This window comes from Dromiciops gliroides, chromosome 5 (genome assembly GCF_019393635.1).
Source record: "Dromiciops gliroides isolate mDroGli1 chromosome 5, mDroGli1.pri, whole genome shotgun sequence".
Classification (NCBI taxonomy): domain Eukaryota; kingdom Metazoa; phylum Chordata; class Mammalia; order Microbiotheria; family Microbiotheriidae; genus Dromiciops; species Dromiciops gliroides.
In genome coordinates this window covers 145553923-145626011 of record NC_057865.1, presented here as the reverse complement: position 1 = coordinate 145626011, position 72089 = coordinate 145553923, and the positions used below count along the sequence as shown (strand labels likewise).

At 39.7% G+C, this 72089-nt stretch overlaps 1 protein-coding gene across 3 annotated transcripts; it reads right to left on the bottom strand.

Annotated features, from left to right (window-relative positions):
* Positions 1 to 21389: 21389 nt before the first annotated feature.
* On the bottom strand, positions 21390 to 56994 carry SYPL1 (synaptophysin like 1). Of its 3 annotated transcripts, none has more exons than XM_043968078.1 (6): positions 56862 to 56994; positions 56228 to 56299; positions 33006 to 33130; positions 31782 to 31986; positions 24917 to 25102; positions 21390 to 22833 (listed from the first exon to the last, which is right to left on the bottom strand). In XM_043968078.1, the coding sequence occupies exons 2-6, from the start codon at positions 56294 to 56296 to the stop codon at positions 22702 to 22704; spliced, it is 717 nt and encodes a 238-aa protein (XP_043824013.1). In that variant the 5' UTR covers positions 56297 to 56299; positions 56862 to 56994; the 3' UTR covers positions 21390 to 22701. The 3 variants fall into 3 exon arrangements, with proteins under 3 accessions (XP_043824013.1, XP_043824012.1, XP_043824015.1); XM_043968077.1 differs by lacking the exon at positions 56862 to 56994 and adding an exon at positions 56571 to 56638; XM_043968080.1 differs by lacking the exons at positions 33006 to 33130; positions 56228 to 56299; positions 56862 to 56994 and adding an exon at positions 28416 to 28425 and having other exon boundaries at positions 31782 to 31908.
* Between the last annotated feature and the right edge of the window lie 15095 nt (positions 56995 to 72089).

Here is a 72089-nt window from a genome sequence, read left to right as displayed (position 1 = left end):
GTGTACTTTGTCCTGCCTTTCAGTCCGGAAGTTCTTCCTTTTATCTGATGTCCAACATTCTTGATGCAATTTAGAGGGATTGAAGATTTTCTAGTAAATACCCAACTTTAAAGAAATTCCAAGGGCAGCTAGGTGGTGCAGTGGACAGAGCACCAGCCCTGGAGTCAGGAGCACCTGAGTTCAAATGCAGCCTCAGACATGACACTTACTATCTGTGTGACCCTGGGCAAGTCACTTAACCCCAATTGCCTCACCAAGAGAGAGGGAGGGGGGGGAGAGGGAGGGAGGGAGGGAGGAGAGGAGAGGAGAGGAGAGAGAAATTCCACCTGCCCTTTAGGTTAAAACTTTTGGAAGAGGTGTTTTTTTTTAGCATTGCCCTAAGGTCCCCATGGAATCCAGTGAGGCAACAGGGAAGCCTTCAAATGCACCCAAGGAACTCATATGTACCTTAGGAGAACTAAATCACTGATTCCATTTTTCCAGTCCAGATTTTGTGAAGGGTTTTATTTTTTAAAAGGTTTTTTTTTTTGTTTGATTGTTTTGTTCATTTTTGTGGGGCAATGAGGGTTAAGTGACTTGCCCAGGGTCACACAGCTAGTAAGTGTCAAGTGTCTGAGGTTGGATTTGAACTCAGGTCCTCCTCAATCCAGGGCCAGTGCTTTATCCTTTGTGCCACCTAGCTGCCCCCAGTATTTTGTTTTCATTGGCCAAGATCAACCTTTTCACCCTCCCATCCACCCCATCCCATTAGAGAAAAACAAAATCCATTACAAATATGTATAGTCAATCAAAATAAATTTCCACATTGGCCATGTCCAAAGAAAACATTGTATTATGAGTCCATTGCCTTTCTCATAGCATGTTTCATCATTAGTCCTCCAGAATCCTCATTCATCATTACATCCAGATGTCTTTTTACTGTTACATAGGTTACCATCTCTTGGTTTTTGTTTTTTGTCTCTTTGATCCTTTCTAAACTGGCTCCATTAATCAGCTGTGCCTTAACAAATCCAATCCAATGTAATACACATCTGTTAAGTGCCTACTGTGTGCAAGGCATTCTGTTAAGCACCGGTGGCTCAAAGGAAAAAATAAAGGGAAATAATCCTTGCACAAGAAGCTCCTATTCCACATTTGGGAGTTAGATGGGGGGAAAGGGGGAGGGTGGTGATATCAAGTGGGTTTGTCAAGAGACAGTCCTATGCAGGCTCATTTTTGGAGAGAGCAGTACCAGTTAAGGAGATAGGAAAGGTTTCCCATAGAAAAAGGCAAATAGACCAACATTTGAAAGCAGTTAAGAGTCACAGGGGGAGGAGAGGGCATTTCCCAGGCCCTAGGGACAGCCCTTGCACATGTAGGAAAGTGAAATAGCTTGTGGACACATACAAAACCAGATTGCTCCTTGGTGAACAAACAGTGAGCAAGTTAGCTGCGCTGCAGCATACAAGGGCTGGAGGATGGTGGCTAGTCAGGCCAGGAAGATAGCCTGGGGCCCTATCATGAAGGGTTTGTTGAGTTGAGGGGTTTTTTCTGACTCCTGCTTTGGGAAGATTACTTTGGCAGCTGAGGAAGGAGGAGGAACAGACCAAGGGAGGGCCAGGAGAAATCCATGCCTGGTGGTGATGTCGAAAAACCATGCCCTGGGCTCTTGAAAAGAATGCTAATGTAGCATGTTTTTTCATTCCCTTGGGGTGCCTGCCTGTCTCAGTTTCAGAAGGGACCCTCTGGTAATCATTATTTTATTCCCAGCTAGGGAATACAACTCCAACAGGGGTGGGGTGGGGGAGAGGAACGAAAGGAGTTCAAAGAAAAGAGGGAGAGGCAGGGGTGATTCATATTCCAGGAAAGGGATTAATGAGCTGAAGAAAATGCAACTAAGCCTATCTGGATCCTCCTTAATGCTAGTGCTTTTTCTGTGTTGATTATCTCCCATTTATCCAGTATATTTCTTATTTGTACGTAGTTAGCATATTATCTCCTCTAGTACACGGTGACTTCCTGGGAAGCAGGGACTGTTTTTTGCCTTTCTTTATATCCCCAGAACTTAACACAGTGCCTGGCAAATTAATAAATGTGTGTTGCCTGACTGACAGATGTTAAGGATCTATTTGTTGTTTCAATCATGTCCAAGTCTCTGTGACCCCATTTGGGGTTTTCCCGGCAAAGATACTTGGCTTGGTTGCCATGTCCTTCTCCAGCTCGTTTTACAGATGAGAAAACTGAGGCAAACAGGGTTAAGTGACTTCCTAGAGTCACATAGCTAGTAAATGTTTGAGGCCAAATTTGAATTCAGATTCTCCTGATTCCAGGTCTGGCCTCTCTATCCACTGAACCACCTTAGTTGCTTAATCATCCATAAGGAGGAAAGAATTCTGTGGCAGGGACCTCCTTCTTGGCTATAAGGGAACCTTTAATGGGTTCATTATCAATTACTCTAAAGGTATTTATTGAAGGCATCCTACGAGTTTCCTACTATTTCTAGGCATCATTAGGCTACAAAAGAGCTTTAGAACTTGGTTCCTTCTCTCAAGTGGTGTATCCTAGCAAAGGATATTCGATTAATGTATATGAGCCTATACCAACCCTCTGTATATTGGATGCTAAAACATAGGGTGCAGATTAAAGTGTTATGGGAATACAGAAGAGGGAGAGAAGAAGGGAAGGCCAAGTAGTCAAGGAAGTCTTTCCCAGAAGAGGAAGAACTGGAACTGGTCTTGAAACAATGGGTGAAACTTAATCAGTTGCATCTGTCCTCTTTTTTCCACTCAACCCTGGTGCATTACTTGTTTAGGTCCTCACCATTACTTACCTGGACTACTAGAAAAGCTTCCTGATAGTTGCAAGCCTTAGCGTCTCTCCATGTTCTACTCAGTTATCAAAATAATCTTAAAACCTGACCATATCACTTCTCTGTTCAGAAACCTCTAGATCATCAATGGTTCCCCATTTCCTATAGGGACATAAGAATCTTGAGCTTGGCCCTCCCCAATCTGCCCCCACTTAACTTTTCCATCCATGTCCCCTCATTTCCTTCATTCCTCCTAAATTGTATTCCTCACCATTCCCCACTTAGAACAGTGTCCTCTACTCATATGTGCTTTCTCCCAGACTACCTCCCATCCTGGAATGCATTCCCTTATGTTCCTTCAAGGATTAGCTTTGATGTTACCTCTATCTCATAGCTTGTCCTGATCACTTCAAATGAAAGTGTTTCTTCCATCCTCACTGGAGGCCGCTGGCATGCTGGGGAAAGCACCGAATCTAGGCTCAGATGACCTGAATTCAAATCTCAACTTTCCCCCTACGATGTGACCTTGAGGAGGTACTTAAAAATCTTTGGGTCTCTGTTTCCTCCTCTCTAAGACAGAAGGGTGGAACTTGAAGGCCCCTTCCAGCTCGAAAACTTAATATTCTTAGGTCATCTTGGCCTCATCATTCCCTTTTCGTGTTTAGTCATTTTTCAGTCACATCCAACTCTTTGTGACTCCATTTGGGGTTTCCTTGGCAAATATACTGGAGCAATTTGCCGTTTTCTTCTCCAGCTCATTTTACAGATGAGGAAACTGAGGCACCCAGGTGGCACAGTTGTGAGAAGTTAAAATCCTGAGTCACTTATTTCAGAGAGACAGTGAAGCAACCTCTGTTCTAGCCCCTCCTCAAACATTCCTAAAGGGCCCTAAAGTAGAAAAACAAATTCAAAAGCCCTGCTGGATCTGGTTGGTGCTGGTTGAGGCGGGTTAAGTGAACCCAACTTCTTTCTATACATGCTTCATAAGTATTATTTATTTATTTTTTATTTTTTTTAGTGAGGCAATTGGGGTTAAGTGACTTGCCCAGGGTCACACAGCTAGTAAGTGTTATGTGTCTGAGGCCGGATTTGAACTCAGGTACTCCTGACTCCAGGGCCAGTGCTCTATCCACTGTGCCACCTAGCTGCCCCGCTTCATAAGTATTAATGAGTTTATGAATATGAACTTCTCCACCTCTGGGTGGGATTTAACAGCCATTTTCTGAACGTGAGATGAATGAAGGAATATGTAATAGGGGAAGAACATAATAAAGGGAATTACATAGGTAGACTTCTGGGAAGACTGTGAACCTCCCATCCAGTTGGAGAAAGGAGGGGAGGGACCCTAAGGGATATAAGCTTGTCTGTGGTTTTCTTCAAGCGCACTCCTCTGAACATAAGCAGGGGTGCCCATTCTTGAGAGTTCAATAAAAAGTCTGCATCCACACTCTGCTGCAAGTGTCTGATGATTTGTAAATACTTTATTTCCAACACAGTGAATAGAGCACTGGGCCTGAATCAGGAAGGTCCGAGTTCAAATCCAGTCTCAGATACCAGCTATGGGACCCTGGGCAAGTCATTTAACCCTGTTTGCCTGTTTCCTCATCATTCCATACTTTATTAACCATTTCTTTCTTTTTTTTGTCTTCATATTCCCAGCATGGAGGGAAGTTGATAGGCAACACATTATGGTAGATAAAGAGCCAGCTTCAAAGCCAGGAAGACCGGGTTCAAATCTTATTGCTGACATATACTGGCTGGGTGACTTCGGACAAAAGTCACTTAACATTTCAAGGTTCTGGGCAGACCTCTAGGATGTCAAACCACAGCAATGGTTTGGACCTGTCTCTGTAGAGGATGATTCCTTTCCCTGTGAAAGCCTAGGTCTGGTTCCTATCCCCAGCACCTAGCACACACAATTTCTTGGGCTTAATCAATATTTGCTTTAAGTGAGTCGAGAGGAGAATGAAGGTCATTCCAGGTGAGGGGAATAAGAGGAGGGGCAGGAGGTGAGAGAGAGCAGGACTCGCACTGTGAGACCAGCCGGACTGGAGTAGAGGTGTTAAGAGACAGGTGACTCAGTTTATCACATAGGACGATAGCATCAGGAGTGGGAAGGAGACTTAGCAACCTGGTCCATGCACCCGATTTATAGATAAAGAACCTAATGTCACTCAGGTGGAATAAAGAGCAGAGCTTGTTTCCATAGCCTGCCCTTTTTAGTCAGAAGATGGTGTGTGAGTTCCCACCCAGCTCAAGGGCTCTGCCTGCAAATCAGCTCTTTTTCTAGCTATCCCCTGCTGGGTTTTGCCGTCTCTTGGTGGCTGCCAAGGGTCTGTACATAATTAGCTTGTTCAGCAGCTTCCTCCGATCGTCTCTTGTTAACCCGACCTTGACTGAGCTAGTTCTGGATAAACTGTTACAACTTTCCCTGCAACCTCCCATCTGGGACTCCAGCCAGCAATTCGGAATCCTTGATTTTCTCCTTTCTGCCTTCCCTTTCCCTCTTATCCTCCCCACCAACTTTTTTTTTTTTTTTTTTGGCGGGGCAATGGGGGTTAAGTGACTTGCCCAGGGGCACACACCTAGTAAGTGTCAAGTGTCTGAAGCCACATTTGAACTCAGGTCCTCCTGAATCCAGGGCCGGTGCTTTACCCACTGCGCCACCTAGCTGCCCCCCACCAACATGTACAGAAGAGAAAACAGCTCCATGCTGGCAAGACCAAACACACTTTGCCTTGGCTTATGAGCTCCATGCCCCACCCTACAAAAGAAGGAGGGGGAAAAGGCTCTGATTGGGTGAGACCGAATCTTTTAGACACTCCTATGATGAAGACTAGAGCCAGATTTTACCACTTGTCATTGTCTAGCCACGTCCCGCTTTTGTGACCCCATCTGGGGTTTTCTCGGTGGAGATACTGGAGTGGTTTGCCATTTCTTTTTCTAGGTCATTTTACAGATGAAGAAACTGAGATAAACAGGGTTAAGTCACTTGCCCAGAGTCACTACTAAGTGTCTGGGGCTGGATTTGAATTCAGGTCTTCCTGACTCCAGGCCCAGCACTCTATCCACTGTCCTATCTACCTGCCTCTGACCATGATCCCTTTTTTGGAGTTTTTTGGGCAAAGATATTAGAATGGTTTGCCATTTCCTTCTCCAGCTCATTTTATAGATGAGGAAACTGAGGCGAACAAGGTTTAGTGACTTCCTCAGGGTCACACAGCTAGTAGGCATCTGAGGACAGATTTGAACTAAGGTCTTCCTGACTCCAGTCTGAGCGCTCTATTCACTGTGGCACCTAGCTGCACAATTTTGCCCCTAGATAAAATTTAAAGCAAGCAGGACCCTTTGGGATTTTTCCATATTAATACCTTTGTTATCGTCTGTTTCAGGGTCCTTTGATCTCTTGCCCCTCCATATTCTTCTCCAGTAGCAAGGATAAACTGTCTTTTCTGTTGTTCTACTTATCTATTACCTCTAACCCCTTTTCTCTTTTGACTTTAACCCTTTTCATCACATTCCCTAAGTAAACTTTCCAAGGAGTAAAGATTAGACTTGGGGAAAGAGTCAATATGGGAAGGAGAAAACACACTTAAAGTGTTTACAGAAGTAGTGAAGAGGTTGGTGCTGAAAAACTTAAAGAACTCAGAAGCCAGGAAATGGATTCCCCCAAACTCTGTAAGCCCTGTGAAGACATGCTTCTTGGACCAGGAGCAAGGTGCTCTTGCTCACTCTTGTCAGCCTCCCCCAGGAACCAAAGAGAATGAGAATATTTGCTTCAACCCTGGCATGGGCTTCAGGACATTCTGTCAGAACTAAAAGACTACCAAAAACATGAAAATGTTTTATACTTGACATCTTCTGTTTACATGTTGCTATCACCTGAAACATTCTGTCTTCCCAGTTCAACTTCCTCAGTAGAATGACCTCTCCCTCCACCATACCACATTCACCGCATAGGGATGGTTATAATCTTGATCTAGTCAGTCATCACTCTTGTTTTCTTCCCAATTTTAACCATAAATTAACCAGTTTAACCATAAACTTTCCTCAATTCTCACACAGAAAACATGAAATGAGGCAAAATAACGTACAGAAACATCGCTGTCACATTACAAAAGTTAACTCTGACTATCTCCAGGGTCCTTTTCTTGCCTTTAAGCCATTCTCTAGAGTTGATGGACTCTATTTAAGCCTGGGGTTCTCCCATGAAGAATAGATATTTAAAGCAAGAACTTAGTACTTACTATGTGCCAAGAATTGTGCTAAGCTGGGGGGGGGGCTTATAAAGACAAAGAGAAGGTGGTAATAGGATAGGGGACAGTCAAGGGGAGGCTTGAGGGCAAAGTATCTGGTAAGGAAGTAGAGAATTCCAGAGACTGCATTGATGGGGTCCCTCATGAAATGGTGGATCAAGGTAGGTAATCAAAAGCGAGGAGGGGCTTCTCCAAAATGTCTGAATGGGAAGGGGCCTTAATAGTCATCTAGTCTGAACAGAAGAAGAAACTGAGGCTCAAGGCTAGTAGGAATTTCATATTTGTAGGATTGAATTGGATTGAATTGGGTAGGCATGCACAGGTTACTATGAGGAGGAAGGAAGCCTTAACAATAAAGGGGATTAGGAAAGGCTTGTCATGGGCCATGAACTGAACCTGGAATGAAACCAGAGCTTCTGAGGCAGGGAGAGCGTATATTCCTGGTAAGGGGACCACCTGTACAAAGATCTCACGGGGGAGGGGGAGATGAAGTGCTGAGTTTAGGGAACAGCATATACACAACAAATAAACCTATACTATATAGGGTTTGGCTGAAATATACAGTGTGCAGGGGAAAAATGATCAGTAAGCCGGGAAAGGTAGGCAGTGACCCCATTAGGAGAGCTTAAATAATAAGCATTTTATCGGGGAGGCTGCAGATTGCAACTGTAGCTTCTTCAGCAGGGGAATGACTCGGTGCTATCTACACTTAAAGGGGGGTTGGTTTGCACTAGGGAGAGACTGGAGGCTGTAATGAGGGGCTTCTTATAATAGTCCAGGCAGGCTGGAGAGTGAGAAATTAGAGGGAGGAGAGGAAATGCGGACAATAAGGTTAGGAGGAAGAGAATTACAGGTTAGCCTGAATGAATGTCAGGATCAAGCGAAAGTTTCCCTGTTCTTGTTTTTGTTTGTTTTTTACATAAGGCAAATTTAAGGCAACAGGAGATTAATCACTGAATGGAGATACACCGAATGAATATATAGAGGGAAGGAGGGAAGGAGGAGCACACACAGGGCTGAGGACTCTGGGAGATGTGAAAGGATGAATTTTGGGGCACAAGTAGAAAGCCTGGTGAGATAAGGACCACCTCTACATCAGACTGGAGCTGAGGAGGAGAGAATGGGGAATGGCACTGAGGGATTCTGAGGTACAGAGTAGGGGAGAAGAGGGACTTTGTTTTGGAAGGCCTCTTTTCTTGGGTGATGAGAGCCTCTTCATTGACGAGGATGGGGAGTGGTTGTGGAGGCTTGCGGAGAGACGCTTTGCATCAGACTCGATAAGGAGTTTGGTAGCCAATCAGGAAAGAAAAAAAAGAACTACTATACAAGAGTGAGATTAGATAACATAAATTTGTAGTGTACCCAGAATATTTCCCAACTGTGTGATATTCTCCTATTTCTCAGTAGCACAATTAAGAGCAGGAAAGGCAAATGGTGGGGATAACCTAGATTTGGGGGTTTGTTAACTTGTCATCTGGAAATAGGACAAAAGATCAATCAGTTTGAGTCTTGAGGAAACTTTATGGTTGAACTGGTTAATTTATGGTCAAAACTGGGAAGAAAATAAGGGTGATGACTAGATCAAGGGTATAACCATCCCTATGTGGTGAATGAGGTATAGTGGAGGTAGAGGTCATTCTGCTCAGGAAGTTGATGGAACTGGGAAGCCAGGATGTTTGAGGTGACATCAACATGTAAACAGAAGACCTTTGCCAAGGACACACCAAGTGGGGATCACAAAGAGACATGACTGAAAAACAACTGAACAACAACAGCACGGTTTGGATATAGACCCACTCAGGAAAGAATAAAAGGATTGAAATTAATAGCAATGGTCCAGTTGAGATTATAAAACATAAATCTGTGGTGGTTTCAGTTGAAACACTTCCTTATCTTTCTGCAATAGAGCTCAGCAGCATTAGTGGTGGTGAATACAAATAATGGGTGTAACCCTGGGATGAGGTTCAGCAAGGCATAGCTGAAATAGGACAGTAGGTCAAGAAATTAATAGAGGATATTGTGATATTTTTTTGGGGGGGGCAGGGCAATGAGGGTGAGGTGACTTGCCCAAGGTCACACAGCTAGTAAGTGTCAAGTGTCTGAGGCTGGATTTGAACTCAGGTCCTCCTGAATCCAGGGCTGGTACTTTATCCACTACGCCATCTAGCTGCCCTTATTGTGATATTTTTAAAAGCCTCACTAAAATGTTCTTAGAAATACATGAAAGAAAAAAAAGTACAGGAGATAAACAGAACATTTTTGTTACTACCTTATTAAACATCTACATTTTAAAACTATACATAACAGAAGTTCATAGTTTCTTTTCTTTTCTTTTTTTTGTGGGGCAATGAGGGTTAAGTGTCTTGCCCAGGGTCACACAGCTAGTAAGTGTCGAGTGTCTGAGGCTAGATTTGGACCCAGGTCCTCCTGAATCCAGGGTCAGTGCTCTATCCACTGTACCACCTAGCTGCCCCCGGTTCATAGTTTCTTATACAATCCTCTTTTCTGTTCATTTTCTTGGAATGTTTGTATTGACTTATAATTCTTAAATTCACACATACAAAAAAAGAAAAAAAAATTAAATAATAGAGAACAGTACATAATTGATCTGGTCAGACACAGAATAAAGACTGAAAGGAGGCAAAGAATAGGGGTGTTGGACCAATAGAATACCAGTGGTTGGAATTGATCATTAAGGACAAAGAACATATCTTCTCAAGAGGAGTAAGGCAGAGGGAGATGGAAGTATAATTGTTGTAATCAGAGAGCAATTTCAGAATTTTGAATTGTGGTAGTATAGAATGGTTGATGTGATATCAAAAAAGGGACCAACCTTTTTGGTGATTCAAATGGACAACCTGAAAGATTTATTATCATTATTTTTTTTTTTAAATCTATCCTACAATTTTTCTGGCCCACTTGGAACTTAGGCTTTGCATAGATGTGGTTTTGTTTCTGGTATTTAAAAAAATAATATTGGTAACCTCAGAAGGTCACTCTACAGGCCTGCTGAAATAACTTCCTTGCTCTTCCATCATTTTGTGACTTTCCACTGGCTGCCCCCAATGCCTAGAATGTAAGTACTTTAAAAGAAAAAGTTATTCCATTTTAAAATTTGCACATCCAGCTTCGAGCGTGGTTACGTTGCACAAGGTAGGTACTAAGTACAACTGTTCTTTGGTTGGCTGAATCTTGCTCCATGTCATGTTACCTTTAGGAGTATGACATCAGAATTCTGAGTGGGAAACATACTGATGTTAAAAAGGGGTTGGGGGCAGCTAGGTGGAGCAGTGGATAAAGCACCGGCCCCGGATTCGGGAGGACCTGAGTTCAAATCCGACCTCAGACACTTGACACTTACTAGCTGTGTGACCCTGGGCAAGTCACTTAACCCCCCATTGCCCTGCAAAAAAAAAAAAAAGGGTTTGGATGGAGGGACATGGAATGGTAGATCTAGAGCTCAAAGGGAAAACTTTAGTCCTTTAGCCTGGGACCCTCATTTCCAGATGAGGAAAGAGGCACAGAGGTTGTGACTTTTCTAAGGTCATGTGTAGGAATTTGAAGCTACATCTCTGGCTCCAAATCTCTAACTCGCCATGCTGGAAAGCTGATCGGAGATCTCCTTTCTTTTTCTCCAAACTGACCAGGATGGTCAGGTGTCACACAGTGCTGGGGACCCATCTGGCCTGTTGCAGGGAATTGTGGGGTCTGAATATCAGCAGTGAGACTCGGAGCTGTGGAGAAAACTGGTTGATCCCGAGGTTGTGTCCCTAATGGGGTGATATCACAATCGCTTCCTCAGAAGAGCTGGCAAATGTGACTGAGATTACTTTGGGCAAATTATTTGACTTCTCTGCATCTCGTTTTCCTTGCCTATTAAATAAGGGGGTTTGGGTTAGATTTTAGGTAGCCTCTGAGGTTCCTTCCAGATTGATTCTGTGACTCTCAGAAAGTCACATATGGAGGTGTAGGATCAAATGGGCCTCAAAGAATGGGTTGGTAAATGGTCGCAGATCCAGAAATAAAGATCAGAGTACCTGGACTGGGAGGAGGGAAAAGGATTTTCACCTCAGTAGATGTTCAGTATTCAAAAAACAAATTAGTAAAGGTAAGTAGTTGCAACTTCAGCCACATTCAAAAACAGATGTGGTTCCTCTAGTGAGTACATGCCCCAAATTCTACCCTGCCATTCACTTCTAGCAGTACCTGTCAAAACTTGGGCCCTTCTAATACAAGGAGCTGGCTTCTCTATCAATGGGTTACCTACCTTTGATGCTAGCAGGAATTGAAAGTTGCAAAGTATTATTATTGATGCATGGCCAGTTTCAAAATAGTCATGAACTGCCTGAGTGCAGAAAACACTGCCTTGCTATATTACACTAGAGGACCAAAGGCAGGCCCTAGAGAGGCAGCAGTATACTTGTGCAGGGCAGGGGACGGTGCCTCGGGTAGTAGCGCTGTTTTTCAACGGTCCTACTCAGGCATGTTGTATTTGGAGGATTGGCAAGTAGAAGGAAAGGAAAAGGGGGAGATGGTAGAGGTCCAAGTATATAAGAAATAGGAACTTCAAGCCTGGGAAGGGGAATGGCAGTCAAATGGGGTTTTTTTTTTTTTGTTTTTTTGTTTTTTGGGGCAGGGCAATGAAGGTTAAGTGACTTGCCCAGGGTCACACAGCCAGTAAGGGTCAAGTGTCTGAGGTCGGATTTGAACTCAGGTCCTCCCGAATCCAGGGCCAATGCTTTATCCACTCTGCCACCTAGCTTCCCCCTCAAATGCTTATTATTTCAGTCTCCTTCGAAGCATTTGCCAATGGAGAATGAACTGGAAGGTCTGGAACTTTTTACTGACTCCTTAATCCATGACAGAATCTGCCACCAGAAAAGTTTTACTGGGTAGGGAAGGGACGGGCCAGCTTTAATACTTGTTGTCAAGCTTATTTTTTTCCTTCTATCCCCACCCTAAACTTTTTTTTTTTTTTGCCTATCTTGACCTATCTTCCTATTTATAATTTCATTGCCATGGCCAGTTGTTTTTTTTGTTTGTTTTTTGGTGAGGCAATTGGGGTTAAGTGAGTTGCCCAGAATCACACAGCTAGTGTCAAATGTCTGAGGCCGAATTTGAACTCAGGTCCTCCTGACTCCAGGGCAGGTGCTTTATCCACTGCGCCACCCAGCTGCCCCCACCCTAAACTCTTAAATAGCTTCTGCTAGATCTAAAGGAACCTTGGTTTAACAAACTTCACTTTCACAGAGTACACTTGCCTTGATTCAGTGGAGACATAATGAAATAAACTTTATGAATTATGAATGAGTAACTGATTCAATGGGAGCCAAAGATTTCCTAATGAGCAAAAAACTGGGAAAGAAATTTTGAAACAAATATCTCTGATAAAGGTCTCATTTCTCAAATATATGGAGAACTGAGTCAAATTTATAAAAATACAAGTCATTCCCCAATTGATAAATAAATGGTCAAAGGATATGAACAGGCAGTTTTCAGACAAAGAAATCAAAGCTATCTATAATATTAAAAAATGCTCTAGATCACTAATGATCAGATAAATGCAAATTAAAACACTGAGGTATTACCTCACAGCTATCAGAGTGGCAAATTTAACAAAAATGGAAAATATTAGATTTTGGAGGAGATATGGGAAAACTGGGGTACTAATCCACTGTTGGCGGAGTTGTGAAAAAAAATCCAACCATTTTGGAGAGTAATTTGGAATTATGCCCAAAGGGCTATAGAACTGTGCATACCCTTTGATCCAGTAATACCACTGCTAGGTTTATATCCCAAAGACATCCCCCAAAAAGAGAAAAAGGCCTATATGTACAAAAATATTTACAGCAACTCTTTTTGTGGTAGCTAAAAATTGAAAATCAAAAAATGCCCATCAATTGGGGAATGGCTAAACAAGCTGTGGTACATCATTGTAATGGAATACTATTGTGCTATAAGAAATGACAAGCAGGATGATTTCAGAAAGCCTGGAAAGACTTGTATGAACTGATATATAGTGAAGTGAGCAGAACCAAGAGAACATTGTGCACAGAGAGAGCAATATTGTTCAATGAAGACCTGTGAATGACTTAACTATTCTCAGCAATACAGTGATCCAAGACAATCCCAAAGGACTAATGATGAAGCATACTACCCACCTCCAGAGAAAGAACTGATATTGAACACAGACTGAAACATGCTATTTTTCACTTTCAATTTTTTATTCAAGTTTTCTTATACAAAATAACTAATATTGTAATGTCTTACATAATTGTATATGTATAACTTAGATCTGATTGCTTATTGCTTCAGTGAGGGGATAAAATTTGGAACTCAACTTTAAGTAAAAATGTTTTAGTATTTAAAAAAAAAGAGGTTTCTAGTAAGTATTCTAGAGCAAAAGGAAGTTTATTTTACGTTCTGGTGTTTTAGCACAAAAAGATTATAAATAAAATCATGAACTCCATCTCTGATTGCTTTTAAATATATATGCTTCCTTCAGTTCTCAACCATGCATTTAAAAAAATATTTCAGCCTTTCCCCACTTTCTTTTTGGTATAACTGTTGCTACTCCCCTTCCCACCCCATTAAGGAAACAAAAACTTCTAACGGGGAAGCATAGCCAATCAAAATAAATCCATAGAACCTTGACAGGCTAAACGTTGTCTCCTTTGGAACCTTTTGTCCACAACCCCTCTATCAAGAGGTAGAGGCCATATGTACTTCAACCTCTAAGTCTTTGAGGTGTTTTTATAGAGTTGTTTTTATATACATCATTCTCCTAGTTGTGCTCATTACTCATTGTTAATTCATACTATGCAGGATTCTCTGACATCATCTCTTTTGTCCTTTTTTAGAGGGACTGACTTTTTTTTTTAGTGAGGCAATTGGGGTTAAGTGACTTGCCCAGGGTAACACAGCTAGTAAGTGTTAAGTGTCTGAGGCTGGATTTGGACTCAGATCCTCCTGACTCCAGAGCCAGCGCTCTATCCACTGCGCCACCTAGCTGCCCAGAGGGACTGACGTTTTAAGGGAATGACATTTGGAAACACCAAAAGTCACTTCAAGCTCCCACCTTCAGCCTCTTGTTGGATAAGACAAGACAATAAGACAATGACCGTTTTTCTGTTATCACCTAACAGGTAAACTTGTGTAATGAATGCTATTGCTTAACATTGGAACTGATGAACTTGGAGGGAGCCATGGGAAGAAAGGTCAAATATTTCAGATGAAGATGAGAAATTGTCCTTTGGGTTCAAGTTGACAAGTAAGCCAGTCATACTAAGGGATTAAAGGGGTATCCTTTATCCCCTGAGGATGGGTAAGGGCTAGGGCAATAAGTCCATAGTTCTTATCCTTGGAAAACAAATTTTTCAGATTGCTGGAAAAAGCAACTGACCAAGATGAAGCTGCCAGATCTAAGTGTTTTATTTATATTTTATTTTTGGTGAAGCAATTGGGGTTAAGTGACTTTCCCAGGGTCACACAGCTAGTAAGTGTCAAGTGTCTGAGGCTGGATTAGAACTCGGGTCCTCCTGAATCCAGGGCCGGTGCTTTATCCACCAAGCCACCTAGCTGCCCCGATCTAAGTGTTTTAAACCTTCATTATGAGCCACTTTGAAAAATAAGGCTTACTAGCTGTGTGACCCTGGGCAAGTCACTTAACCCCAATTGCCTCACCAAAATAACAAACAAAAAAACAGAAACAAATGAAAAATAAGGGAGCAGAGCACTGGGCACTTCTATGATCCTCCCAGAAAGAGACTAAACATATGTGCATGCACGCACGCACGCACGCACACACACACACATAGTAGTATAAGTAACTGCCACTGCTTGGCTAACTTTTAGTAAACTCAACCTATCACTGAATTAAAAAAAAAACAACAACAAAAAACAACCTCTGAATTTATCAATATGTTGATTGCATTTCCAAAGAATTTTTCAGTTCCCAAATCCTTTATATTGTTTTCTTCTCCGAGCGTTGAAGGTGTACTACCTAATTGCACAGAACTATTTAGTGCATCTCTGATCTTATTTCTATTCTCATCCTATGCAATTCTTACCTAGGAACTCCTGAATCCTCAAGGATCGGCCCATGGGCCAGAGAGATTCCTCTAAGTCTTTTCCTGTTTGCGAGGTACCTGTGAGGTTGTTCATCTGCTATTCCTTGTTGATCTCTTCCCCACCTGCACTGTCTCCTGAGCTATAGTCCCACATTACCAACTGCATAGTGGATGTTTAAAACTGGAAGTCTTGGAGGGATCTTCAGATCTAACACGTCTAAAACCAAACTCAACTTTTCCTTCCAACCCTCTCTCTTCTTTTACATTTCCCTACTTCTGTCAAAAGCACCAGGTTTGAAGTCTCTGTATTATTTTCTTTCTCCTTACCCCACATGGCTAATTAGATGTCAATCTTGCCGTTTCTGAGGGATGGACAAGGAAGGGAAAAAGCTTTTATTAATAGTACCTACTGTGAGCCAGGCACTGCTGTTAGAAATATTACCTCATTTAAACTCCATTTTATATTATATAATCAATGAATTATATATCAATAAATATATGATGTATAGATATCAATATGATCTGATTTTGACATTCACATCTCTCCCATGGCATCCTATCTCTCTATTCACATTGCCTAGATTACTGCAACAGCTTCCTAATGGGTGTCCCTGCCTCGTGCCTCATCATTTCAGTCTTTCCTATGTACTTCTGCCAAAGAAATGTTCCTTCAGCCCAGATCTGACCATGTGACTTTCCTACTCAATCATCTCCAGTAGCTTCCTGTTGTCCCGAGGATAAAATGTAAACTCCTTTGTTTAGGTCTAGAAGCTCTACACATCGTGGCCTCAACCCATATTTTCAGCAACCGGTGGATGTTGAGATCATTGTCAATACTCTGTGAGACCCTGTCCTTTGCTTCTGGAATAAAACACTCTTCTCCCCTCAGTTCAACACCTTTGTGCTGACCCTATCAGATACCTAGAATACACTCCCTCCACCTTAGACTCCCTCTTCCTTCCAGATGCAGCTCAGGCACTAACTTTTACTTGGAACCTTTCATGATTCAACTGTTAGTGCCCTCTCTCCCAGACTACTTTGTATTTAACTCCTTTGACTATATCTGCATTTATTTTATTTAACTACTTTTTCTTTTTCTTTTTTTTTTTTAGTGAGGTAATTGGGGTTAAGTGACTTGCCCAGGGTCACACAGCTAGTGTGTAAAAGTGTCTGAGGCCAGTGCTCTATCCACTGCGCCACCTAGCTGCCCAAGAGTCCCATTGAATAGTTTTTGGGTTTTTTTGGCCAGGCAATGAGGGTTAAGTGACTTGCCCAGGGTCCCACAGCTAGTAAGTGTCAAGTGTCTGAGGCTGGATTTGAACTCAAGGTCCTCCTGAATCCAGGGCCAATGCCTTTATCCATTGCACCACCTAGCTGACCCCCTTAACTACTTTCAATATATCTGTACTATCTAGATGTACTTATCACCCCATTAGGACTTAAAACTCCTTTCAAGTGGGGATTGATTTCATTCTTTGTACTTGTATCCCTAGCAGTTTGTACTATATAGTAGGAGCTTAATAACAAATGCTTGATTCCTTTTTCAACCTCTTAACAAGTGGATATTTAACTCCTGCTTGAATATTTCTGGTGTTAGGAAACTCACTATGTACCTCCTAAGGCAGCCTCTTCTAAAAATCTTATAGCTCTCATGGTTAGGAAGTTCAAACCCAGATATGTCTGTTACTTCTAACTTCTAATTCTGACCCAAGGGTTTAGCAGAACAAGGTCTAACAAGCCTTTCTCCACTAAATCTAATGTCCCTCTCTATTTTGATGCCTCATTGTGGCATGGAGAAGACACTGATTTCTTTTGTTGGTTTTTTTGGGGGGGGCAATGAAGGTTAAGTGACTTGCCCAGGGTCACACAGCTAGTAAGTGTCAAGTATCTGAGGCCAGATGGATTTGAACTCGGGTCCTCCTGAATCCAGAGCTGGTGCTTTATTCACTGTGCCACCTAGCTGCCCCAAATGGTGCAGATTTCAACAAATCCATGCCTTTTTGTCCCATGTTATTTTTATCAGTTTGCTCATACACCTAATGGATTGGAAGCCTTCCTCTTGGTCTATTTTTCAGTCCAACACTTCGGCTACCTCTTGTTTTCAATAATGTTAAATTTACTAAGCACTTATTATATATAGAAGGCTGGGTATGAGGCAGTGTTAGGTGCTGGGAATTCAAAAGGTACACAATTAAGTGAAGAATAAGGAAAATAGAGGAGGGAGCACTAACAAGTGAAGATGGGAAGGAAATCTTCGTGGAGGAAGCCTAGCTAGCTACTGGGGAAGATTACTAAAAGTCCAATCGTGACTTTAAAGAGCTGGCAGTAAATAAACCTCTCAGCAGAAAGGCGATGTACTCTATTTTATTTTATTTATTTTGCAGGGCAATTGGGGTTAAGTGACTTGCCCAGGGTCACACAGCTAGTAAGTGTCAAGTGTCTGAGGTCGGATTTGAACTCAGGTCCTCATGAATTCAGGGCTGGTGCTTTATCCACCAAGCCACCTAGCTGCCCCCGCGATGTACTCTTAAGTAAGGAAAGAAAGCAGCATACATTTCCAGCCATGGTCAACACATTTATTTGTTGTTCTTGACTGCACTTCTTTGTTACAAAGGACAGAGGATTAGGTGGAATCATTGGGAAATGACAATATTTAAAAAGAGCCTCAATAAAACACTAAAAAATATCAATTTCTAGCTTTCTGAAAAAGCACTACATTTAAAGTTAAAGGGACCTGCTCTGCCACTTATCCGTGTGACTTTGGGAAAGTCCCAACCTCTCTGAGCCTCAGTTCCTTCATCTGTAAAGTAGAAATTATAATCCCTAAAGTCTTTTGCACTCAACTACAAACTATTATAATATGGCACCTGAGGTGACCTGTTAAGTCAAAGATCCTGAGAAGCAGAATGAGGACAGACTACAAGCTCAGCATAGGTATCTTACTTAGATCTGGAGGTGGACCTTGATGACGTGCAAAATAAACAAGAGTTAGGAAATGAAGTATGATAGCTAATGATCCAGTTTGGTCACATCATAAGTGTGATAGTAATAAGGCTGTAAAGATAGGTAAGAACCAGACTTAGCTTGAAAACCAAGCTAAGGAATTTCTATTTTATCTTTTAAGAAGTAGGAAGGCAGCAAAGGTTTTTGAACAAAGTCAGTGACCTGGCCTCTATTTTATTTGCTGGACAGGGAAGATAAGAGATTTAAAGCTCCTAAAGGTGGGGTGGAATGTAGTTTGAAGTCAATCAAAGAAGAATAAAGGTGCCATTAATGGATTTCAGTAGTATAAGAATAAAAGGCAGCAAGGCTATAAATAGTGACAGGACATAAGGAAAGAGGGCGATATATAACTGAAATGGTAGATACAGGGTTATCCACGTAGAGGTGAAAACAAGGTCAGATAGGTACAATGACTGGAAGAAAAGGGATGGAGAGAGAAGTGACTATGGTAACAGCTAACAATTTCAGGAGTGAGGCAGAGACCCCTGGAAGGACAAAAAATTGTAACTGGAAAGGGAATATGTTATAAATCATGGGTTTGGCACAGTGATAGTGAGACCTAATAGTAAGATCACTGTGGGTAGTTGAGGCTTAAGAACTGTAGGCTTATGAGAGCTGAGGCTGACCAATTATAAGCTCAGGGATATTTGAATAGGAATACTTAATTCTCCAAGTAGAAAGGCAGGAGCTAAGATGAAGAGACTGTATGTCAAGTATTCCTTGAAAAATTTTTTTCTTTAAAGAATTATTTTCCACATCACTTTTCTTTGCATAAGTAATAAGATGTAGCTAATTTATGCTCACCATGTATCATTTCATTGCCTTTGGGTCACTTGAAATTGTCCGATGTTATGATGTCTCACGATTTACACCCATATCACCAACAATGATGATAACCTAACTTGAGCAAAATAGCATCACTAAGTGTTCAATTTTCAAATGTAACCAAGTCTTCCTCCTCCATTCAATTCTGGGCCAAGTCAATTTCACCAGTCAGTGACTGTTTAAAGTACAGGTACTGATAAACTAGTTAGCTACATGTCTGAATAGTCTACTCCATTGGCAGTTTTCTTTTGTTACTGTGGATCTCACTGAGGAGCTGTAGTATTCTAGGGCTCGATGCAATCAATATAGTATTATTTACAAACAAGAACATCTGGAGGACTTCACTACCTTTAGGGAACCTCTCTCCTTTGGTCTCTGCAATACATTCAACAAAAATGGTAAATGTTCTTGATATTCATCTGTATTTCTATCTCAAGCCATGCTTGAAACTGATAACCCAAGTTATCACTAACTGCACCTAACTTTTTATGATCTTAACATATATGAAAACAACTATCTAGCTGGAGATGCTAGGGTTGTTTTGCTCTTCCAAATAAATTTTTTTTTAAAATCTGACAAATAATGTAAGTAGCAGAATCTTTTATTCTCTATAACTTTTACTCAACTGTAACTGAAGTTCTAGTCTGCTGTAGAAAATCATTTGGAAATGCCTGGTATCTTCTTACACATTTTTTACTGATAACCTTGATATGTGTGTAAACCATTCTCATGAAGACTTTGTAAAGATGAGAAAGCAGACACATAGACTGACAGATTTCATTGCCCATTATTTTTCTTCATTTTTTCACAGCTTTCATTTATCTTGAAATACCCTTGGGGGAGGGTACTGTTGGATTAGGAAATGTTGATATCAAAAATCAAAATCTTATCAATTCTTCATTTCCATTTGCATCAACTAACTTGAATCGGTCAGGTTGAAGCTTTGTGATTGATGTCATATACCATATGAGTGGTACTGAGATTGACTTTTGCTCTAATAATTGGTCTGACTGCACAGAAATTTCTGAAACGGCTCTTAAATCAGTAACTTACGTAATTTTCTAGCTGATAAAACAATTATTTCATTTTTCTGAGATATCTGGTATTAAGTGCACCTTCTGGTTCTCTCCTTGAGTTATGACCTGTATGTATGCTCCTTTGGCTGCTATTCTTTGTGTTTACCTTCAAATTAAAGTCACCAAATATCCATGAAATATGATGACTGACTTTAGAAGGACTTGTTAAATTCTTCCCAAAATTTTACTTTTTGTCTATACTAATTATGAGTAGTAATGTAAGATGACTTAAGAGTTCATTCTGGGGGCAGCTAGGTGGTGCAGTGGATAAAGCACCGGCCCTGGAGTCAGGAAGACCTGAGTTCAAATCCTGCCTCAGACACTTAACACTTACTAGCTGTGTGACTCTGGTCAAGTCACTTAACCCCAATTACCTCACCCCCCCAAAAAAAGTTCATTCTGTTTGGGTGCATGATGAAACCAACTATAACAATTCTTTTAGCTGTCACCTCTCCGTCTTGGTTTCATCAACAGTAAAAAGTCAGTATTACTATTTCCCATCTCCAACAGTACTTTTCACACCCATCCAAAAAACAAACCCATATAACAGCTAAACTACTATTCATTCATCTATTATCTAAAATTTGATTCTTGGAATGCTGCCTGCCATTAGTGCAAGAGACTGTACATGAATGACTGTATCACCGCTTGCCAAACAAAATTCTATCATCACTTTGTGACCAACCTTCTAGTGATGATCTTCTTCCCTACTCAGGTAACATTCTATTTCCAGACTCGTACCTGAAATCTTTCTAGTTTGGTAATAAGAGGAGCTGGAGCCAATGCTTATATGGTGCTTAAAGGTCACAAAGACCTTTTGACATGTATCATTTCTTTTGAATCCAACAATCCTGTGAGCTAGCTGCTTCGTGTATTATTTCTATTTGGGAGATGAGAGGATGAGGGCTCAGAGGGGTGAAGTGACTTTTTAATGCTCTAAAAGCTAGTAAATAAATGTCTGAATTTATACTCAAACCCAGGCTTTCCTCATTCCAAATCCAATGGTGTGGGTTTTTTTGCTATTCCATGTAGTACCCACCCAAGCATGTGTTCCAACGACACTGCCTTGAAGATCCAACACCTTTATGTAGGGCAATTTCCTACATGCCCTTAATTTTATCTGGAAAAATCACCCACAAAACAGAAATGAATCTGTAAAATGATACTGGGAAAGAAGAGGATAGAATTAGACTGTACAAGAAAATTTACCAACTCTATCCTGATTTATCTATTCCCTGCCAAAATACTTAATGAAAATGATCTGTTCCCATTTTTAGAGGGAGTCCTTTATACCTAATTGAAGAAACAATATAACTTACCACTTTTTATGTGTATATGTATATACTAAGAGAACAGTAAATCAATTTGCTTATTTTTCATCTTTTTATTAAGTTGGCTGCATAAAGACATACATTTCTCACATGGACAATTCTTGTCATGAATAAAGGCAACAAAAATGTGGCAACAGAGTTGTGCTTCACAAAGTAACAATCATTTTTGGAAGGAAAAAAATCTGAATTTCTGTACAATGCAACTATAAAGATTAGTAAATAATGTGAATGGCATGTGCATACATACTCAGAATACAACAAGATGTGTACAAAGAAACAGGCACTCATTATGTAGCTAGCTCACTTGTGTTCCTTTGTTTACCACACATACATAATTTTAAAAATCATCCATTTATGTAGTAAGAATGAGAACATTAAGAAAAATGAAATTTGGATCTCATTTCTTATTTTCATAATATCAGTGCTGAGCTTCCAAAAGTAACTTCATTGACTCTAAACATTTAAATGTATTCCAAAAGTAAAAAAACAAATTTAATCTCTTCTCTCCTCTGAATGGGTTTAAAAAAAATTTTTAAATTTTTTTCCCTATACTTTCAGAATTATCCCTGAAACCAAGTAGCATGAGTAACGAGGACAAATATTAATAAGAATATTCTTGCCGTTTTCAAAGTGTTTAGGTCAACCATATTTAGAATATAGTTAATCTATGAAACCAACCAGCATAATGTAAACACCTCAAATTGTAGAATTACTGTATTAACTGTATCAAAGAACATTTATACATACTTGAAATTTCCAATCCCCATCCTCAAAACAATTTTTGTACAACTATTAAGTATTGAAGGTTATTTATTTTAAAGCCCCATATCTGCATTGAGGAATTTTTGTTTAACATGAACAGCATTTAGATTTAAGTTCTGAACTAAACGCTTTTTCTTGCTATGCTATATTTATAATGCAATAAGCCTTTTTTAAACAAAGACAGGTCTTAAGGCATATGAACTGTACAAACTTACAGTAGTGTGTCATTCAAGTGCAGTTTCTTCTTTTTTAAAATAGGATAATACAGCCCCTTCCTGAATAAAGATATTTGTGTTAAGGCCTAAAGGGTAAACACTTTTGCTATGCAAAAAATTTAGTGAAGAAACTGCACATTCATTTTTACGCATACAATCGCATAATAAATCCCTAGATCTGAGTCTACAAACTGAAACATTTACATCCAGAATTTGTATCTAAGGCACATATTTCATGTAAAAACTAGCAGAATTTTTAATCCATCAATTTATTGCAAATGCCATGACTTACTAGAAACAAATTGCATTGTCTCTAAAGATGCTGGCAATATGTTGTAGAATAATTATTTGACACAGTGGATTTCTCTCCTTGAAATTACATTCCTGTAGGAGGTGCAACTGTTCCTGCGCCATGAGTAGAAACATTTGACTGACTGTGCAAGCTGGTTTCCTTATATACAAACCAAGCATTTCCTCCCCAAAGTATCATGTTCAGAAAACCAAAGATCTATAGGAGGAAAAAAAAAAAGACTTAATCTCTCCCACACCTCAAAATCCAGGTTAGTATTCCAAGACATTCAGAGGAACACATCTATTTCCCCATGAAATTCTAAAGTACTAGAAAGTTAACGTATACTTGTTTCACAGTAAAAGAAATGTGACCAATGAATTCTCAATGAAAATTTCTGAACCCATAAAAATAAAAAAAGTACATGCCAGAAGTACAGTGTATGCATGACTTAAGGAGATACACGATTAAAAAGGTGTAACTAACTATCCTGCATGAAGCGGTGTTTCTTTTGTTCTCAGAGAAGAGGAATTGTGCTCTAAAGCAAAACTTCTTAAACTGGGTCATGATCCCATATGGGGTCACACAGCTGAATGTAGTGGTCACAAAAAAACTGGCAACAGTAAAAGGCAACACGCAGCTATTTTATATGCCTATATAACTGGGGTTGCATAAAAAATTTTCAGGTGCAAAGGGTTTGTTTGTGAATGGAAAAAGTTTAAGCAGCCCTGCTCTAGTCTTTTCATGTATTTCGTTTTACTCTCATTTCAAGTGAGTCTTGTCTTAGAAAGCCTCTTCCTTCTATTCCTTTCATTTTGCCTCTTTTTCTTTCCCATCTCCCTCCAAGATCCAAAGTTACACGGAGGAATGTGGAATGGAATCTTCAAATCCTTCTCCACTCCCCAATTCTAATGAGAAGTGAATTTCCCAAGAAATGTGTCAGAGCCAAATTAATCTGTACTACCACAAAGACTTCTTCAGAGCAATAAGAAAGTGTTAAAATATTTTATACTAACTGGCTCTAATCTAACTGGGGGCCTAATCTGGGGGCTTTTGACTGGCTGGCTATCTGACTGCTATTAACTTAGTATGGGCAGTTAAAAAACTTCTCCTCACTGTTCTGAACCCAAATTGATAAGCAAACGATTAAAAAGCCAATGTTTTGATTCTGGATAATGCAAATTATTCGACCTGCCTGCTTTTAATATAATAAGGACCCTTGCTGCCTCTTGCCTGAGTGTATGCTGCTTGGCCCTGTTCGCCTCCAGTCCTCTCCAACTTTCACTCTTTTTCTCTTTCACTCCATCTCCCCTGTGCTTTCACTGCTCCGCTCCGCTTTTCTCTTCTAACTCTAAGCCCCCTTCACTTTGTTGATCCCCCTGCATCTTCCCTACTTGCTCTGTCAGTCTGCCCCCCTCTCGCTTTCTCCATCCCCCTACCTACTCCCCCGAGTCTCTTTTTTTAACTTCCTCTCTCAGGTGAACCACATGCTGCCTGGGCCAATCTGGGGGCTGGGCAAAGCAAACCCCAGCATCTCTGATTTTTCCTGTGCAGCTTAGCCTGACTCAGAGGCCTGCTCTGCTTGGGGAGCCTGAGGCTAATTTAAAAGAGAAGGCTAATTTCGGAAGAGCCATTTAAAAGCTATCAGGATAACAGTGAGTTTGACTATTCTATTTCAAAGTAGTTAATGCAAATATGGTAAGTTTATGTTTGAAATTTAACTCGGCCACAGAAAAGAATCTATCTTCATGAGTGGAAACAAACTCTCTTCCAATGTTTTGATTCTGGATAATGCAATGTGGTCAAACTATGTTTCTTACAAAGCTCCTTATTTATAGTTCCTCTTATAACTGGACTAAATTGGGACAAAATATTTAAAGTCAAGGGTTCAACTGGGCCTTTGAATTCCCTTCCATAGCTTAACATCTTTTGTAATTTAGTATCAAATATTTTCATAATAAATAATCTTTTAAAAGTTTGATTTTTTTAATGCAGAACAAGTATTTTATTCCTCCTCAATATTAATATATAAGACAACTCTTATTTCAGTTTAATTATCATGTTATAAATTAATCAGAATCTTAATTTAAGATTTTAATAGCATGTTTAGTTTTAAAAGGAAGTAACTATACAAATATTTAAGCTAAAATATCTTACTTCATTGCCCAAATGTCATGTTATACATGGCAATAGTAAACAGTCTTAAATATCAAGACTTAAAAAAGCTGCTACTCTCCTTAATTACCAGATTAAGACATTTCTAAGCAGCAAAACAAAATTTCTGGAAAAACTACATACGTACCACAGATACATTCAGAGATCCCATACTGGTCACAGAGTCATAGTAGCATTTTACATCCCCTGTGCAAGCGGTGATTTCTTTAATAAAATTTTCACCTGTGGTTATCTTAATGTCTGTCAGAGCTTTAGCCCAGGCTGAAGTGCTCACCAACCATAAGAAAGTAACAATGAGAGTAATAAGGAAGTCCTAAAAGAAAAATAATTACTTTTATACTTAATAATTCAGATAACTCTAATTAAACATTATTTTTAAGAACCCCCAAAGCAAATATACTTAAGAATTGTCTAAGCTACAGCATGAGAACAGAGCTGATCAACCCTATGTGAGATTTAAAATTGGATACAAGGGCATTAAACTCCCTTTTAACCTTTCCCTTATTTATATATCTCCCAGACCAATAAGTGAAAGAAGCCTCTGAGCTTTAGTTAGAGCTTTTATTGTTTGGGAATTACTTAGCCAACAAAACAAGGTGATGTTGATTAGAGATAGGAAAATAGAAATACAAATAAATAGTCTTAGATCTAAGCTTAGTCTATATTCCCTATAGAACTCACCAAAAACCCAAGGCCACGTCTGAGGTTGAGAACCACGTCAAGCACATGCTGTTACGCAGGACCGGGCCGAGTCGAACCTGAGTCAGCGTCTCTGTGTGCAGAGCAAGCCAGCGGGCGAGGAGAGCAGGGGAAAAAAAAGACCTCACTTCCGTCCTCTCCTTGCCTTTAAGCTCGCACCCCGGAAGTGAAGTGCTTAGCAGACGCACAGGTGACTTGTCACGGTCTCCTCCCCAAAAGGGTGGTCCTTCAAAAACTGGTGTCTTTCAGTTATCCTAACCGACTGTTAAAAACTTTCACTCTTTTACCACACCTATTACCCCTCTGAAAGCCTGGGTATACAACTTCTTATATTTCCATTCAACAACCTATCAACCAGAATATGCATTAATAACTAGCATTTTACTAGGCCTTACCATTTCCCCATAAACTCTTTTTTTTTAATTGTCCCAGGTTTTGTTTTTCTTTTTTCTCTGCATTTTTTAATTTAAATAATAAAAGTATTTTATTATTTTCCAGTTACATGTAAAGATAGTTTTCAACATTTGTTTTTGTAAGATTTTTAGTTCCAAATTTTTCTCCCTCCCTCCCTCCCTAAGACAGAAAGCAATCCAATACAGGGTATATATGTACAATCACATTAAACATATTTCTGCATTAGTCATGTTGTGAAAGAAGAATCTGAACAAAGGGAAAATCCTCAAATAAGAAAAACAAAAACCAAAAGTAGAAATGGTATGGTTCAATCTGCCTTCAGAATCCACAGTTCTTTTTTTTTCTGGATGTGAAGAACATTTTCTACCATGAGTTCCTTAGAATTGTTTTAGACCATTGTATTGCTGAGAAGAGCTAAGTTTATCACATTTGATCATCACACAATCAAACTCTCTTCTTAGACAAAGCTCCTTTTCCAAAATTTCTGATGATCTCTTCCTAGTCCTCATTCTTCTAGAATGATCTGCTACATGTAACACTCAACCGCCCTTGCCTCCTGCACTCTCAATCTCCTTTATTGGCTCATCAATCACATCACACCCTGGAAATGTATGTATTCCCTTAGGTTGTGTCCTGTTCTTCTTGGATAATTTCTCTTGGCAACACACCTCTATGCAGATGACTCATATGTATATATTCAGTCTCAGTCTCGCTGCTGAATTGCACTGCTGCATCACCAAATGCTTACTGGACTTTTCAGCTAGAATATCTCAGACATCTCAAACTCAGTATGTCTAAAACTGAACTCTTTCCTTCAAGTTCTCCCACTCTTCTAAACTTCCCTAATGCTGCTGAAGACATCTCCAACCTTTCTGTCTCCTAAGTTTGTAACCATGGCATTATACTGAACTCCTTACAGTAGTTCCTCATCCTATATAGCAACTAAATCTTGTCATTTGTTCTAGCTACCTGTGAGAAAATGGGTAGTTGTCTCCTCTCAATGGGGATATGACAGTCAATCATACTCTTCCTGATCTGTTTTTAGGACAAAGGTCTAAGACCCCCTCCTCCCCCTCGAGCTAACAAAATCACATGGTTCAAGGAGTCCTGGTCTCAATAAAGTCTGCTCCTGAAATGTGTCCATAAGGAAGAATAAGATCCATTCCTGAGTTATGCCCATATAAGGAAGAACTGATTAGGGATGGGAATACTGCCTTCCAATTAGCTAGTTTTTGCTCATAGATTGTAACCCTTGAGTAATCGGACCAATGGTAAAAAAGGGGGAAAGTCTATTCACGTTACGGACTAGGGTTTAAAACAGGGCTTGTGAGTCCCCTTTCTTTGCACCCACTAGCTGCACACCAGGGTGCCTCCTTCTCTCGAGAAGGAAATAAAAGAGCCTTTGTCACATTGCTGCTGAGTTTCTGAGAATTATTGAGAAGAGGATTGTTTTCCCTCACTACCTTTACAACACTTTTTGCATCCTGACCACTTCTCTCTAACATAACTACCAGCTTAGTTCAGATCCTCACTACCTCTTACCTAGGTAACAATAGCCTCAAGTTTCTTACTACTCCAATCCAACATACATACTGCTAAAGTAATTCTTCTTAAGCACAGACCTGACTATATGACTTATTCAACCAACTTCATTGCTTCCTATTGCCTCCTGGACAATACATGTACTTCTCTGTTTAGATTTATAAGATCTTCTGAACCTAGTCTTTCCTGCATTGGTGAACATCACTTTGCCTTTCACACACTGTGAGCTGGCTAAATTGGTCTTTTCCTCTGCTCCTCACAGGACATTCCTTATTTCCCCACCATTCAGTGTCTTTGCACTGGCCCTCCTGCATGCTTGGAATATATTCCCTCCTTACCTCTACGATGCAGCTCAAGCACAATCTTCTACATAAATCTTTTCATGACTCCCCCACTTGCTGGGCTTCTCTCAAATTTCCTTGTATTTAACCACTTTATACCTATTTATTATACATTTCCATTTTATGCTGTAAATTTCTTCATTTGTACTTGTAATCTTCCCCATTAAAACATAAGCTCCTTGTGAGTAGTTATTTGTTTTATTTATTTATTTTTTTTGCACCTGCATCCTTTAGGTCCTAGTGTATACTGCCCGGCACAGAGCAGGAACTTAACAAATACTTGCTGATCAATAGATCAATAACCTTGAGGCACGGCAGAATTTTGAAAGTCCCTTAATCATAAGTCTCCTCACAATAAGTTTAAATTGTTTTCAGTATAATTTTTAATATGTAATTTAGTAATGTATGGTAGAATTTTAACTTAAGAAACTAAGTGAAATAAGAAATTTTACTGAAATAAAACATGAATAGGATGGTCATAACAATTATGAACCAGGCTTAGAAAGCCAACAGACATTACAATGACTATTTTTAACTATAAACTAGAGTTCTTTGAATAAAGTAACAGAACTGTTACAAAGATTCTAAGGAAATAAGCTAATTCAGGGGACAAAAATATTTCACACTTACCATTTGTTCTCTTGTTAGCCAATGTAGCAAAAATAAAAATAAAACATTTTACTACTTGTTTAACCAACTGCTGTCTCAGCAATATCAATACCCATTAATTCTTTAAAAACAAACCAAAAAAAACAAAAACCACAACCCCACCCAACTTCTCTTTCAAAGAAGGCAGTGTTTGGAATACCCTCTATAAATTTAGAAGTCCTGGAGATATTACAGCATGTCAGAGGTGGAAGGGGCCTCAGAGGACATTTAGCCCAAAGCTTCTTAAACTCTGAGTTTTGACCCCATATAGGACTGTGTAACAATGTGGAGGTCTTGAAAAATTTGGCAACAGCAAAAGGTTATGTATACCTATTTTATATACCTGAATACCTGAGGTCATGTAAAAATTTCTCAGGTGAAAAGGGATTGTGAGTGGAAAAAGTTTTAAGCAGCCCTAAGTTAGTCCAATCTATATACAATAATACCTGGCCCCTAAGGTTCCTTTCCAGCTCTAGAGCTTAAGTCATGCAAAACATATCTTTGTTTTAAGACCTTCACCGAGGGGCAGCCAATCCATGACTTCCAGAAATAGTCAATTCACTTTTTTGGTTTGTTTTTTTCCGGGGTCAATGAGGGTTAAGTGACTTGCCCAGGGTCACACAGCTAGTACGTGTCAAGTGTCTGAGGCTGGATCTGAACTCAGGTCCTCCTGAATCCAGGTTCAATGCTTTATCCACTGCGCTACCTAGCTGCCCCTCTATTCACTTTTGAATAGTATTCTAATGATTATAGCAAGCCTCAATTTGTGTTTCTGCCTCAAAGTCAAGGTTCCAAAGAACACAATGTGAATCTCATGTCACCAAGTTTCAGTAAAAATTAAGAGGTTATATCTGCCTACAAAGAAGAGAAACTGAAATTTGTTACTAATATTCTACAGTTTAATAAGGTTCACTTGTTAATATTTTTAGTAAATTCCATGTCATTGTTACTTGTTTTAGGGCATGGGCAGATTGACTTGAGAGGGTGTCGTGCTCTAAGAATCCTAAACAAAATACATGGCTGGCACTAAGTTCTCTATTCCCAGAATCTCGGCACGAATATTTTTTAGAAACTAAGACCGATTTGAGAGTTTGTCAGAATTGCATTTTCTTCCTTTCCTCTTGTGAGCTTATCCTATTATTTATATTTACTCCAACTGATGAGTAGACTCAGGTTTATAGGGTATGACACTGGTTTGCAGAGTCTGACCTCCTTTGCTTTTCAGAATAGGCTAGTCCATTTTTTGTGAACATGGAATTAACCTGTTATACACATTTCTCCTTGATACTTGACAGGCTTTATCCTGGTCATTTGTAAAATTCTGTATCAGTGAATTGTTTTTTTCTTGTGGCAATTTATGGATTCTCTAAATGTGCTTTGCTGAATGTGTTCATAAGTTCTATACAGTTTTCTTTTATTATTTACTGCATTATGGCATTCGTTTTTTTAAAAAAGTCATGTTGTTCTGGGAGATCCCTGATCCTTGTTTTTTCTTTAGCCAAATATTACACTTTAGTTCTGTGAGAAAATAATGATTAATAATAGATTTCTCGGGCGTACCTAGAGATCAGTTCCTCAGACCTTTCTCCCCCACACTTCAGAAAGTCCTGTTCTCCTTGATTTGGGACAAACCCAAGAAAACAAAAGAAATAGAGATAGATTCTTATGTCTATCTCAGTGAAGGACTTTGCCTTAGACAACTTGAGTGAGGGTCTTCTCTTTGATGTCGTCTGTAGAGTTCATTTTAATGTAGACGACCCTCATGTTATGTCAACCAATGGAACTGAATGATGCTAACCAATTAGCTTTGATCAATGTATAATGATCCGCCTCTATCAAAAGAGGATAGGGGAAGCTAGGTGGCACAGTGGATAGAGCACCGGCCCTGGACTCAGGAGTACCCGAGTTCAAATCCAGCCTCAGACACTTAACACTTACTAGCTGTGTGACCCTGGGCAAGTCACTTAACCCCAAGTGCCTCACTAAAAAAAAAAAAAAAGGATAAAAACTGGAAAAGGCCATAAGCTCACTCTCTCTCAGCTCACACTTGGCTCTCCCTCTTAGGACAGTGTAGGTTTTGTAGGTCTTCTGAACCCTCCTTGAGACCACGTGCTGGCTCTCTGAGACAGCATGGATCTTCTGGGGCTTTTTTCCTCCTGCTAACTGACATGTGGTCAATTCTTTACTGTTATATATAATATCAATTACTGCTCACTGCCAAAACTGATAAATAGCCATAGCAATTAATAAAACAGTTTAAAATTAATTTTAAAACCCCACAGTTCTAAGCTAAAAGCTCTTAATATCCAACCTAAACTTAATTCTTAATTTCTTTCATAAATTTTCCTTATTTGTGCTAGGGTCTACTTTTTTTCTCTTGCCATCTTTGGTGTTTTTAACTTGCTTTTGCTTATGCTATGGTAGACATCTAAGAACTAATCTCTGTAGCAGGAGTTGCTCTTTCTGCCCCATGGTGGCAGCAGGCAGATTGTCTCCTCCTCTATGAACCATGATATTTTAGTGGCAATGAAGGATACCATGCCAAGACCAATGCAGCTGGATGCCAGTGTCTTATGGATATACCAAAAATCCTAATTATACAAAGGGCAAACTATAGATATTCTACATATAGTAGAGATCTATTTGGCCTGCAATTATGAAGATCAATGATTTTGCTATTTTCAGTCTCAGGTGTGTGCTCTACTCCTGGCTCTATGGGATTAGATTTTTGGTCATGCAGCCAAGATAAGTCAAATCCAAATACTTGTGTTGCATCACAAACTCAGAAACATTTCCTCAGATATCATAAAAATGTCTGGTTAGAATTCAAGGTAGGGAATTCAAAGAGAGATTGTCAAAGTCTTACATGTAATTTGAACTAAATTAAGAATTTTGTTTTGGGGAGAAGAAAGTGGGAAATAAAAGGGTAAAAAAGAGAACTATGAAGGCTACTTAGTTTTAAGGTTCTTGATATTTAAGCAATTCTTCAGAATCAAAGCATTAAATTGTTATCTTTTACTTAATAGCCTGTTTAAAGATCTAAAATAACATAAGCAAAAGAACTAGAATCTCTCCCTACTTTGAAGATGAATTATATATATTTACTGAACAAAAAGCTGCTCAAAATATTAGAGTAATCTTTGCTTCTACAATGATGACTTAGCTGAATTTTTATATTGAAAAATTCAAGGTAATCTACTTATCAGTTTGTCTTATACCCCATGATATTTAAAAAAATAGGATTCTTAAGTATTCCAATATATGAGAATCTTAAAGTCAGATAAACACACTCTGTAGAAATTCTTTACCTTTCTCTAAAAAAAAAATAACAATGTGAATATAACTTACGATAAAGGGAATTTTTCGACTCTCCCGATACAGGTTCATATAACCAATATAAAGTACAAGTGCGGCAATGCAGTAGAGGAAGACCAAGACTGCAAACGTAACATAGAACTGGGCAGATGAAGAGAAATCTCCTATAAGAAAATACTTGCTCCAAGTTACATTACACAGAGGGTCCACTGCTGTACTAAATGAAACCTGATTCAACCTGGAGGAAAGAAAAAAGTAAGGTAATTAGGTTCATCAAAGAGTAAAAGAGATTTGAAACTGCATTTTAATAGGATGATGTAAAACAAGAAAAACGCAGGACATGTTTAGGTAACAGGCCAAGTACATTGTTCTGGGTATCTGTATCAATTTGTTTTATCAAATTCGTATCACAAGCTCATAGAATGCTAAAGTTAGAAAGGACTTTAGAAATCACCTAATCCAGCTCCAATAATTATTTTACGGATGAAGAAAATGGAGGCTCAGAGAGGGTAATTTGCCTAAAAATAGTAGATGGCAAGTCTGGGACTAAAATTCAGCTCTCCTAGTTCCTAGACTAGTATTCTTTCTACACCAGACTGCCTTCATTTGATAGACAATTAAAAAATCAATAATTTTAATTATTTTTTTTTTTTTTGGTGAGGCAATTGGGGTTAAATGACTTGCCCAAGGTCACACAGCTAGTAAGTGTCAAGTGTCTGAGGCCAGATTTGAACTCAGGTCCTCCTGACTTCAGGTCTGGTGCTCTATTCACTGTGCCACCTAGCTGCCCCAATAATTTTAATTATTATGTGACAGTGATGAGTCTATATCAAGTTTTGTCTGAGATATAAACATTCTATTCCAACAGAAAAAAAAATATAGATTTCATTTTATAGAACTATATTTCTAAATTTGTGTGAACTGATTTTTTGCTGATCTTGTTTCTTAAAGATACACTAAGGAAAGAAATATAGTTTATTTCATACTGATAATCAGTTCACTAATCTATCCTCTTGGAAAATTTTCATTCATTGTGTTTGCTTAAAATGAGGCACAGTATAACTTCTGATTCTCAGGGTAATTAATAAGCATTTATTAAGCAGCTACCATGTACCAGACAAACACACATATGTAAACACAAAAATGAAGTGAATTTACAACTGAAAAGCTTATTGTGACAACATTAAAAACGCACACAGATAGGGAAATATTAAAGAAAAACTGAGGAGGGAGAAGAGAGAATGGATAAACACGTACCTGAAAGGATAGGCAAAGGCAGCTTCAACTGTCTCATTTTTAGTACTGTGACTTGAACAGGAAACCAGGAAACCTGTTTTGCCTTTAAAACCTCCACAAGTAGCAAAAGAAAAAATGGAAGCTACCTACATAAAAATTGAGAGAGCAAAGAGTTAATTAAACAGCCTTAAAATCTAGTCCAGTTTAAATACTGGACTAGAATCAAACACAGTTTTAGAATAACAGATTAAAAAACTACACTGTTACTGAGTATAACTGATACATAAATAACATCCTTTATGGTTTACCATGATGAATTCCATCAACCATAGAAGTCAGTCAGAAAGATGTGAGTTGGGTATAATTAGGCTCTGTCATTTCCTAGTTGTATGACTGAACAAGTCAATTAGCCTTTCTAAACCTCAGTTTCCTCACATGTAAAATGGATACAGTATATTTACCTATCTTACTGGATAGTCATGAAGAAAGTTTGTAAAATATTAAGCAATATGGAAACTTGAGCTATTATTTCTATTAAAATATGGTAGTAGAGGAGGCAGCTAGGCGGCGCAGTGGATAGAGCACCGGCCCTGGAGTCAGGAGTACCTGAGTTCAAATCCGGCCTCAGACACTTAACACTTCCTAGCTGTGTGACCCTGGGCAAGTCACTTAACCCCAACTGCCTCACTAAAAAAAAAAAAAAGAATTAAACAAACAAACAAACAAACAAAAAAATGGTAGTGGAGTTGAATAGCTATGGCTTTTTAGAGTTAAACATGTTGCCTGTTACTATTGCAAGGAGCCTCATTCAAGCCAGGCAAAGAAAGGTGAGGCAAATACTGGGGTGGGGAAGGAGAAACTAAAGGAAACAGAGTACTTTAAGTTTAGATAGCATATAAGAATTCCCAAATGTGAAAAATATTGCAGAGAAACACTTCACCTTTGACACATTTTAAATTGAAGTAATTACGGATACCATAATCTTTCGCGATACTTTCACTGAGCTATGTGTGAAAAGGTGGTTCATCTAAACACTGTGACGTCATTAACACAATAAAAATCACATGCATAGGATCACAGAAATAAAGCTGGAAGAAGAAATGAGGGTGACTTGTCCAAAGTCACTTATGGTAAGTAAGAGAACAAGGGGTATAAGTTCAGGTCCTCTGCCTCCAAATCCATTGCAATCTCCACTGTACCATACTGATTCCAAAAGCTATACTACAACAGTAGTCTCCTTTAAAATCTTCTTGAATGCTTCATTCTATTATGGAGGTAACTATGGGTAAAGAACATGCAAATGAAGCACAAACTCTGGGCAGATCCTACTTAGCTGGAAGGACAGCAAAGACCTTTATAACCTAGGCCTCTCCTACCTTTTCCACTCTTCTTACACCTTACTCCCCAACACTAACTATTCAATCCAGTGACACTAGCTTCCTGATTGTTCTTTGAACGAGATACTCCACCTCACTACACTTGGTAAATGTCCCCCATGCCTGGAATGCTCTCCTCATTTCTGTTTACTGACTCTGGCTTTCAGTCTGAAATGTTCAATACAGTTTTTTTTTTAAATAGTTTATTTTATTTTATTGCAAGCAATGGGGGTTGTGACTTCCCCAGGGTCACACAGCTAGTAAGTGTCAAGTGTCTGAGGCCGGATTTGAACTCAAGTACTCCTGAATCCAGGGCCGGTGCTTTAACCACTGCGCCATCTAGCTGCCCCTCAATACGCAGTTTTTATGTGAAAGAGAAGTGGGTGCAGGATGCAAAAATATTCCATGACAATCAAAGAAGAAAAAAATGCCACGCAGCACAGAGAGCCTAGTTGAAATCAGATAACACGAATTTGTAATGGACCCACTGACATGACCACAGAACTTCCTTGACCAGCAGATAGTTCATAGTTGAACTGGTGAACTATGGGGCTAAGATTATAGGAAAAAAGAGGCCAGAGCAATGGAATGGAAGAAGGAAGAATCAGGGTGTAGTCACAGTTGTGGATCAAAAATAAGTTTTAAGATTTAGAAGACTGGTCAGGAGACATGAAAGGAAATGAGATCAAAAAGGAAACTTTCAGAGGTTAGGTTCATGAAAGCGTTACAGTTTTGGGCAACTGGTTGGATTTATAATAGCAAGGTAGGGTTGGTTCAATAACAGGAAAATTATATAAAATGGACCACATTAATAATGAAAACAATCAAAACCTGTGGTTATATAAACAGAAGCAGCTTCCTGGCATAAACTCAATCCATCACCCAAATTTGGGAAATTGGAACATAGTCTGGGAGAAATTAGGTTTAGATAAACTTCTCATAACACATACCACAATAAACTCAAAATGGATATATAACCTACATATATAAAGTCTTATAAACAAATCAAGAAAGAACAGAAGGGATAACTTTCATAACTATGGATAGGAGAAGAGTTGTTGCCCAAAGGAAAGAAAGGACCACAACTAACAAAGTAGATAATTTGGCTTACATATTTGTTTTTGCACACCAAAAAAAGCATTAGTTAGAATTAGAAGGACAACTGTTAATGGAGAGGGCCTGGGGATTTGTGGCAAATTTCTTGATAATACTGAAATCATACTGAAAATATATAGGGAATTGATTAAAATTCAAAAGATCAAGATTCATTCCCCAAGAGGTAAATGGTAAAAGGATAGGAACAGGAGTTCAGGTCTCAGGTAGAAATCTAAGGTGCCAACAGCCATATATGTATGCTCCAAACCACTAAGAGAATTGTAAACTAAACTCTTAAGCCATACATCAATACTGAGAGGGGTGGTAAAGATGATGAAAAAAGGAAAATGGCAATTGTAGGTAAGAATGTGAGAGGGGAGGTATATTAAAATGCACTTTTGGTACAACCAAAGTCACTAAAATGTGTATATCCTCTGAGCCAATAATATCGCTATTGTGCGCACACCTCCAAAGGAACAAACATTTAATTATCGCACCCGTAAACAAAGCGGACATCCATGTTAACGCACTCATTCCTGGTGGACTGTGACCTGGTCAAGACATTCTGAAAAGCAATTCTGAACTATGCCCCCAAGTCATTCAACTGTACAAAACCTGATGCAGTCACACCACTGCTAGGTGTGTATACCACAAGAAAAAAGGATACTTATGTACTAGGTATGTAATATGCATGTAGTAGTAGGTGTGTATACACATCTATACACATACATACATAGCAGCTATTTTCGTGGTACCAAAAACCTGGAAATTAAGTGGATGCCCATCAATGGAAAGAACGGCGAAACAATGAAATTGGTTTAGGGGATGGTTTCAGAGAAACCTAGCAAGAAAGGCAAACAACTCTGAAAGACTTAAGAATTCTTATCAATGCAGTGACCAACTACTACTATTCCAGAGAACTCTAGATCAAACAATGCTACTCACCTCCCATCAGAGGTCATGGACTCACGGGGCAGACTGAGAATACTTTTTGTTTCTGCTCGACTGTGTACGTTTGTTATAATGGTTCTGTTTTTCCTTTTTCTCAGTGGAAGAGGAGGTAGGAAAGAAAATAAATGCTAATTGAAGGGGAAAAAAGGTTACATGCCCAGTAATCGGGGAAACAGTCTACAGTTGAAAAAACATGTAAACTACTATATACATGGAAGATAAATATCAAAGGAAAGGCAGTAGGGTAGGGGAAGGGGTGCAGTACACCAGGAAATGCCTCTTAACAAAAAAGTGGGATATGAGCCCAAACTTGAAGGAAGCCAAGAGGCAGATAGTGATGGTGAGACAGAAAGCATTCCATGGATGGAGGACAACCAGTAATCAGGTGTTGCTGGATTGTAAAGTATGTAGAAAGCACAAGGGAAGCTGCTGGATGGCGAAATCAATAGAGTGCTGGGCCTGGAGTCAAGAAGACTCATACTGATTTCAAATCGGGCCTAAGATACTTACTAGCTGTCAGACCCTGGGCAAGTCACTTAACCCTGTTGTATCAGTTCCTCATCTGTAAAATGAGCTGGAGAAGGAAATGGCAAACCACTTCAGTACCTGACAAGAAAACCCCAAAGTGGGTCACAAAGAGTCAGACATGAATGAAAAATGACTTAAAAACACAGAAAGGAGAGAAGTATATATGTGATCCGAGAGTTAAAAGGGAGACCATGAAGTTTGCTGAATAAAGGAAGAGACATGATCAGATCTGCCCTTCAAGGAATTTGTTGGTGGCTGTGTGGAGGAAGGTTTGAGTGGGGAAAAGATTTTCAGCAGGAAGGCCAATTAGAAGACTACCTTAATTGTCTAGGTGAGAGGGGATGAAGTGGTGGCTGTGTGACTGGATAAACTGACAGGCAGGACAACTTTGGTAACTAAATATGTTAAACTGGAGATGATCAAAGGGGCAAACTCTCAGAGGAGATCAAATGGGCAAGAAAGATGGGAGCTGGCACAGGTAAGGAGAAGGCACAGCTGAGTTTCCTTTGAGAGTAGAGCAAAAGTGAAAAACAATCTTTACAGCCAGTGTTTCTGATAAAGGCCTCATTTCTAAAATATATAAATAACTGAATCAAATATAAGAATACAAGTCATTCCCCAATTGAAAGTCATATAATACAAGAATACAAGTCATTTCCTAACTGAAAAATGGTCAAAGGATATGAACAGGAAGTTTTCAGATGACGACATTAAAATTACCTACAGCCATAAGAAAAAATGTTCTCAATCACTACTGGTTAGAGAAATGCAAATTAAAACCACTCCGAGGTACCACCTCACACCTATCTAATTGGTTAATATGACAAAAAGGAAAATGATCAATGTTGGAGAAGATGTGGGAAAACGAACACTAATGTACTGTTGGTGCAATATGTTGTGAACTGATTCAACCATCCTGGAGAGTGATTTGGAACTATGCCCCAAAGGTATAAAACCATGCATACCCTTTGACCCAGCAATACCACTATCAGGTCTATATCCCAAAGACATCATAAAGAAGGGAAAAGGACCCACATATACAAAAATATTTATAGCAGCTCTTTTTGTGATGACAAAGAACTGGAAATTGAGGAGACACCCATCAATTGGGGAATGGTTAAACATGTTGTGGTATGTGAATTTAACGGAATACTATTGTGCTATGAGAAATGATGAGCAGATCTATTGGCATATGACAAAATGCTCTAAATTACTACTGATTAGAGAAATCCAAATTAAAACAACTCTGAGGTACCACACCTCACACTATCAGATTGTCTAATATGATGAAAAAGGAAAATAATAAATGTTGGAGAAGCAGTGGAAAAATTTAAACACTACTAAAGTACTGTTGGTAGAGCTGTGAACTGTTCCAACCACTCTGGAGAGCAATTTGGAACTATGTCCAAAGAGTTATAAAATTGTGCATACCCTTTGACCCAGCAATACCACTATTAGGTTTTTATTCCAAAAAAGATCTTAAAAAAGGGAAAAGAACCCATATATACAAAAATATTTATAGCAGCTCTTTTTGTGGTGGTAAAGAATTGGAAATTGAGGGGATGCCTATCAATTAGGGAATGGCTAAACAAGTAATGGAATATTATTGTGCTGTAACAAATGATAAGCAAGTGGATTTCAGAAAAACCTGCAAAGACTTACATAAATTGACGCTGAGTGAAATGAGCAGAACCAAGAGAATGCTGTACATCGTATCAACATTATGGGATGATCAACTGTGACACACTTAGGCTCTTCTCAGCAATACAATGATACAAGACAATGCCAAAAGGTTCATGATGGAAAATGCTTTTTCTACATACAGAAAAAGAACTAGGGAGTCTGAATTCAGATTGAAACATACTATTTTCACTTTTGTTGTTTCTTCTTTCTTGTGTTTTTTTCCCCTTTTGTTCTGATTCTTATCTGACAACATGACTGATGTGGAAATGTGTTTAACATGATTGTAATGTATAACCTACATTAGATTGCTCGGTGGCTTCGAGATGGGGAGGGAAGGGAGAAAAATTTGGAACTCAAAATCTTATAAAAATGAATGCTGAAAATTATCTTTACGTAATTAGGAAAAATTTTAAATGCTATTAAAGAGGAAAAAAATCCTAAAAAGAGAGTAGAGTAAAAGAACAAATAATTGGGATGAGTCAAAGAATTGGGGATAAGGAACTTGTGACATATGAAGTGATCTGTTAGTTCATAAGCATTTATTAAGCACTTATGTGCCAGGCACTCTGCTACATGCTGAGGATATCAATAAAGTAAAAAAGGCCCAAATCTATCTTTGTCAAGGTGCTAAGTAGCACAGTGATGCTAGGCCTAGAGTCAGAAAGACTCCTCTTCCAGGGTTCAAATCTGGCCTCAGATACTAGCTGTGTAACCTTGTGCAAGTCACTTAACCCCCTTTGTGTTAGAGAAGGAAATGGCAAACCACTCCAATATCTCTGCCAAGAAAACCCCCAAAGGGATCACAGAGTCAGACATGACTTAAATATGTTTTTACAACAAAAAACTACATCATAAGGAAAAAGGAATATAAAGAATTCTAAGACATATGGTGAAACTTGTATCGAGTGATATAGACTGAAAAAATTTAAACAACAACAACTATATATAAAGGAAGACAATGTTAAGCACAACAGTCAACACAATGATACTACCTTGTTAAGATAACAATCGCATGCCCCACCATCAGTTTCCATTCCCACTGCCTAGCAGTGGCACTGCTTTTGGATTTCTCCATCAGGCTAGGTCCCTGCCAAACCTTCTCCCCATCTCAAACCCACAAGTTCCCTCACACACCTTTAGGCAATTTTGTGCGTTGTCTCCCGGCAATGGATTGTTAGCTTCTTGAGGGCAAGTACTGTCTTTCTTTATTTATACTTGTTTCCCCAGAGCTATTAGTGCCTGGAATATAATAGATGCCTAATAATGTTACAGTTACTTTTTAGTGTTATTTTCCTTGTTTTTGAGGAATGTGCCTTGTAAATTTGCCAGCTGTGTTAAATCAAAATGTAGCAGTAACAAGATAAACTTTTAAAATTGGATGTGATTGTACAGTCTTAAAAAATGAGCACCCTTATGAGTAGCAGAGGTAGAGCGGAGAGATAAATCACAAGAGCTGAAAAATTGATAAACTGACAGGTCAGGGCCCTTTGACTAGACAGCAAACTGAAACAAGGCAAGGATTAGTGGAGAAGAAAAACTGAGTCAGATACTGAACTCCTTAAAAAAGAACAAAGACAAGAAAGCCGGTAAATTATAGTGATAAAAGGAGGAGCTTGTAAACCAAGGTGATGCAAAGGAAGGGTCTGGAAAGAGCAATAAGACATGAAAGAAAGAAGCAACAGTTAAGGGTTAAGAAATGAAGTGTCTTGGGTTTCTATTACCTTAAGGTGGGTAGTATGTTAATTAGACATGGAAGATAAAGGGGGTTGTTAACAATTAGGGAGGAAAGATTGTTCCAGAGGACAGAAGGGCAAAGGAAGGACTGAAGGAATAGGGTTGAATTTGGAATGCTATGACAATTAGAAGAGGAAAGAGGTTTTATATATAGGCTGATGGCAACAATAAACATCTTTGCCTTCCTAAAAGGAATGAAATGCCACTATGTTTGCATATTGTGTTTTTGTTATGCTTTTAAATTTTTCTAGCTTTGTAAAGGGCATTTCCTTGAAAATAACTTGAATTTTTTTGAAGTCCAAAATTATTTCAAATGAACTTTTGTACATTTACAAATTAAGCAACTGTCCATTTATAACACTGTTAGAAATATATTACAAAGGTGGAGAACTGGGATGTGAATACTGCACTGTCAAACTGAAAGGATGTATTGGTTAGTTCTGAACTAAATCCCCTCTTTGTTATAAAGGGTGGGAGGGAGATATTTAGGACATATGGCAGTGTTTTTGAAAGAAGAACAATAAAAATTGTTTTAAAAAGAAAAAAGTCTATTTTTCTTCTCTACATTTTTTTTCCTGAAATAATCAACAGAAGACTTTAAATTCAATCATACACTCTTCCCCTTTATTCAACCAGAGATTATTTAATGCTCATGTGTCTAGGCACCATGACAGGGTTTTAGAAAAAGGGCTATGATCAAGTAGCTAGAATTTGTTGGGAAGAGAAAATTAGCACACATTAAAAAAGTACAATCCACTAAAGTCTTGTTCTTAATAGTAACCTCAAGTCCTGCTTAAATACCTCCGTAATGGCACAGAAGATGACCCTAGGTTCTCAGACTATACCAGCAGCCCACAAGATCTAGCAAGGACTACCAAGCTGAAAAAGTTTTGCATATAGTCTCAGGGAAAACCTACCCCTTCTGTGTAAAGTTTACCTACAAACTAATAGCTAGTAAGTGGAGGGTGGCTACTGTATGTAACAAAGCAACCCAAAAAGCAAAGGAAAACAAAAAATGGCCTTGTGTCCCCTCAGTAGTCTCTTAGGACATCACTCACGTTCTGGCTTCACTTTCTGTTCCTATTGCTTATCAACAGTGCCTAGAATATATTAAGTGCTTAATAAATGTCTGAAGACTGTTTATATCCTCTCAGATGCATTTCCTCTTCAAGGTATCCTCTACACAGCTGGTTAAAATAATCTTCCCAACACACAGCTCTTGCTTACATTACTACCCTACTCAAAAACTTCAGTTCCCAATTTATCTCTACAATAAAATACAAATGCTTCAGATAGATTAAATTCAACAATTCCCATGATCTGGTTCCAACATAACTTTCCAGTTTTATTTCACATGACACTCTCTCTCAAACATACTTTACTTTTAAATTAAAGTGGCTGTACTCTCTGTTCCCCAGCTAAAGTTTCCATCTCTCGTCTCTATGTCTTCATACAGCCTCCCCTCCATCTGACAGGAGCTTCTTCCTCACCTACATTCTCAGAATCCTTATCTTCCTTTGAGGATGAGCTCAGGTGCCATCTATCCGAGCCCTGTGAAGACTTCCAATTTTTTTTTTGGGGGGGGGGGTGTGCCCTTCTCCTCAAATTATCTTTTACTTTACATACCTTGTTCTATTTATCCTTCCAGTAATAAGCACTTTGAGGGCAGGCAGAACCAGTTTTTTCTCTTTGAATGTATCTAGCACTCTAAGCGCTTAATGACTGTTTGCTGTAATTGTAAATAGCAAATTGCTCCTGTTTAGTAATACAGATTATCGAAATATAACCAGTTTCATTACTGATAGGTTGCTAACATCTTATCTTTTCAAATAGATTCTTAATCATACCTAATATGATCTTTCAGTAGATTAAGAATGTTACTCATAGCTTGAGCCAGTCCTAACTTCCCCCTTCTCCTACTCAAACAACAAAACAATGTTCACTAAAGCAACAAAAGGCAAATGAATTAATTTATAATTTTTTCTTAGCAAGTAAGAGTTTAGTAAAACATATTATAACCTATATATCATGCAAATGTCAACTTTTTATCAGGACTATGAATAATGAAATACTAAGCATTGTTTTCTTTTTCACTCCAGAATCTAGTCACCATTAGAAATCACATCTTAATGTTTTCTAGATTCCTATTCAAAGGATTTATAAATACTAGTTCCTACATTTATATGCGCTTTCCTCATGATGTTCCTGTAATATATATAGTACAGATGATATTATACACATCTTTCAGAGGCTCAAAGAAGCTAAATGCCTTGCCAATGGTCACAAGGCTACTATGTGCTGGAGCAGTGACGTTGAACGTCTAACTCCGTCTAGTTCTTTTTGTTTTTTTAAACTATAGAACAAAGTAGTAATTATGGCAATTTTAATAACTTGTGGAATCCATTTTCATTCCCTTTTCCCCATACATTTCAGGACTTGTAATCAACCAGCAGCATTACCTGAGTCACAGGCAAAGACCAGTATTCTAATTAGAAATGGAGGGGCAGGGGCAGCTAGGTGGCGAAGTGGATAGAGCACCGGCCCTGGAGTCAGGAGTACCTGAGTTCAAATCCGGCCTCAGACACTTCACACTTACTAGCTGTGTGACCCTGGGCAAGTCACTTAACCCCAATTGCCTCACCAAAAAAAAAAAAAAAAGAAGAAAGAAAGAAATGGAAAATGGTATGTTCAGTAACCATTTCCCCCCAAAGCCCTCTATTTCTATTATTTTCCATTCACTTACTTACAATTACTAGTTAAGACACAAATAACCCTCCTCCCAGCTGCTCTTTCCTCACATACTCTTTTCTTTCCCTTGCCTAATTTATTTCATATGCCTTTCTAAATGTCACTTGCATTACCTCTTCCCTATTCCAAAGAGGGTCTTTTCTTCTTTCAGGCCTCCCAATTCAGGGGGAGAAAAAGGATCAGAATGTTGTATTTAGAGTAAGGATTCAAAAGAGGTCACCTGCCATCAGTACATACTAATTCTATTACTGGTGTGTTCTTGGGGATGTCACTTAAACTCTTTCAACCTCAGTTTCCTTTTGTAAAATTATATGGTAAATTATCTCTTAAAGTTTCTATTATAAATCCTAGGATCCTAGCTATGTGAGCTTGGATATGTCATTTGATGGCTCATAGCCTCAGTTACTGATCTCACTACTGATGAAGTGAGGATGATGGTTCTCTATCAGAATTTTTGTGAGAAGGCTGTAGATCAAGCAAATGTCCTACTGAAACCTCAAATTTAACATGACCAAAACCCATGGTATATCGCTGATCCTAAATTAAGTTCCTCTTCCCGACTTCTTGAATGTGTTCATTATAACATTATTCTTTTTTCTTTCTTTTTTTTTTTTTTAAGTGAGGCAATTGGGGTTAAGGTCACACAGCTAGTAAGTGTTAAGTGTCTGAGCCCGGATTTGAACTCAGGTACTCCTGACTCCAGGGCCGGTGCTCTATCTACTGCGCCACCTAGCTGCCCCTTTTTTTTCTTTTTTCTTTTTTTTTTTTTTAAACATTATTCTTTCAGCTAACCAGTCTCAAAATCTCAATCATCTGATTCTTTTCCATCCTTCACTTGCCACATATAATAATCAAATTTTAACAATTTACCTCATGTACTATTATTTTTATTATATACTATATATACTATTTCATTTTCCTTTTTGTGCCACCATCCAAATTCAGGACTTCATTACCCCTCACCTATAATATTGCAACTTTCCAGTTATGGGTCTGCCCAATTAACAGGGACAGTGTACAGAGACAAACACAGATGCTCAAAAGATTTTGGACTCTGAGAGTGCCTATGTATTGTGACAATCATTCTGCTACCCATATAGTAGCCTGCAGGTGTCTACTGACTCAGAAGTATACTGTATTTAGACGAAGAGGGCACAATAATAACAGAAATATGTAACTTACTACACATGACTATATGTGACCTATGTAAATTATGTCACTACCTGGTATAATTTATAAAGGATGAAAAATTAACCAGATAAAATGTAACAGAGACTATAAAAATCACCTTCTCTCTTAGCAAAGTAGCCCAAAATGACAAACTCTATAACCTGGCTCAAATGCCCTAGAGGAAGACAGAAAGTGGGAAAAGCAAACTAAAAGGGTGAAAATGCCTTTTGAAACTTCCAAAATATTCAGTGGAAAATGCTGACTGAAAGATATACTACCTAAGTGCTGGAGGAAAAAGGGGACAGTAAGAAGATGACAGCTTGGAACAATGAAAAGAGATGTAGGGGGTAGCTAGGTGGCGCAGTGGATAAAGCACCGGCCCTGGATTCAGGAGTACCTGAGTTTAAATCTGGCCTCAGACACTTGATACTTATTAACTAGCTGTGTGACCCTGGGCAAGTCACTTAACCCCCATAGCCCTGTAGAAAGAGAGAGAGAGAGAGAGAGAGAGAGAGAGAGAGAGAGAGAGAGAGAGAGAGAGAGAGAGAGAGAGATGTAGTTTCTGAGTCAGGAATATAAAAGTTCAAATCCTTTTATTGTTATTTAGTCGTTTCAGTCATGTCCAACTCTGTGACCCCATCGTGGAGGTTTTCTTGCCACAGAAACTAGAGTGATTTGCCATTTCCTTCTCCAGCTCATTTTAAAGATGAGGAACTGAGCTAAACAGGGTTAAGTGACTTACTCAGGGTCAAACAGCTTGTAAGTGTCTGAGATGAGATTTGAATTTATAAAGATAAGTCTTCCCTATTCCAAACCCAGTGCTTTATCTACTGTGCTACCTAGCTGCCTGTTCAAATACTATCTCTCTGTCAGTTACTACCTCTCTGACCTTGGATAAGAGTCACTTAAAATCCAAGAATATATTTCTATTTCCTATTTCACAGCATTGTTGTGGGGAAAAGTATTTTATAAATCTTAGACACAATATAAATTATCTTTTTTTTTTTTGACTGGACACTTGTGATTTCATTTCTATATGAGCAGCCAGTGAGGAAACTTCCTCTCTGCCAATGCCAAGCCAACAGAGTACTGGGGGAGTATTGAAAGATTAAGTTGACTGAATCCAATGAAATACTATCTATCAGAAGTAAGACTCAAGGCCAAGTATTCCTTAACTCAGGCTGGAACCCTCTCACACCAAACTGCCTCTCCTTTTTTTCAACAGCTCCCTACAGCCTAACAGATAAACTCCAAATTCCTTATTTTGACATCAAAATACTTCCAGAGTCTGGCCCCAACCTATATTTTCCAGGCTTATCCCACACTCCTTCCCTTTAAGTACCTTGTGGGGCAGCCAAACTGGGCTATTTATTGTTTCTTAAACACCTCCCTACCTTTCTAGGCATAAAGAATGGTTTAAGGGTATGGAGTTAAGAATGTACTCGCCCTTACCATTTTGGCCAGTTAGCTGGAGCTCAAATGCCACTTCTTCCTCTGATTCCTCTAATCTTTCCTGATTACTTTCCCCTCCCAAAGACAGAGGCTGCAGTCTCTAGTGTTGAACTCAGAATTTTCCATCTTATGAACTTTAACCTTCTAATCTGTGTTACATTTTATTATTAAATTTATTTCATCTTCATTCTCCCCCCTCCCAATTACTTGACAAAGGAACAGTGTCCTCACCATCTTTATGCCTTGAATATAGTATTCAATAAATATAAGCTAATTTTAATAGAATTCATTCTCCTAAGCTACATATACTCCAATTGAGTTGTGATCTCATCAAACTGAGTGCTCCCTCTAATGATGAAGAGTGTACCCCCATCCATGTCTACCCATCCCCACTGGAGACCACATCAAATTCCCCTATGGAAATCTAGCCGATGTGCTGGCAGTCTTCCCCACATTCTCTTCAAACCAAATACATACCAGCAGATAACTTTTAAAGATGTGCAGCTGGGGGAAAAGGCTATAAATACTCAAACAATAAACATTAATCAGGTACCTATACTTAATTATATGCACTGTTAGGTTTTGCAAGATACAAAAAAAATCATAAAGCAAGGTCTGGGGCTGTTAAGGTTATGATCTAGTTGAGAAAATTAAGCATCCAAAGTTAAACACCACAATAATATGATAACCCTTATAAGATGGCATGTAAATCACCAAATGAGCAACAGATGTTATTGTTAGCTTATATTTGCATAGGGTTTAAAGTTTTACAAAGCACTTTCCCCACAACCCAGCAAGGTAGATAACTGAATTGTCCCTAGACAAAGCTCACTAGGATACAGCTCTGGTCCATTAGTTTGCAATGAAACAGAAGAGATATATATTTATACAAATACGTGAGGACAGGAGAAGTAGCTATGAATTATAGTGTGTCATTATTGGACTGAATACTTAAAAATCACAACTTCTAAGGATCAGCAATTATTTACTAATAGATAGGGCAAACTATGGAATTAGAGATGAAACCAGAAATTGATAGAGAGATGAATTAGAACATTTTAAGGGAAAAGGAAATGTCTAAGTAACTCCTAGAAAGCTGAGGTGGGAGAATTTTTTTTTTTTTGGCGGGGGGGGGGGGGGGGGGGGGGGGGGCCGGACGGGACAGGATTTTCAACAGAAGAGATCAGGGGAGAAGTAGCACCTGAGTTGGGTACTGAAGAAAAAACGATTTCAACAGGTGTCAATACCGAGCAAGTACATTCCAAGCATGATGGACTCTAAATGCAAGGAGAGATCAAATTGAAACCAGGACACATCTAATATTTCAATTTGGTTTTTGACAGTGACTGAAGAAGAGAGTAAAATAGGATGGAAAAGTATACTGTGGAAGACCAAAGTCTTGGTTCAGGTGAAGCAAACTGTATTTTTTACAGGTACTATCTCTTAACTATACTAAAGGATTTTTGAGCTGGGGAATATACATATGAAATATTTTCATGTATGAAGATTAGGGGAGAGACTTATAATCATCCAGACAAGAAATCAAGGAAATGTTACAGAAAAAGGAAACTAATAACAATTACCAGCTATGCCATTAAGACATCAAGTTGCAAAATAATCTCCAGAACTTTAAAACATGTTGACAGTATACTATACATGTATTTTATGCATTTCTGAGTTTCTAAAAATTTTCTGTCATCTGCTGGTTCTACAACCCCAAATTTTTCATTTAATTTCTTATGCCTACACCCATGATATAGCAAAAACACAATAGGGAAAGTTGCAAAGTGGAAGAGATAACTATTTATAGAAAGAGTGTTTTTTGTCATATTGGATATAAATATGAACTTGAAGAGAAGATTATTATAGTAGTTCCTTGGCCTCGTGTATTTTTTTTTTAATTTTAATTTTTTGTAGTGCACCACCTATCTGCCCCCCAGCCTCGTATATTTAACAATATTAATTACTTAAATGAAGGTATAAATATCATACTCTTCAAATTTGCAGAAGACAATTCTAGAGATAGCTAACATACCGGATTATAAATAGGATCCCCCAAAATCTCCAGACTAGAACATAAAACAAGATCAAGTAAGATTAACTGAAGCTACTGGAAAGGTATAAAGCTGTACTCTGATGCCCTTTTTATTGGCAGGATATTTACCCTAGAACCTAGATTTTCAAAGGAGTATACAGGCTGTAAAAGGCTGTAACAAACTAGATAGGATTCCATTAGGATCTTGGCAAAGACCATCTGCTTTTGGAGAAAGGGCCCAGCTAGTTCATAAAGAAACTTATCACTAGTAGCCTAGCCAATCGCTGGGTCAATTTCTTGGCCACAGTAACATATTTTGTTTTTGTTTTTGTGAGGCAATTGGGGTTAAATGACTTGCCCAGGGTCACACAGCTAGTAAGTATTAAGTGTCTGAGGCCAGATTTGAACTCAGATCCTCCTGAATCCAGGGCCAGTGCTCTATCCACTGTGCCACCTAGCTGCCCCCACAGCAATTTAAATAATATATTTAAACAAAGAAAAATATGAAATATACTTTGGTCCTATAGGACCTTTTTCTGATTACTACAGTGACAATATAGAACAAAAGGTGCTAAGAAGCAGTTTTTAGAATATTAAGAGTTGATAGATATAAAAATCGAAGGATAGATCATACATTCTTCTTGGATAGGCAACTAAAGGAGATAGCATTTGGTTTCTACATCCAAAGGCAACAAGAAATATAATTTCATAGGTTATATTAGTCATATCATACCTTGCAGATATGCATTTGCATACAGACGATTATGGTTATTCACCAAAGCCTGTTGTTGAAGTTCAGAAGGCAGAGAAATTTTATGAAGAACTCCAAATTAAATATATCTATATGTGTGTGTGCATACATACACTTTAATAAGCAATGATTTATATGCAAAAGGTAAAAATTATCAGGTAGGGCAACAAAAAAATGCTAGAAAATAAGAAAAAAAACCAAAAGGTTTGACTTGAAGAGCAAAGGTATCAAACACACAGCCACAGACAGCATGGAGCTGACATTACCAGCTATGACCAGATCCAGATTACAGTGTAATTGGGAAATAGTTAACAAAATAAATTTCTAAGTCAATATGTGACCTGTATGGAAATACATATGGTTGAGTAATCCTGTTTCTATTTGAGATTGACACAAGACAGAAGTGTCAAATTCAAGGCCAGTAAAACTCAAGTGCTACCCAAATCAGATTAAAATATAATTGAGAATGAAATATTCAACAAAATAAGTACAACATAAATAATGTTAATTTCAGGTTTTCTAAGTCAAATATGGAGCCCATAGGACTGTTTCTATTTTAGTTTGACACGACTTTTTTTTTTTTTTAAAGTGAAGCAATTGGGGTTAAGTGACTTGCCCAGGGTCACACAGCTAGGAAGTGTTAAGTGTCTGAGGTCACATTTGAACTCAGGTACTCCTGACTCCAGGGCCGGTGCTCTATCCACTTCGCCACCAAGCTGCCCCTTTGACACTACTTTTGTAGAACATTATAGAATCCCCACCCCGACCCCCAACCAGAAGGCAATGGAAGCAATATCACAAACATTAAATTGACTATGTTCTATCTATAGTTATCCCCTCCCCACGGAGACGATCCCCATCGTGGTTTTATTATATCCCAGGTCAGTATAAGAAATTAAATGGAAAATTTTGAGGCAGTTTTGTGGAAGCTGAAGACAACATAAGCCTATGATCAAATACTTAACCCAAATTTTACAAGGCACTGTAAATAACCCATAAAAGAAAGAGAAAATTCAGACTTCTCTGGTACGAAGGGAAGGCTGAGGGCACAGTGCCCCTAACCCCCTCAATGTGGAAGGGATAACTGTAATTGGACTATAAATAACTTATTACTGATAGGAGAAACATTCCTACCTACATCAACCAACAGCCTGTTAGCACACACACAAAATCAATATCAAATCAGACATGGAATAAGAATATGGTGTGTGATTTAGTCAACTCCAACCTTGGACTTTAAGAAGAGCTATGGAGGCTCAGAAATGGGAAATGGTTAAATTAACGAACAATAAATACACCATTTTCTTAGGAAAATTAATGATACTCAAAACTCGGAAGACTTGTTCTATTGGAGAATGATTAAACAAATTGCAGTCTATGAATCTAATAGAATATTATTGTGCCATTTCTTTTGTTTTTGGTGCTGTTGCTTTTCTGTTTTAAGGTTTTTCCTTTTTGCTCAGATTTTTCTCTTATAACATGACTAATGCAGAAATATGTTTAATGTTATTATGTATATATAACCTATATCAGATTACCTGCTGTCTAGGGGAGGGTGGGAGGGAGAAAAATTTGAAATTGGAAATCTTATATAAACAAATGTTGAAAACTATTTCTACATGTAACTGGAAAATAATAAAATACTTTTATTTAAAAAAAGAATAGGGGCAGCTAGGTGGTGAAGTGGATAGAGCACCAGCCCTGGAGTCAGGAGTACCTGAGTTCAAATCCAGCCTCAGACACTTGACACTTATTAGCTGTGTGACCCTGGGCAAGTCACTCAACCCCAATTGCCTCACTTAAAAAAAAAAAAAAGGAATATTATTGTTCCCTAAGAAATGATGAAATGGACAATTTCAGAGGAAGTTGTGAAGATCTTTATGAACTGATTCAGTGAGGAGGATTAGGTGAACAATTTATATGATAACATTAGAGAGGAAAAACAACTTTGATCAATATAATGAGAAACCATAAGTACTATGAAACAAATCACTTTCCTCTTGACAGGGAGGTGATGAACTTTAAAGAGAGATGTTTTGGGACACATGGGTAATATGGAAATGTTTTGCTGCACTATGTAGACAGGTATTGAATGTTTTTCATTTTAAAAAATTTGTTCAAAATGGGGTGAAGAGGGATTAATGGGAGGGGCACATTCATTTAAAAATAATTTCTTGAAAATTTAAAATATTTGCCCTCTTAAATTCGGTTTCTTGTTGTGATGTGGAATCTGATTAGAATAATTTAGTAATGGATAAAAGCTATTTAATGAAAACCTTCAACTATATTTACCAAAGCAGTAAGGTACAGGGGCAGCTAGGTGGCACAGTGGATAAAGCACCAGCCCTGGGGAGAACCTGAGTTCAAATCCGCCCTCAGACACTTGACACTTACTAGCTGTGTGACCCTGGGCAAGTCACTTAACCTTCATTGCCCATGATTTCTTGAAAATATTGATATGAAAAAAAGTTGGCTTTAAAAAATAGTTTCAACGGAGTCCAATGATTCTGTAGACCAGCCCATTGTGCTTCAGATGCAGTTACCTGACTAAGCCTTTAAACCCAAGTCACTCTGGCTTTGATTGAATGACCAATAATAGCCCCCCCACCCAAGCCTCTAAGGCTCATTGTTTAGGTTTCAAAGGCTAAGAATGAGTGTAAACAACATTTGTTTTCAGTTCCAGCCAGAAACTTCTGAGGGTCTTCCAGATTGATATTTTTGTGATGGTCTACTCTTACCTCGCCCTAAGTCATAGAATAGAATTTGCCTCACAGGAACTCAGGCCTGAGAAAGACCTTAATTTAGAAAGGTCAAGCTCATCCACTACATCCTGAGGCCAATGCCAGTAGCCCTCTAACTTGTCTTGCTACTTAGGACTTTCATGACTCTGGAGAGGCACTGAAGATTCTGCACAGCTCTGTCTCACTTAAATCCAATTTACTCACAAGTCAACATCACTCTCAGGATGTCATTGATCCTCTTCAAGAACCAAGGATAAAAACTCAAACTGTAAAATTAGGGGGTTGGACTAGAGAACCTCCAAAGATCTTTACAATTCCAAATCTGCAATCCTATTACCTAATTAACAAGAAAAAGGTTTAAGAAATACCTTAGCTGGGGCAGCTAGTTGGCGCAGTGGATAGAGCACTGGCCCTGGAGTCTGGAGTACCTGAGTTCAAATCCGGCCTCACACACTTAACACTTACTAGCTGTGTGACCCTGGGCAAGTCACTTAACCCCAATTGCCTCACCCCCCCCCAAAAAAAAGATATGGAGGGAGTAGCTAGGTTGATGATACTGAGGCAAAAAATAAATACCTTAGCTGAATGAAATGTTTCTGAAATCTAATAACTAGTTTTTTGTTTTGTTTTTTTGTTTTTTTTGAGGGGCAATTGGGGTTAAGTGACTTGCCCAGGGTCACACAGCTAGTAAGTGTTAAGTGTCTGAGGCCGGATTTGAACTCAGGTACTCCTGAATCCAGGGCCAGTGCTCTATCCACTGCGGCATCTAGCTGCCCCCTAATTACTAGTTTTTAATAAAAACAATTCACGAACACATTTAGAAAGTAAAACTACCTAGAATTTCTGGTGCCCAAAATAAACTATAAACATATTTCCAGTCCTTTACATATTACAAATAAAATACAAGGTTGCCCTCAAAGCCTTAGTGCAATTTTAAGCTATTAAAGCTTTATACCCTTTATATCTTTGACTTTAAATTTTTAAAAGTTTAATGAATTATTCTGTGCACTAAATAGTATGGGAAAATCTATATGTCCCTAGTTAATTATCAAAAGGAAATGCTAAAATCACACTTTCAACTTTTCTTTCCGAGGGAGGAAGACTTCGAAAGTCAGTCAATTACACAGGTCTGATTCTAAGCTGTTGTTTGTCCTTCCTTCTGGAAGAGGACCATGACAGATATTATGATTTGCAATGATAAAAGCAAACTGCTTGGTGTATGGGGGTGTGGGTTTAATTCCCACCTGAAACTATTCTTTTAGTTCTTCCTGCACCTTCCTCTTTCCTCAGCTGTCTAAAAATACAAAAGATAACTGATATTTCAATCTCTTTACTACCTTCATATATACCAGCTCAAAAGGTGGACCCTATGCTAGAGAACTGTCAAATATGAAGAGGCAAGTTTGGGAGTTTTATATATAAATGATCCTATTTTTTAAAAACTTAAAAAATTTAAAGATACTATACAAATTGAAATAATGCTCTTAAGCCTGCCAATATTTTATGGAAAACTAAGTTATAAAATATCACAAGTAGTTTATTACCCAGCTCACAAAAACATTAAACATACTTTAGCTTTATCTTTAAAAAAAAAGATGAGAAAACAAATAGGACTTCATTAATTACATGCTAAGGTTAGAGGATAGAAGAATACCTTGTTTTAAAAGCTCACTTCACCTCTCCAAGTTTCAGATTCCTAATTTAAAAAATAAGTGTAATAATATTTATAATATATAATTCATGGACATTCTATGTTAAAAAGTACTATGTAAACCTCAAAGCTTCACAGTTCTACATATGTGTAGATATACATATATGTGTATATATGTGTTATGCTGGAAAATGGGGTATGGGGTTGGGGTTCTTAGGAATTCCTCTTTAAAGAATTAAACCCTCTTGCACACAAAAGCAGTTAGAATGAGATGGTAGTTTATTTAGAGGGGCAAGTACTCTGGGCCCCATGACATATGTATATATGTACATATATGTGTATACACACACACACACACATTCACACCTGTTAACCCAGGGAGAGATATACTTCACTTTTAAGTATAACTGAATCCTTGGTTATACAAAGCAACTGGGATATGGGGTTAAATAGAGAGACATATTCTGTAGTTGTTTAGACACAAAGTCCTAGGATGCTTGGGATGAAGGAGCTGTATGACAGTTCAAATGCAATACTACCCAAGAATTAAGTTTAACAATGATATTCAACACTCTTGAAGGTGTAAGTGCATGTAGGCTGTTTTACAACTTAAATCACCCCACCCCCAAAAGTCAACAGGCACTGAAAGGAAGTGGCAAATAATCAACACATTATGTGTTGGTGTCTTTGCCTTCAAAGATACTTCAAAAATACTAAAAGCAGTCTTCATATAAAAATTTAACCAGTTGCAATCAAATTCTTCTAAGAATTTCAGCAACTTAGGTAACTTGAGAAAGATTGTTTCCGATGAAAATGCACAGCCACCCAAAGCATACTCTTAAAGATGCTGTGTGGTGAAGTGAAATTAGCACAAGATTTAGAGTCAGAAAACCTAGGTTTGAGTCCTGGCTCTGCCATTTACTTCCTGAGTGACTTGAGCAAGTCACAACCTTTTTGGGTCTCAGGTTCCTCATGGGTAAAATGGGGGGGGGGGGTGTCAGGGGAGAGGTTGGGACAGAAGACAACCCCCCCCCAGGGCACATCCAGTTGTTTATATGACTTTACTACTGGTACTCTAAAATTGTTCATTTTAGAAGGTATAATGCATTTGAAACATCTAAGAACCAGGATTTAAAAATACATTATTAATAAATTTAAGTACAAATAAAACAATAAAAGCAGCTGTTTCCTATCTGTAAGATCTAGAAAGCACTAACTGCAAATTTATTCTATTTAGTATATAATGTTTAACTGAATAAGTTAACCAAAAAAGACTGTTATACTGAAGAAAACATCAATCTTGTGAGTCTAAAGCATTCCTTTTAATATCACTAATTAAGTATGATTAAGTATGTGGCCTTGGGAAAGTCATTTCATTTCTCTAGGTCAGTTTCCTACCTTATCTGTAAAGTGAAGGAGTTTGAAAAAACAATCTCTAAAGTACCTTTCAGTTTAAAAAAAAGCACCGTATTGTTCTTTTATTTTACATTAGATAAGCCTATTTAATAATTTGTGAGGTTTTCCCCTTTCATTTTTGTGTCAAATGCTGGACTCAGTATAACACACAATGCCCTAACCACACATATTCACTAGTGTCAGGAGAAACAGCTACCAAACGCTCATATGTTGTGTTTTCAAACTTCCTGATAAATTCACTTTCACTAGCGGTTTTCACTAGTCTTTGTTTTGAAAAAAAAAAAAAAGTAATTTGGTCGTAAGAGCTAAATTAAAGACACTACGATTTTCCTATTTGGTTTCATAGACAAATGGCTTTTCCCAAGCAGCACCATTCTACCTATGTTATTCTAGAAGCCCCAATGACAGCAAATCGTTCAACATGAACTCAAAACTAAGTGTTTCTTGGCATAATTTCAGTGTTCCGAAAACACTCAAAAGTTTCGTTTAGGGGATGGTGGTGGCAGCACTAGGAAATGCTTATCACTTTTCACCAAAAACACACCGACAAAGTTATTATTGTACATGTTATCTACAGTACACTTATTCTACTTCGTATAAGATGATGCTATCTATCTGTAAATACAGCCTTGAAAATCATCCTCCAAAGCACACGATATTACAAAAATTCTTTGGTATCCAGAAAAATTCCCAACCTACTTGGCTGTATGTAGGATAATCTGCAACGTCAAATCTGCTTCCTAAGATGTTCCAGGAGGGGAGAAAAGCTGACTTCCACAGCACGGGCTTAGAATTGCCTCTCGGTAAATATCCACTCACGCCCACGACGAATCTATCGGCTCATCAAGGCATTTACGGGTATCCCAGAAGTCCTAGTGCAATTCCAAGCTGAACCCTTCGCACAGAACTGCACTAGGACTTTAAAATGCCTTCTGTTCCAAGTTTTACGCTTCAATGCCTTAAAACGTCATTGAGAATTTTGGGGCGCCCTGTAAGGTTCCAAACATCTTAACGAAGTGCTTTATTAAATACGGGGTGTATTCATTTCTAGAGATTCATCTCATGTTTTCCCAAAGTCGTACCGCAATGATTTTTTAAAACTCTGTATTTAAGATATCAACTCCAACTCCGATAATTAATGGATTTCCCATACAAGTGGAAAGAGAATGGACTTATTCATTTTCGCGCTTGCTTCAGGAAACATTTTTTAATATCAAATGCTAGTTCGGCTTGACGTTCCAGCAGTTCACCAAAAATTAAGTGGTTTGGGGTCCCCCGCCCCCCAACCAAGACAGCTGAACTTTGGGCACAGGATAAGTTCCTGGAGCGGGGGGGCCAGATTTCTTAAGCACCCATTCTACCTGCTCGTCATTTCAAGGCAGTTGGGGAGGGGGGTGGGGGGTCGGGAATGGAAGTGCGAGGACCAGCTTTCGGTTAGACCGCGAGCAGAACCATTCTCTTCCCCTCCAAACCCCCGGCCCGCCCCGGCCACGGCCAAGGTCCCCGGGTGAAGGTCTCGGGCTCGGGAGGGGCTCTGCTCTGCCCCCCCAGGGCCGGTGGGTCGCGCTCGGGCGTCGCCGGACTGCGCCGCCGCCTCGTGATCCCCTTTGACAACCGCATCCGTCCCAGTCCCAGGGGCCCCCGGGGGCCTTTTCCTGCCCTCCACCCCCATGCCCCGCCGTCTCCGGCCCTGCTCGGCTTCAGGGGCGGGGCACCGGCCTGGCCTTCCAGGCCGAAGGCGGGCGGCCGAGGCCTCGCCACTCCGTCCCCGCCCTCCTCCCCGAGGCCTCCTCAGCGGCGGGGTCGGACCGGCGGGCCTCCTCCCCAGCCTCTCTCCCTCCCTCTCCGCCCGGGGGTGGGGGGGACCGACGACGACCGCGGGTGCTCAGCTGGGCCCAGGGGCCCCACTTACCCACTGGAGAATCTTGATGAAGCCGAGTGGCTCCTTCAGTGGGCTGAAGTTAATCTGGAGGCCCGACATCCTCTGAGGGAAGGAGGGAAAGAGGGCGAGAGTCAGGGCGGCCGGACGGCGGGGGACTGAGCCAGACCCGGTCGGCCCAGCGGCGGAGGGAAGGAAGGAAGGGGGGGGTCGGGAGGACGGAGCGAGGCTCCGGGAGGCGGGGCAGGGCAGGGCGGGGCCGCCCTGAGGAGGGGCTCGGGAGGCGGTTAAGCCCGGCTGGACCCAGAGAGGAGGCGGGGCGAGGGCGGAGAGGAGGGAAACGGGGGGGAGGAGCGGCTCCTCCCCGGCTCTGCACCTGGCCGAACCGGCTGATCCTCTGGCGAACCCTATAGCTCATATCCGAGGCCATCTTGGGCGTGCTAACCCCCCCTCCCCCTCCCCGAGCCCGCCCCCTAAACGAGCCGCCGGGACCGGGCTCCCGTCCCGTGCCCGCGCGCGCCCGGCTCTGCCTCCCGCGCCGCCCGCCTCGCACTCTCCCTTTCCCGCGGCCCCGCGCCGCTCACAAAGGCCCGCGGGGGCGGGGGGAGGAGGGGCGCGCGCGGGGGCGGGGTGAAGGGAAGGGATCGGAGTGGGGGAGGGGCGGCACCTGTTCTCCCCAGTCTGTAAGGGTTCCGTGCGCTACTTCTAGACGCTTTTGCTCCTCGGCAACAGGCTCGCGGCCAGTTGTCCGGCCACTGTGGGCGCGAACGTGCTTCCTGTGCGCCGCCCTGCACCTCCCGGGTTACACTGTACACGCACACAGACACACGCGTCTTAAATCCGTCTGCCCCTCCCCTCGGCACGCCGGGCTCCGCTGGGGACCGCCTGACCCAGGCGGCGTTGGCGCACCATATGTTTGGATTCCGATTTTCCCATTTTAGATTAGAATCATGTGTCAGGGCGTGTACTAACGTAGGCATGGAGATTGCCTCCTAGTACAGTACCCGCGTACAGTAGGTGATTAATAAATGCCTGTGGATCGATTGATTCAAAACCCCGAGCTCTTGGGTCTTCTTGGTAAGTGCAGAACCTCGGCCCTTAATCCTGCATGTGGGGTGGGAGGGGCGTTTCAGTTCATAAAGAGCTCGAGTTACCAAAAAAAAAAATTTTTTTTTAAAAGAAATACAGTTGTAGAGCTTAGCACAGTACGTGGCACATAGGAAATTAATAAATGGCTGCTTATTAACATACATATTGTTCACTGGGTCAAAGTAGGCTATCCTTAGGCAGTATACAATAAGTGTAGGACTGCCTAAAAATTCCCCACAAGGCCTGGCACCAAGTTCTGTAGACGATATCCATTTAATAAATGTCTTGGATACAGAATTCTGCAAGGACTTTATCTAATATTGTAGGTTAGCATCCATTTGCCCTGACTCATATTTGACCCAATAACCACTTGAAGTCTTACAGGAATGAGGAACTCTCATTACTCTATAAAGCAAATCGTTTCAATTTTTAAAATGACCATCTTTTAATTTCCATTCAACACTTGCCAGTCATTTCTATGGGTAGTTTATTAACCAACTGTGATGATAGTTCATCTGTCTTAAATTTCATTTTTGAATCATATTTTATTTTTCTCAATTACACGTAAAAATTTTTAACTTTCCTTTAAATCGTTAACAGTGGTTTTCTTCCTATGGAACTAGCACCTGTGTCCCTACAACTTGAATCCATTGTTCCTAGTCGTGTGTAAGGATACAAAAAGAACAAATCTGATCTTTCTTCCAAATGCCAGCCTTTCTGTCACCCATGCAGAGAGAGCCAGAAAGGAAGCTAGGAGTTCACCAGGGGCCTGGATTCATTGTGGGAGGCAAGCCGACCCTAAAGAAGAGAGTCAAGTTTTTCCTCATTCTCAATGGTTAATGCCCTCATCCTAAAGTAGAACTCGAGAAAATCTCTAACACAAAGTCTAGGGTATGACTTGTATCTAGGGTCTTGCTCAAAAGAATTGACCAATTGGGTCATTTTAAGAAAAAGTACATACTATGTAGAGTATAATAGTTTTTCTCCTCCAATATAAGGGAAATAAACCCAGAAGACTCATAAATGCATATTAACAAATACTTAAGACAGCAGCCCTTCACAGCAATTATACCGTGCTGAGAAGTAAAGACTCGGTAAGAACTGCTGAACAGATACTTAACCTTCACCTGAAATCTATATTATCTGAACAATTCATGTAGTCTAAGTGTTCTGGCCAGACTGGCACTCTGGGTCCCTTCAAGTTCAGGATTATCAGTGGTTATTGTCTTACTCTACCTGTAGTTACAGGGAGTGTAACTACTGAGCAGTGGGCACTGACTCAGGTACCCAAGAATTCTCAAACGAATGAAGTGGCTGCTTGCTAAATTTGGAAATGTCTCAGGATCAGAGGGAAAGAAACACAAAGCAGAAGAGGCATACAGGGACTTAGGGTCCAGTTTCAGGCTCGACTAGGCCTACATACGTTCTGTTAACCTGGAAATTAAGGAAGCAATCAATATAGGAGAAATAAGGTCTTTAATCGGGACAGAGCAACTATGTAGCTCGTGGTATCTGAAAGCTCGGAAGCTAGGAATACCCAAAGATGGGAACCAAGGACAGGGTTTTTATGAGGTAACAGAACAGAGGGAGCTATGAAACTGCCCTTGGGAAAAGTAAGTTTCTCACTGACAAACTATTTAATGTAAATGAATCTTTTTACATAATAACCTAAAGTCCAGGAAGTAAGCTTGGGAATCTTTGGGGGGGAGATTGTTTGGGGGAAGGTCCTTAAGTCCATTAAGAGTCTGGAAATGACAAAGACTGGTCAGCCCAAGGCAATTCATTTGTCTGGGGGGAAAAAGGGGACTGGGTGGGGAATCAGTTCTCAGTAAATTTTGTAGTTCTCAGTTCCCACTGCTTTGTGAGCCAATCGTGGCAGCCATGGCTACTGGAGGAGAAGGTGGTGGGAAAGAGATTCCTGTTATCTTGCTGGAAGTTCACAGCCATGCTGGGGATGGATCTGTCCCAAGGGCAGCCTGAAAAGAAGGGATGGAGCGTTTCTAGTTCTTAAGGCCCTTGAAGAGGGGAGTTTTCTCCATAGCAGTCTGTCTCAAATGGTGCTCAGTGACACAGCCCCTAATCAATCAGTCCACTTATTAAGTACCTACTGTGTGCCAGGGGACAAAGGGGAAGCACACAGAAAGCAATCAGGAGTTGTCTCTCTATGACAAAGTGAAGTGTCTGTACCTCAGCAAGAGACCAATGTATGGTTGGCCTTCTGATCCAATTGCTGACCTTTCTAGCTTCCTTTAAGCCTCAACTAAAATCCTACAGGAAGTCTTCCCCAACCCCTCAATTCCAATGCCTTCCCTCTTTTAATTATTTCCTATTTATCCAATATGTAGTTTGCTTTTTGACAAACTCAGTTAACTAAGAACTGACTGGAGCTGCTCTGGTTTTCCATTCCCTGGCCAATGAATTGCTTGGGGCTAACCAAACTTTGTGAATTCCTGCCTCTGATTATTTTGTAGATCTCCCAAACTCTCACCTCCAGAGATTCCCAAGCTTTCTTACGGACTTCAGTTTGTTATGTAAAATGACTTAACTAAATAGGGGGCAGCTAGGTGTCTCAGTGGATAAAGCACTGGCCCTGGATTCAGGAGCACCTGAGTTCAAATCCGGCATCAGATACTTGGTGCTTACTAGCTGTGTGACCCTGGGCAAGTCACTTAACCCCAATTGCCTCACCCCCCCAAAAAAAATTCAGGTTGACACTTTGTATATATGTGTTTTCAAGTTGTCACCCCCTCCTTCCCATTAGATTATAAACTTCTTGAGGGCAGGGACTGTCTTTTGTCTTTTTTTATATCCCCAACTGTAAGCACTGTGCCTGTCACAAAGTAGGTGCTTAATGCAAATTGACTGATTGATGTGCATGGCCTCCCATGGAGCCAGAGCACTAGGGATCACCCCTGCTACACTTTAGATATGTGATGACAGCTATGTCATGGGGAGAAATGGGGAAAGGGTAAGGGGTAGGGGTAGGGGTCCTTAGGAATTCCTCTTTAAAGAATTACACCCTCTTGCACACAAAAGGCAGTTAGAATAAGATAGTAGTTTATTTCGAGGCTGAGGAAGGGAAGGGAAGGGAAACCAAGAAAGAAGTCCTTGGACGTCTCATGGGGAGAAGGCATGGCACAGAGCATGGCTCTGAGATACCAATGTCCTCGAGCAGGTACTTTTATAGAGGACTGATGGGGGTGACCATCTGACTGTGGAAAGTTCCTTTAGTGAGGGAGGACCATCCCCCAATGGTGGTGGCTGGAGGAATTGGGTGAGGGGATGGCTGTAGATCTCAAGCCATCTCCTAAGGACACAAAGGAAGCAGCCACACCTAAATTTATCTCCCCAGGGTTCAGGGAGACTGGAATGAAGGGTGATGGTCCCGGAGCTAGCTCAGTCAGATCTGGTTCCACTTATCTCTTTTAGGTGTGTCTGTCCTTTGGTTTAGTTTCTCAAGGAGAAGGTTCTTTGATGTGCCCCCAGAGAACTTCTGGGGTACTCTGGGCCCATAACAGCTATCATGTTCCTCCATCATCTCTTTATACCAAGCTCAAACCAAGACTCTTTGTCTAGGCAAAACATAAGTTGACTCCTCTGCTTCATATATCCTGTCACTTGCCAAATCTTGCCATTTCTACTTTTTCAGCATCTCTTGCATTTCATCCCTTCTCTCAACTCACACAGTTGCTACCTTAGAATAGTCCCCCTTTTAATTGGTCTCTCTCTCCCAACTCTAGCCCATCTCTATACTGCTGCCAAAGTGATTCCCCTTAAGCAAAGTAACCACATCACTCCCCTACTCAATAAATTTCCTGTACTCTCCATTGCCTCTAGGATAAAATGGAAGTTCCTTTTGTTAAGCATTTAAAACCCTACACAGCATGGCCTTAAACAACCTTTCCAGCTTCAATATATATCATTCCACCTCCTGCATTCTGTGAGCCAGAAAAACTGACCTTTTTTTTTTTCTGTTCCTCATATAAGACAGTCGATCTGTCCTCTCTGTCTTTGCACTTACTCTTCTTCCATTTTTTCCTCTGAAAGATTAGGCTCAGTTTTGCTGGGTAGGTGATTCTTGGTTGTAATCCCAATTCCTTTGCCCTCTGGAATATCATATTTCATGCCCTCTGGTCCTTTAATGTAGAAGCTGCTAGATCTTGTGCTATCCTAACTGGGGCTCCACAGTACTTGAATTCTTTCTTTTTGGCAGCTTGCAATATTTTCTCCTTGACTTGAGAGCTCTGGAATTTGGCTATAATATTCCTTTCAATTTCTCTTTTAGCTTCTGCTTCTAGAATTTCAGGGCAATTTTCCATGAGAATATCTTGGAAGATGATGTCTAAGGTCTTTCCTTGATCATGGTTTTCAGGTAGATCAATAATTTTCAAATTATCTCTCTTGGACTTATTTTCTAGGTCAGCAGTTTTTCCAAGAAGATAGTTCACATTGCCCTCTATTTTTTTATTCATTTGGATTTGCTTTATTGTGTCTTGGTTTCTCATAAAATCACTGGCTTCCATTTGTTCAATCCTAATTCTTAGGCAATTATTTTCATGAGAGCTTTTCCATTTGGCTTTTCAAGCTGTTGACTTTTTTCTCATATCTTTCTCATTTCTCTTTCCATTTTTTTCCTCTGTCTCTCTAACTTTATCTTCAAAGTCCTTTTTAAGCACCTCTATGGCCTGAGACCAATTCATATTTTTCTTGGAAGCTTTATATATAGGGGCCCTGACGTTGACATCTTCCTCTGAGGGTGCACCTCGATCTTCCTTGTCACTAAAGAAACTTTCTATGGTCCTCACCTTTCTCTGTCTGCTCATCTTGCCTTTCTTTTACTTGGCTTTTAGCTCCTTAAAGTGGGGTACTGTTTCCAGGCTGCAATATCCCAAGCTTCAGAAGTCCCAGGTGGTATGATTTAAGGAGGATCGGATTCTTCACTGGCCTGGGCTGTTCCCTGGTCCATAGATAACCCCAGACCAACTTGCTAATCAACCAGCTTTGTGTGTTGTGGTTGTCAGCTCTGATGAGCCTGTGCCCCTCCCCTACCTGGGCCACTGCTACTCAAGCCTACCTGCTGGATCCCAGCAGGGGTGACAAACCCAAGTTCTGCCTCAGCACCAGCATAGTCTCCCCCCTGCCCAGGGCTCAGCCCTCTCACCAGACTGTGAGCTTAGTTCCAGAAGATACTGGTGCTTCAGCTGATTCAGAGGCTGTGGGGGTCTCCTTCTCTGGTGAGGCCTTCCTGGGACTGGATCTGTGTCACAGTAACTGTGGGGTTGGGCTCCACTCCTGTCTCAGCACAGCAGCTCCCTTCTTGTGACCTTCCAAGCCATTCTTGGTTAGAAGATGATTTCAGCACATTCTTCTGTGGGTTTTGCTGCTCCAGGCATTGTCCTATGGCATTATTTGGATGTTTTTTGGAGCAATTGTGTCAAGAGTTCAAGAGCTCCCTTCGCACTTACTCTTCCCCAAGTCTGCAGTACATTACCTTCACACCTCCTCCTCAGAAAATTTCTCTTCTTTTGAGGTGAGGCCCCCAAGCATCACATTCTACATGAAGCTGTTCAGATTCCTCCAAATCTTCCCTCCCCCTGCAAACTGCCCTATAGTTAACAACTTTGCATTTATTTGTATATATTGTGTAAATGCTTATGTATTTGTTGTCTCCTCTATTTGGGATGGTAGAAATTGATTCATTCGTTCTTTTGAGGTCTCTAGTACTTAGCATAATGCCCAGAACAAAGCAGGTGCTAGATATATGTATGTATTGTATATGTGTGTATATATACATACTTATATGTAACCACATATATATATATATATGTATGTATATATGTCTTTACATATATTTGTACGTATATATATTCAGTTGTTTATATATTCCGGTGGGAGGGGGAGAGAGAATTATTGACTATTGAGCTTCACAGTCTAAATCTATCTGGTATTGTAAAGCCTAGCATTGCCTAATGTGCCACAGATACAAATTAGACTTGATGAGAACAATGGGTGTGTCTTTGGAATGAAATTCACCAAAAATCACACTATTAAGAATGTGACATTATAAGATATCTATTACGGGATAACGAAGATACCAATTATCTATAAATCAACCACTCATTATTTATTAAACCAAGCACTGTCCTAGGCTTTGGGGGATAAAAAACCAAACAAAAATGAAACAGTTCTGTCCTCAAGGAATTTACATTTTATTGCATTGGAAAGTATTTCTATGTATATGAAATATAAACACCATTAAAAGGTAAATTGGAAGGGGCAGCAAGGTGGCACAGTGGATAAAGCACCGGCCCTAGATTCAGAAGGACCTGAGTTCAAATCCGACCTCAGACACTTGACACTAGCTGTATGACTCTGGGCAAGTCACTTGACCCTCATTGCCCTGCCAAAAAAAAAAAAAAAAAGTAAATTGGAGGGGCATTAGAAGCTGAGGGGATCAGGAAAGGCTTGATGCAGAAGGTAGCATTTCAGATGACTTTTTAAGGAAATCAGGGATTCTAAGAGGCAGTGGTGGGGAATTCCAGGAGTGGGGGGTAGCCAGTGAGTGCAAACTCACAAAGAAAATGATGGAGTGTTGTATGTGAGAAAAAAACCAAGGAAGCCAGTATGGTTGAACTGAAGAGCATGGAAAGGGAAGTAATATAGAATAAAGTTAGAAAGTTTGTTTGAAACTAGGTTGTAAAGAGCTTGAAAAGCCAAATAGAGGATTTTCTACTTGAACCTAAAGGCAATAGGGAGTCTTTGGAGTTTATTGAGTACAGGAGTGATGTGGTCAAACCTATACTTTGGGAACATCCCCTTGGCAGCTGTATGGAAGATGAATTGGAGAAGGGAGAGACATCAGTTTCCTTTCTTCTCACTCTCTTCTTAACTCGGTCTGCAGTGTTAGCTTCTAATCTCATCAATCAATGGAAACTGCATTCTTCAAAGCTATAAATGAGTTCTTAATGGCCAAATCTAATGGCCTCACCCTTCTTGATCTCTCTGCAGCTTTTAACACTGCGGAGAAAAGAGCTTCTTAATGCTCTCCTCTCTAGGTTTTCTTCTTTTTCTTTTCTTTTCTTTTCTTTTTTTTTTGGGGGGGGGGCCATGGGGGTTAAGTGACTTGCCCAGGGTCACACAGCTAGTAAGTGTAAAGTGTCTAAGGCTGGATTTGAATTCAGTTACTCCTGAATCCAGGGCCGGTGCTTTATCCACTGCGCCACCTAGCTGCCCCTCTAGGTTTTCTAAATACTCTTTCTGAATCTCTTTTGCTGCATCTTCATCCAGGTCACACCCACCAACCATGGGTGTCCCCCAAGGCTTTGTCCTGGATCCTCTTCTTCCTTCATACTTCATACTTGATCTTATCAGCTTTTCTGGATTCAATTGTCATCTCTATGCTCATGGTTTTCAGATCTACTTATCTAGCCCTAATATCTCTCCTAACAGCCAGCCTCACCTTTCCAACTGCCTATTGGACATCTTGACTGGATGTCTGGTCGGCATGTCCAAAAACTAAACACATTTTCTTCCCACCCTGACTGACCCCTCAAGCTCTCCCCTCTTCCTAACTTTATTACTGCCAGAGCACCACCACTGTCCCAGTTCTTAAATGTCTAGTAGGCAGTTGGAGATTTGAGATTGAAGCTGGGGGGGGGGGGGGGAGGAGGGAGGCTGAATATGTCCTATAAATCTGTGGATTAATATCTATAGTAATGAAAACCAGTGAGTAAGAAGTTTCTACAAGACAGTAATCTTTGGCACTGATGTCAACACCTTATATTTACCCACCTTGCATTCATTTTATATTTCTTTTACATACTTATATATGTTAATGTCATTTCCCCTGATAGAAAGGGTTGTTTATTTTCTTGTACTCATATCCTCTGTACCTAGCATAGTGTCAGACACAAAGTGCAAGATTAATAATTGTTTGTTGATTGAATATTGGCTGACAAGGCATTCAAGCACAGGAGATCATAATGTGTGCATTGTGCCAAGATGTGAATGAAAGTAATTGCACCTAGTGATTTGGAAATAACAGTAGCGGTGGTTTAAATTCAAATTCTGGGATTCCCAAGCAAAAATTTTCAAGCAGGCAACTCTGTCACAATATTCCCACAACAGAGATTCCCATTCTGGTAGGCTACTTTTGAGATCTCTTCAAACAAAAATATTTTTAATTCTGTAACTTCTAGAGTTTCTTGCTATGCCACCCACCCTATAGAACCCCATCCTTTTCCCAGTCCCCAAGTGGGGCAAGAGTCTGGTTAATTAGTAATTACATCTGCATACAAATCTGCTCAGGGAATCTGCAAATATTAGCTAATAATATCCAACGCCATATTCTCTGCCTACTAAACAGAAGATGTAGCTCCAACTCTACCTTTATAGCTTTAATGTGTAAACATTATTCTCCTTCCTGTACTCTCTGTTCTTGCTGAGCTGGACTTCAAGGTGTTTCCTAAGTCTGCATTCCATCGCCTCCTTGGGCACTTGCACAAATCTGAAATGGATTTCTTCCTCATCTCTGATTTTATCATCCTCATCATCCTTCAAGGATCAACTCAAGACCCACTTCTTCCATGAACGTTTTATGACTCTGATTTGATTCCCCCAAGTCACCTCGTATATGTGTGTCTGCCCTGTCCCTAAAAGAAAGTTTGCTCTGGGAGGGCAAGTACAATTGTATTTTTGTTTCACTATCTTCACTATCTTGAAGTATCTTACACTAGCCTCTTGATAATGTTTGTCAAAGTGCAATGATATACCAAGGTGTAGACGTCCTGTGGAACTGATGCCACTAATTGGCACCCATGACAAACCTGTTGGCTACATTTACCACTCCCTGCAACATTCTTTTCTGTCTCCCCCTTCGTCCATCCTCACTCTTGTCAGTGTTTTAGTCACTCTTTCTTCCTCACTATTCCCTTGTATTTTACTTCCTTTCTTTTCCCTTTCCCTTTCTACAAATTCTAAATTCCTTCTGTGTAAACCCATTGTTGCCTCCTCCTGCTTGGCCATCTGATGAGGATTATGCATTGTAGTTCCCTTCAAAGGAGCTGGCCATGGAGACAGAATCATCAAATATGATCAGATGGTGTGATAGTTACAGGATTTCAGGATTTAGCACTTCATAGGACCTTAGAAATGATTTAGTCCAATCTCATCACCATTGTGTTTTATCCTCACTTAACAATATTGTCTAAGTAATATCTCCCAGGTAACATCATATTCCAGAAAGCAGGACCTGAAGGATGTTCAGATCCTTGTGCCACATAGATCATTATACTGATTATTCGCTGATTTCTTCTTTCAGTTTGGAAAAAGAGCCAAAAGATTGAAGCACATCATGTTCCCACTCCCCACCACTGGGGGTGTTGCTAACATTATTGTTTATAGTGTGAAATTATCTTGTTATATCTTAGAGCTATGATAGTATTGTTCTTGTTGAGTCATGTGCCCAGTTTGCAATTATTTCCCTTTCTATTTCACATTTGCCAGCTCACAATATCTTTGATCTAGGAATGTGCAGCAGTTCTTAAGGAAAATTATTAGGAAGTCAAACTGGTGCTGAGCTGTTTGCTTCAGTTTGTTCACCTTTCCCAGTGGGAAGAAGGTTTTCCAGTCATTTTATTAAGACAATAAGAAGGGGGCGGAGCCAAGGTGGTAGAGGAAAGACACTGACTTGCCTGAGCTCTCCCCAAGACTCCTCCAAATACCTTCAAATAATGCCATAAGACACTTCCTGGAGAAGCAGAGCCCACAAAAAGAAGGGGTGAAATAATTTTCCAGTCAAAGACAACTTAGAAGGTCGGCGGAAAAGTCTGTTGTACCAGGGTGAGAATGGAGCACAGCCCAGCACAGGCCGTGCCAGCAAACCAGGCCTTGGGAGCCTCTGAATCAGCTGTGGCAGCAGCTGAAGAGATTACAGGAGTCTCTTTGCTGGTGCTGAGGTGGGACTCTGTTGTTTTGCTGGTGCTTGGATCTGGGTCGCATCCTTGAGTGGTGGTCCCAGGAGGGGGAGCAGCACAAGAACATGAAAACTTGGCTTCATTGTCACCTGAAGACTTTGGATTACCATCACCACCCCTCCCACACTAGAAAAAGTTAATGCTTGAATACTGATAATCTCAAAACCTGGGTTCCAGTTCTGTGTCCCACCATTTTGGGTTCCACCAAACCAGTTCTACTATTTTCACTGAACTTACCAGTTTAATAAAACTAATTTTATTTTATTTTGTTTTGTTTTGTTTTTAGTGAGGCAATTGGGGTTAAGTGACTTGCCCAGGGTCACACAGCTAGTAAGTGTTATGTGTCTGAGGCTGGATTTGAACTCAGGTCCTCCTGACTCCAAGGCCGGTGCTCTATCCACTACGCCACCCAGCTGCCCCAAACTAATTTTATCTGTCATTCATTGACTAGGTTTTTTATTGACTTTATCAGAGGATTCTTTTAATTGTCTTTTAGTTCAATTGATTTAACTGACTAGTTAGTTAAATCAATTTGCTAAATTGGGTCTTGGGGACAAGATTAAGTTAAATTCATTATATATTTTATTTTTTTAAAAAGTAATAAAATAAAAGTATCTCATTTAATTTTATTACATTTTTAAAAGGTTATAAAATACAATTATCCCATTTAAAGAGCAAGTAGGTGGCACAGTGATAGAGAGCTGAACCTGGACTCAGGAAGATCTGAGTTCAAATCCAGCCTCAGACACTAGCCTTGTGACCCTGTTTGACTTAACCCCTTTTGCCTCAGTTTCCTCATCTATAAAATGAGCTGGAAAAGGAAATGGCAAACCACTTCAGTATCTTTGCCAAGAAAATTCCAAATGGGATCATGAAGAATTGTACATGACCGAAACGACTGAACAACATCTCTTTTAAGCACATAGGGTCGTAAGCAGTAGAAATTTAGAGCTGTATCAAAAGTGATTTAAGAAAATGTTCAGAACACACAAATGAAGGGGTGTATGTGTATGGGGGGTACGCATGTGTGTGTGTGTGTATAGAGAGAGACAGACAGACAGACAGAGAGAGGAGAAAACAGTGCAACCCTATTATGGGGAAGTTATATGGTTTTGCTGAACTTATATCCATAATGCAAAACAATTAATGGTGTAAAGAAAACCAGTTCATAGAGGAGGAAAATTAAGTCTGTGAATGGAATGTTGGCATATGGAAAAAGTATAATTCTTCGTAATAGGAGAGGAAAGTTATTGTCATAATTTCAATTTATTCATTTTCAGCTTAGCTTTAATTTATTTAATTAGGTCCTCTACAGAGGCTTCGTGGGAAAATGTGGACATGCATGCGACAGAGTAGAAAGATGGAAGAACTGAATTCACATTCTGCCTCAGACACTTATTAGCTATATAACCCTGGGTAAGTCACTTGGAGTCTCTGGTCCTCAGTTTATGAGGAAAATGGAGGTTTTGGATTCAATGACTTCCAAGGGCCCTTTCCAACTCTAAATTTATTATCCTATATATCGTGTTTGTAATCTGTATCAGTGGAGGGATTGCCCACAACATCACAGATATTCCAAAGTATAGAAGGGAAACAAGAAATAGCCTCTCAGAGTAGACATTAGCATTATGATCATTTCTTATATTTAGGCTTATAAAGAAAAAAAATCTCACCAATTTGGAGGAGGGTTGGATTAAAAAAACACACACAAACTTTTTTTTAAAAGGTAATGGAGCTGAGTATATCTTATTATCCAATATCATACCTTTAGTGGGGTAGAAGGCCTTAGTATTGTGTAATGTGAAGTATAATGGGTTGGGTAGAAGAGTTAGATTCTACTTATGGCTCCATAATTTATTAGTTGTATCATGGTAGGAAGTTACTAAGCCTCTCAATTTTTAGCTGTAAAATGGGAAGAATAATAATAACAATAGATTTAGAGATGGAGGAGAATTTAGAATCATCTAATCCAACTCCCAGACTTTTTCAAAGAGCAAAGTTAAGTGCAGAGAGGTTAAATAATTTGTACAAGGTCACACAGGTAGGAAGGGGGCAAAGCTATGATTCAAACCCAGATCTTTTGTGGAAAACACATCTTAAATGGAAAAGTGCTGTAGAAATTTAAGGTATTATTATTATTATTAATTCCAACTTAATTAACATTAATTCCCAATGACATGGCAAAAAAACAAAGACGTAATAATGCTAATAAAAGTCTATTTCTTTTCACATTAGATTGTAAGCTTCTTGAGGACAGGACTCCCTTTTGCCTCTTTTTGTATCTCTAGTGTTTAACACACAGTACCTAGCACATAGTAGGTGCTTAATAAATGTTTATAGTTGATTCTATATCAGGTTCTATATATCTGGGATATAGGAGAATATGTGATTATCATTGCTGTGGTATCTCCAAGTTTGAACTGAGGTACTGAGAAGGAACACAGGTAGCAAGGATCAGAATTCAGGCAGTTTATTACCCTTCGCTCCCCTAGGCAAGCACAGGTGGGATAGCGTATCTCAAAGAACACAACTCTGGGTCTCCACCTTCATATCTGATTGTTGTGGCTGGGCAGATTCACAGGGACCATGTGGGAAGGGGACCTCAGGCAGTCAATCAGTGGGTGGCCCAGACTTCGATGCCCCTTAATTGCTAACCCTGCATTCCTAGTTTGGATGAACTTTGCCAAACTCCGTATACACAGAAGAGCCTTTCACTAATGACCTAAATGAAGCTAACTACCAGTTATTGGAACTTCCTGGAACAGAGATGGGTTGGTCAGTCAGTGATAAAACACGGAGACCCTTTTGTCAGGTAGGCCCTAGCAACAATAGGGTGGCCCTCACAGTTACCAGCATTGCAAAAGGGAGGAACTGCAGGAAAGTAGAGATACAGACTTCTCTAGGATAGTGACTCTTCACTGTGACAAGAGTGTGCGTTCCAGAGAAGAAAACTCTTATTAGTTCTGACTAGTGAGTGATCTTAAGATTTTCCTTGGTCAAGTAATTTAATGGCCCATTCCCCCCTCCCCCTATAAAATGGAGTTAATAACATGGTAAGCATATTGCATATGTTAATGAGCATTAGCAAGTGTTTGGAAAGCCATGAGTAAATGATGCTATGTAAGATATATCATTAGATCCTGGGCTTTTTACATCTCTGAGTATCTCAAAGCACTTCTCAGACACTAATTAATTCTCAAGAGCTCATTTCAAGAGAGATGTACAAGGGATTTGCACCCTTGCTACCTTAATTGTAGAAGATGCTTTCAGGGAATCACAGAACTACAGGATTTCAGAACTGAAAGAGATGTCAGAGGCCATCTACTGCAACCTGTATCTAATGGCAGGCTTTATGACATCCCCAAGACGTCATCCATCCTCCACCTGAAGACCTTTGCTTAGGGATGACCCACTACCCCTCAAGGAAATAGATTCCCTTGTTGGATAGTTCTTGCTTGTTAGGTAGTTTTTTTCTTACTAGAACCAAAATTGTCAATTGCTCAATTTCTACCCTTTGCTTCTAGTTCAATATTCTGGAGACAAGTCAAGGCTGTCTTCCTTTGAGCCAGATAACAGAAATAATAGCTTATAGCTGTATAGAACTTTAAAGTATACAGAGGTACATAACATAAATATAGTTAATCTCATTTTATAGATGAAGAAACTGGGACAATCATATATATGACTCAGCGATATAATTTATATTTTTAATTCCCTACTCCAAGAGCTTCCACAATTCTCCCACTGTCTTCCAGTAAAGGGCAGCTAGGTGGTACAGTGGATAGAGTGCCAAGCCCAGAGTTGGGAAGATTCATCTTCTTGAGTTCAAATCTGGCCTCAGACATTTCCTAGCTGTGGGACCCTGGGCAAGTCAGTTAACCCCGTTTCCTCAGTTTCTTCTTCTGTAAAACGAACTGGAAAAGGAAATAGAAAACCACTCTGGTTATTTTTGCCAAAAAAACCTCAAAATGGGTCACAAAGAATTAGATAGGACTGAAGTGACTCAACAACAACAAATCACAGTAAAGGATAAAAGTCCAAATATTTGTACATAGATTTCATGTTTAATAATAATAATAGCTGATATTTACACGGTGCTCTAAGGAGTACAATGATTTTTTATGTTGCATTTATTTCGTTTGATCCTCTGAGAAAAATGATTATTTCTCTCTTGTATTAATAATTAATTATTGAATCAGGACCAGGGGTTTTCCCATTTTCTACTTCCCCATCCAGAAATCAACTAGTTTGTGAAATCTCTCTCAAAGACTTCCTCAGACTAAAGATCTAATCAGACATTAAAAGAAATTCTAAGTTTAGGTTAGTGTGGAGAATGGCTGAGTAAGTTGTACATTTCCAAGGTGTGACTTGGAAGTTGTTGAGTTGCTTCAGTCATGCTCAATTCTTTGTGTCTCCTTTTGGGGTTTTCTTGGCAAAGTGGTTTGTCATCTCCTTTTCCACTTCATTTTACAGATGAAGAACTAAGGCAAACAGGATTAAGTGACTTGCCCAGGATCACATAGCTAGTAAGTATCTGAGGCCATATTTGAACTCAGGAAAATGAATCTTCCTTTTTTTTTTTTTTTTTTTTGGTGAGGCAATTGGGGTTAAGTGACTTGCCCAGGGTCACACAGCTAGTACGTGTTAAGTGTCTGAAGCTGGATTTGAACTCAGGTCCTCCTGAATCCAGGGCTGGTGCTCTATCCACTTTGCCACCTAGCTGCCCCAAGATGAATCTTCCTGACTCCAGGCCTGGCACTCTATCCACTGCACCACCTAGGTTCCCTGACTTGGAAAATGTAGCATAAACTGAAAACAGGTCACTAATCATC

Bases quoted from the DNA above. Each gene is read 5' to 3' on its own strand.
- SYPL1 (XM_043968077.1), bottom strand. From the start codon at position 56,624: ATGGCCTCGGATATGAGCTATAGGGTTCGCCAGAGGATCAGCCGGTTC. The intron at 33,131-56,227 runs GTAAGTGGGGCC...ATTTTTATGTAG, and splicing joins TCATCAAGATTCTCCAGTGG to GTAGCTTCCATTTTTTCTTT. The intron at 31,987-33,005 runs GTACGTGTTTAT...TCTTTCCTCCAG, and splicing joins GCCTTTGCCTATCCTTTCAG to GTTGAATCAGGTTTCATTTA.